Genomic DNA, 57,272 nt, shown 5'->3' with positions numbered 1-57,272 from the left:
CTATGTATCCTCGTTCACTTTTAAATCTTACCTTATCTTGACAGGTGTGTTATTCATAGGGATGTTGGGGAAAACTACAAAATGGGAGCTTTTGACAGAGAAATTTTGTCAGTTGGGTGTAAAGATGTAGTAAGAGTGTCTATAGCACTAGAGCACTTTAAATTTATGTTTTTGTTTCCTGCATTTGCCTCTACAGGGATATTTATTATATCCCATGGGGGATTGTGTATTACATCAAGCAACGTAAGAGCCAGTGATTTTGCTATATCTAGGTATCGTTTAACAATCGTAAGAAGAATTGCAGTTTTGTGTTAGTCACAAGTCACTGGATTCCTTCAGTGAACAAGGCTGTCTGCAAGGTACTATGCCATTGGTAACCAAAAGACATAAGATGCCCACAATGTGCAAAAACTCTCCAAAAGAAGGCAGATCCAAATGTCAGACAATGTAGAATTTAAAGCATTTCTACAGATAATCGATAAAAGATTCCACTTCTTCAAAATAGGAAAAGTTGAGATGTGTCTCCACTTAAAATATTTCTGTAAAATATATAAAGGAATGTTTGACAGAAATAAAAGGATGAAGAGATAATACACAGGGACTCCCCTGTTGACGCAGTGGTTAAGAATCCGCCTGCCAGTGCAGGGGACACAGGTTCAAGCCCTGGTCCGGAAAGATCCCACATGCCACGGAGCACCTAAGCCCATGTGCCACAACTACTGAGCCTGTGCTCTAGAGCCCGCGAGCCACAATTACTGAGCCCACGTGCCTAGAGCCTGTGCTCCACAACAAGAGAAGCCACCGCAGTGAGAAGCCCACGCACCACAACGAAGAGTAGCCCCCGCTCGCCGCAACTAGATAAAGCCCATGCACAACAACAAAGACCCAACGCAGCCAAAATAAATAATTAATTAAAAATAAATTTTTTAAAAAAAGAGAGAGTACACAGTTCCACGGGGGGACTTAATCACCTTTCTCCCCATAATGTTTCTCCAAACAATAGAGAAAAATGAGTTAGGCCATATATGTGAAAACAGTGAGTGAAGGCTTAATATATGTGTACTGAATACTGTCTCTCTAATAACTTACAAATCAGAAAGTGCTTGTCTGGGGATGAAGGTGAGGGGATGGACTAGAACAGGCAGGAGGGCTTTGGAGGAAAGATAATTATGTTCTGTATCTTGTTTCAGCTGGTGATTACTCAAGTATGTGCAGTTTTCCAAAGTCATTCCCTGAATGCTTACATGTGCTTTTCATTGTACACTAATTGTATCTTTTTTAAAATTTATTTATTTATTTTTGGCTGCATTGGGTCTTCATTGCTGTGCACGGGCTTTCTCTAGTTGTGGCGAGCGGGGGCTACTCTTCGTTGCGGTGCACAGGCTTCTCATTGCAGTGGCTTCTCTTGTTGCGGAGCACGGGCTCTAGGCGCGCGGGCTTCAGTAGTTGTGGCACGCAGGCTCAGTACTTATGGTGCACAGGCTTAGTTTCTCTACAGCATGTGGGATCTTCCCGGACCAGGGATCGAACCCGTGTCCCCTGCCTTGGCAGACGGATTCTCAACCACTGCACCACCAGGGAAGCCCCACTAATTGTATCTTAACAACAAAAAGTAAACATCCTATGCAGTCACCAGGAAAATAAACAGATTTCTGGCCCTGTTCAGTACAGGGTTTCCCAGTTTGAGGAATGTGGTATTAAGTAGAATCTCTACTATGAAATAGATAGCTGGTTTTCACCTGTGACCATATATGACTTCAGGGTTAACAAAATAACATTGGTAAACAAAAGACACATAATGCTGCCCAGGACATTTAAAATCTGTCCAAAAGAAAGCAGATCCTAATGCCGGACAATATAGACTTGATGTATATGGTTTCAGGATTCAGGCTTCTCATCTGTGGGGTTATCATGATGCTGGATTTTGTTCATGCATAAGAACTGTGGAACTTTCCACCTTTGTCATTCGAATACTGTTGTGAAGATTACCATTTAGGCTGCTCTTCAGTTTTAGACTGTGATTGGGCACAGCACCCTCTTGCCTGCCCACTTGTAAGCCTCACAAGTGTCCTATTGTAATAAGTCGCTTCTTATCAAAAAATTAAAAAAACAAAGACTGTGATTGATTTTAACCAAATAGAGTTGACCTTTAAAACCACAGAAGGTTAAAAGATATCAAATGGTTGAACATGAAGGAAATCTGAAGAATAAATGAATAAAAGTAAAACAGAAGAACTGATAAATAATTCCCAGTGGTGGTTCTCTGAGAAGACACACATCCAGGGAGACTCATACAATACATAGATGTTGGAGAAAGTCTGACTTGGCATTTCCCCTTTGCAAAGGTGATGGGGAGAGCACAGACCTGTTTCAATTGAATTTTCCCAACCAAGACTTTCTTGAAGTTACCCAGTACTTAAAATTTATTTAGAGAGTTTTGGGCAAAATTTATTTAGAGGGTGTTGGGTGGGGGGGGAATCATGACATTGTTTTTCTAATCTTTTTTGGTTCAAGGTATAATAGTCAATATTTATTTTCCTTTTCTGCCATTATCTGCCCCAGAATATTTATGCCACTGTGGGTGTGTATGTAGGACCTTCCCTATTTTCTTGCCTGCTTCATTTTTCCCATATCACTTTTGAACTGGTATATTAATCATTACTTTATTATCTACCTCCTACCATCATATCAGATCGTCTAGACCGCGTACATGTTTTTTTAACTTTTAACTTTTTATTGAAATAAAATATTACATACAGGAAGTACACATGAGTGTTTAGCTTGATACATTTTCACAGTGGAACACACCCATGTAACCAACACACAGATCAAGTCACAGGACGTTACCACCACCCCAATATCCTCTGGTGTACCCTTCCAGACACACGCCTCCCAGGGTAAGCACTTTCCTGACTTCCGATAGCACAGGATGACTTTTATGTCTTTGTATTTGACATTAATGGAATCATACAGTATCACATTTTTAAATATAAATATATTGTTAAATTTATTTATTTGGCTGCATTGTGTCTTAGTTACAGCACATGGGATGTTCGTTGCGGCATGCGGAATCTTTCCTTGCGACGCGTGGGCGTCTCCCTACGTGTGGCACACGGGCTCTAGAGCATGCAGGCTTAGTTGCCCCACAGCATGTGGGATCTTCGTTCCCCAGCCAGGGATCCAACCCGCATCCCTGCATTGGAGGGCAGATTCTTAACCACTGTACCACCAGGGAAGTCCCCAGTATCACTTTTTATATTTAAATAAACTTCTAAATTTCGGAACAGTTCAGATTTGCAAAAAAAAAAAAAAAAGTGTAGACAGTACAGAAAATTCCAGTGTACCCCACACCCAGTTTTTTCTATTGTTAATATCTTACCTTGCAATTAGACCTAGTACATTTTTTGTATACGGTGCTCATGTCTTCTCAGTTTCCAGCACAGGGACATAATTATTTACTGAGAGATTAAAGGAGAAAACCAGAGAGAAGGACTTAAAAGGAGATACAGGTCTCCAGGCTTCTCCAGGCTCCTTCAAGGGAACGTCAACTATGTTGACTGAATATTTCATTCTTCTTTTCTTCATAATTCCCAGCTGCAGTTTATACTGTGTAAGCCACATACAGACTTAAAATTTTTTCAATAGCCACAATAAACCAAAAAGAAATAACCGAGATCATTTTCTTAATAAATTTTATTTAACCCAACATATCCATAACATTTCAACATAGTAAGTGGTAATGGTGATATTTAAATCCTTATGGAGTATTCAGAATTCTCTGGTTACTATATATTCATCAGATGTAACTGATACGTGTTTAGCTCTCAAAAAATTACAGTTGAAAAGGTAGCTTCTAATATCCAAAATATTTCCAATAATTGTCTACATACGGGTGTGAGGCCAGGAGCTCCCGCAGCCCTGGCTGCAGATTTAACCTCGGACCCCCGTGTCCTGAGTAGTCGTCACATGGCCCTCCAGACCCGCTTCATAATTGAAACAATGTCTCAAGTCTGGAAATCCAAAGACTGATTTGTGTCATCACAGTAGAAAATCACAGCCCACTAACCAATTTCCAGGCATACGTCAATAAGAAAGAACCTTTTCATCAAAGGGAAGACCTTGCACCATCACCACAATCCATACTAAATCTTCTCTGAAACCGTCCTCAAAAGGACTTGCAGTCTTTGCTAGAGTGACTAGGCACTGGGGAGAGGAAATGCCTAGATGGTCTCAGATGACACGAATTTCTGGAAATCCAAACTCCCATTGTAGCCCTCCACCAGTAAAGCAGAGTGTTATGGTAGGATTCCTCCCGCATGGCTGTGGATGGGCCAGGGGTCAGCTAGTGGGGGGTGGGGTCCAGATGCAGCCCAGAGGACATGGTTCATTCATTCATGTTGGCTTCGGTGGCAGAAGGGACTCTGCAGGTGTAATTAACTTCAGGATTTTGAGATGGGAAATTTATCCTGTATTATTTGGGTGGGCTGAATGTAATCACAAGTGTAGTTATAAGAGGAAGGCAGTGGGGTAAGAGAGAGATTTCAAGCTATATTTTTACTTTTAAGATGGAGGAAGGACCACCAGCCAAGCACTGCAGGGGGCCTCTAGAATTTAGAAAAGGCAAAGAAAGAGATTCCCCTCTAGTGCATCCAGCAGTAAGGCCGTTGCTGATACTTCATAGAATTCTGACCTCCAGAAGTGTAAGATAATAAATTTCTGTCATTTTAAGCCACTGGACTTAACAGCAATTTGCTACAGCAGCATCAAGAAACTAATACACCTCTCTTCCAAAATCTACCTGTCTTACTGCCACTGGCTTGGTCAGGTCCCCATCATCTTTCCCTGAACTACTTCAACAGCCTCCTAACTCTTCACTCTGCCTCCAATTTCCCCCGCTTATAGCATACTAAAATCCTCATATTATGCCCATGATTACAGCATGGCCCTTGTGCTCAATTGCTTTTAGAATCCTTAATCTGTCAAACTAGACTCTCAATAGTCTGTCTTCCATCTTCATATCTATGCTTATTTCTAATAAGTCAGACATAAGTTCCAAATATCTTACTGAAATGCTTTACTTGAATTTCCACATGCATGTGTGTGTGTGTGGTTTCTTCTTTCTCAAGTTCCCAATCTCCTATCCTGTTTTCTACCCAAACCCATTATCCAGTTAAATTTCTACTGATTATTTGTTACTCTTGGTCAAGTATATTCTCCATTAGAAGTTTTTCTGAATGCTAAGTGTTGGCAAAAATGTGAAAAAACTGAAACCTTCATTCATTGCTGGGGGGAATGTAAAATGGTGCAGCAACTTGGAAAACAAGTTTGGCGTTTTCTTAGAAATTAAATACAAATTTACCGTATGACCGACCCACTAATTACTCTGCAATACCTACCCCAAAGAAATAAAAGCACATTTTGGCACAGAGACTCATATGCAAACGTTCATAATAACATTATTCATATTAACCCCAAACTGGAAATACCCACATAGCTGTCAATTGGTAAATGGATAAACAAAATGTGGTACATCCATACATTTGAATACTATTCTGCAATTATAAGGAACAAAATACTGATGTATGTTTTCCTCATGAATAACCCTGACAAATCATTATGCTAAGTGAAAGAAGCCAGATACAATAGATCATCTATTGTATGATTCCATTTATATAAAATAGCTAGAAAAGGCCAGTTTATAGAGAGAAAGAAGCAGATAAGTGGTTACCTAGGACTGAGGTGGCAGTTGATAATACCTGCAAATGGGCATGAGGGAACTTTCTAGGGTGATAGAAATGGTCTGTGGATTGTGGTGATGGTTGCATAACTCTATAAATTTACCAAAACTATTGAACTTAACGCTTTCAATGGCTGAATGAATGGTATATAAATGATCCTGCAATAAATCTGTTAAATAAATTTAAAAAATTTTTTTTTCTGGACTTAATCAAGGTGATTTGAAAAGTTTTACCTTTGTTTTCAGCATGCCTTATTACACACCAATATTATTATGGTTACCACTCTGTATTTCAGTCATGTTTACCTCTTTGGTCCCCAGTTGAGTTTGTATGAAGTAGGCAATAAATACACTATGGATTAAACTTAGTAGAGTCAAATTGAATTAAAGCTACACTGAATATGTTTTTCCTCACTAAAAAATTATGATTTTCCAGTACTTTTGAAGATCTTAGTACATACCCGATACTTGTTTTATTTTGTTTTTGTTGTTTTTGCCCCCAAAGTCCTTAGTTCCATTCATGGTATTGTTTGGATACTCTTCACACAGTCTTTATCACCTGTCTCAGCTTTGGTTCCCCAGAAGCAGATGCTTTGGTTCCCCAGAAGCAGATCCAAGGATTCACGTGCAAGTACTTTATTGGAAGGAGCAAGGACCATGGTATGTGGGTTGGAGAGAGGAGAAGTGATACAGGGAAGAAAACACATCCAGTAAAGTTTACCTTAAGTCAGCTCCCGCAGGAGTGAGCAGAGTTTCCATCCTGTAGGGAAATTCTGGAAAATGGCACAAAATCCAAACTTCAGAATTATTCCAGCTGAGGGGTGAAGAAGATGGTACACCCCACACCTGTCCATCAAGAACTGTCCCTGGTAGGGCATAATTCTATGTCACGTCTACCATCATGCGTTGGGAAAAGTAGGTTCCACCTGGTGGTGACAGTGGCAGTCAGGCTGGTGTGCAGTGGGGATGTGAAGGGATCCCAGGGAATGTAGGAGAAATACTGACCACTTCTACCATGCCATCCTTCACTGCAGACTCAGTTCTATCAATATTCTTCTCAAAAAGTGGACTAAGTTCTGAATACATTTCAGAAATGTGTAACTATCATTCCTGCTGTCACCTCCAGAGACATCCCTTCCCCCAAAATAAACCACATTACAAAACAAGGTTTATTCTGTTGTATTCATTACTAGATGTTTTAGGATCTTTGGTGTATCTTCAAACTGCCATGATGGGAAATAAATGTCCAATAAAACAAGGAAAGGAAAGAGGAAGGGAAGAAGAAGGCAGGCAAAGAATGAAACAATATAACAGAGTTATCTGATGCAATATATTACTATGAATCACCTGAACAAACTATCTGTCAAAACATTCCCACCTAAATGTCCATCAACAGAGGAATGGATAAAGAATATGTGGTACATATATACAATGGAATATTACTCAGCCATTAAAAAAGAATGAGATAATGATATTTACAGCAACATGGATGGGCCTAGAGATTGTCATACTGAGTGAAGTGAGTCAGACAGAGGAAGACAGTATCATATGATATCACTTATATGTGGAATCTTAAAAAATGATACAAATGAACTTATTTACAAAACAGAAAAAGATTCACAGACTTCAAAAACAAATTTATGGTTACCAAACAAAGTGGAAAGATGGGGGATTGATAAACTAGGAGTTTGGGATTTACATATTCACAGTACTATATATATAATCAACAAGGACCTCTTGTATAGCATAGGGAACTCTACTCAATATTTTGTAATAACCTATATGGGAAAAGAATCTGAAAAAGAATGGATATATGTATATGTATAACTGAATCAGTGCTATACATCTGAAACTAACATAACAATGTAAATCAACTTTAATATAAAATAAAAGTTCAATTAAAAAAAATTCCCACTCTTAAAGTTGAAAATCACGTCACTGTTTTCAGGAAAACTGTGATAGCAAAGTTAGCAACATGGGCTCAATGTCAGGTTTCCAGGTTAGCGTCCATCCCATTCTCATTCTCTTTTAAAAATGGGGTAAATGAGAGAAAATACCTTTAAAAATGTTGTCAAGATTACATAAAATATACACATAATACAATAAGAACAGACTTGATATATGAAGCAGTTTGGTCATGAGTATTGTGTGATTTTCATTCCATTTTTTTCCAGAGAAAGACAAACACAACCAAATTAAGGTGAAGAACATCAACATTTGAGAGGATAATTTTAGGGGGAAACCATGCCACATTTGATATAAATGCTACAAATCTAATGTCGGAAATCACTGGAATGGCTGTAAGAAAGCTGGCCCAAGATAGAAATGTATGGTCTGCAAATAGGAAACAAAAGTTAAAAAGGAATTACTGAGGAGGGTGTTGAAGAGAAACTAATACAAAAATAAATAAAAGCAAAGTTATAGGTGCTTTGAGAATAGAAGAAATGAAGCATGTCTTTCAGGGTCAAAAAAAGAACCAACATATTTAAATTCACAACATTTGTTTTTGAGCCTCACAATGTCCACTTAGTTCTGAGGCCAGTGACCCATCACAGACAAGGGGCACCTCGGCTGAGGAGCCGTCCCAGGGCCCCTTTCGCATACATCCTTGTTCCTCAGGCAGTAGATGAAGGGGTTCAGCATGAGGGTGACCACAGTGTACATTACAGAGGCAAAGGAGCTTCTCTGGGAAGAATGAGTCATATCGGTACTGAGATAGATCCCCAGGCTTGTCTCATAGAACAAGGAGACCACACAGAGGTGAGACCCACAGGTGGAAAATGCTTTATATTTTCCCGCTGCAGAGGAGATTCTCATTAAAGAGGAGACAATTCGAGAGTAAGAGAAGAGGATTCCAGTGAGGGGAAACACACCCAGCAGGGCAGTGGCCACAAACAAGAAGATGTTATTGATGAGGGTGTCAGAGCAGGCCACCTTGAGAATCTGAGTCAGTTCACACAAGAAATGTGGAATTTCAGTGCCAGTACAGAAGATCAGCCGCCTCAACAGAATATGAACCAGGGCAACCCAGAAAATGATGAACCAACACATCAGAACCAGGAGGCCACAGAAGCGTGGGTTCATGATGACCATGTAGTGCAGGGGATGGCAGATGGCCACAAACCGGTCATAGGCCATCACAGTCTGAAGAAAACCATCCATTCCAGCAAAAATCATTTAAAAAAATACACCTGAGTGAAGCATCCTGTGTAGGAGATGTCCTTGCTCTGTGCCTGGATGTTCACCAGCACCTTTGGGACAGTGGTGGAGACGAAACAGATGTCAACAAAGGAGAGGTTGGCGAGGAAGAAGTACATGGGGGTGTGGAGGTGGGAGTCCGAGCTGACGGCCAGGATGATGAGCAGATTCCCCAGCACAGTGACCAGGTACATGGACAGGAACAGTCCAAAGAGGAGGGGCTGCAGCTCAGGATCATCCGAGAGGCCCAGGAGGAGGAACTGTGATACTCCCGTGTGGTTTCCTGCTCCCATGTGGATGGTGCGTCTGCTGGGGAAGGAGGCAAAAGCAACGTTCAGTGAACAGCCAAACGGCACCTCAGCTAGTCATCACTTACGATTCCACCTTTAGGTCGATATCCTTCACCTTCTATTAGTCCTTCCAATGACAGTGATTCACTCAGCCAAATGGTAGACCATTTCCATTTTACATGTATTTATTTAGCAGAAAAAATATTTTTATCTCCTACTCACTGGTTCTAATATTTTTTTGTTATTGGAGTATAGTTGATATACAGTACTGTGTTAATTTCTGCTGTACAGCCAAGTGATTCAGTTATACATACATATATATATATGTATATACATTTTTTTTTTTTTTTTTTTTTTGGCTGCCCCATGCTGTCAGTCGCTGTAAGACTGAGGAACAAGTCCTGACAGCAGGTGAGGGGATTAAGAAGAGACGGGGTCAGGAGGGTGGTGTACAAGCACACACACACTTTATTTCCTACCAAACCTCTTTTTATATATTGCAGTAGATAATACATGTTTTTGTTAAAATCACCAGACAGAATCATCAGACAGTATCTCCTTAATGTTGAAGTTATAGTACAAAACATTCTGCGAACCAGGATATAAACATGCGTGAGAACAGACTGTGACTACCGAAGCATGCCAAGGACAAACTATAGGTAGAGAAACCGCAAGCAACCTCACGGGCCAAGACTCATATCTTCTCTAATAACTTTCAGGTCCTGTCAGGAATTAAGCAGGACTTTGCCATGCTTTAAGCTGCAAGAACTGTGTCAGCTTGCAGCTGGTTCCCGACACCATGCAGACTTTGGGATCCTAGTTCCTCAATCAGGGATCGAACCTGGGCCCACAGCAGTGAAACTGTGATGTTCCAACCACTGGACCACCAGGGAATTCCCTATAAATTTTTTAAAATATTCTTTTCCATTATGATTGATCTCAGGATATTGAATTTAGTTCCCTGTGCTATACAGTAGAAACAACTTGTTTACTCACTGGTTATAATTCTGTATGAAGCTATGGATATAATTCAATTTCATCTATGACATGACCCTTGTAAAATGACTGAAGACATTTAATGTCTTTTCTTTTTATTCTCCATACTTCCTTCACTCTAGTAACTCAGTAATAGTTACTGAGACATGGATTCTCAACTCAGACAAACAGTTCTATGACCTGATGCTCCCTATTGTTGGGATACTTTAACTCTCAAGTGTCTTAAGTGCCTTATTTTTTATTTCTAAAAGTATGGTTACTGCTGTTAACTTCCTTGTGAAGATTAAAAATGCCTTTGTGCACAGTAGGATCCCAGTAACTGATAGCTATTATTATTACTAATCTATTACTTTTATGACAATTATTTTTGATACGTAACTCTCCCACAGTATGATACAGAGATGTCACTTAGAAAATGGGATCTTGAGTTAGAATTCCTAGAGTAGAATTTTGATCCACCAAGGTCTGTGTGACGTTGACAAAGTTATTTAATCTCTCTTAGCCGCAGATGCCTTGCTTCTACAATGGGAGTTATAAATATTTCCTGCATTATAAGACTGATGAGTGAATTAAATGAGATGTTGCATGTAATTTTTCTAGTGTGGTTCTTGTGACATACAGCAGACACTTGATAAATGTGAGCTTCTTAACAATAAATCTGTCTTGTGTGACTATCATTGATCATTATTACACTTAAACAGGGGCAGCCAACAAAGATGGAATTCTGATCATTATAAACACACCAGCTCTGTTAGCTCTTTGGACCGCAGTGCAGTACTTCTAGTTAATGACGATCCCTTTGGCTCCCTCTCTCAGATACCGTCTGCCAGGTGGATTCTTCCAAGAAGAGGGAAAAGTATGTGAACTACACACATAAGAGGGGTAAACAAAATCACAAGACCATAAAATAAAATGCAATGCCCATGTGAGAGTGTGAGCTCATATATAATGCTGAGTGGAAATGTGTTGTATTAAAAATCAGCACAGTTAATTGTAAAAGGAATGACTGATAGATTTGATTAAAAATATTCAAAGCTTCTATAAAATAAATCAAACAAATCATCCTTAAAAAGATAAAAGGCAAATTTAAGATGAATATAAATGTTTACATTCTCCATGATAGGAAAAAGCTCAGTATTATTATGCCTAGAGAATGCAATTAATATTCTTTTATATAAGCAAAGTGAAGATTTATTAAGCGATAGTACACTCGCAGGAGGGGAAGCGAGCAGGCTCAGGTGAGGAGCTGCCAAGAATGCATTTAATTAAGAGAAAAAAATAACTGGGCATCAATTTAGTCTGGGAAGGTGTATAGAAAATGCCTCTCTGAAATGAGAATATTGAGCTACGAGAGGAAGGATGGGTAATTGTTAACCAGAGGAAATAAGGAAAGGGCAAGCATTTTGGGCTGAGAGAACAGAATTCACCGTTTGCTTTGGGGTTGGTGAGCTTGGTAATGGAAGGGATGTGAGAGGCCAGTGACATGGAGAACAGAGTGAGGGTCAGAAGGACAGAGTATAAGGCTCACAAGTCGAGCATCCTGTACTGTTCTTGATGTGCCTCTCATGTTGGTAATTTTATGTTTATTTGCAGGTGAGACAGAGGTTGTGACCGTTTTTGCTCATCGTCTTTCCGGGGACTTACATGGTGCCTGGAACATAGTAGGTGCTGAACACATGCAAATGTTAGGTATGTAATAAAGACTGAGACCAAAAGCATCGTTGTAACACAAAGAAAGAAACTTCCAAGTTCATCATGCCTGAAGAGAGGCACAAAATAGAATAGTAAAATTAAACAAAGTGCATTCATATACATTTTAAAAGAATAATATATCATGAACAAGTAACTCCTACTCTAGGAATGGATATCTGGTTAGTTATAGGATATTTGCTGTCATAATTCATCTCAAAAATAGGCTAGTGAAGAGGAATCGTAACCATAATTACAGTAGAAAATACATTTGAGAAAATGTAACAGCCATTACTGTGGTTAAGAGCCAGGACAGAGCCTCTCGCTAAATAAGGAAACTTAGAACAATGTCTTAACTCAATAAAAAACAGGTATTTTAAAACTGCAGCCAACAGGATATTCTACATTAAAACACTAAATAATTGCTTTAAATTCATGAAGAGGACAAGGTAGTCTACTCCAAATTCAATCACTGGATATTCTCTTAACGATTTAAAGAGAATGGTAAAAACAAAGTGAAATTAGCCTGAATACCGAATGTCAGTAATAATTACATTGTTCTTAGATGATACTGTGGTGAAACAACAACATTAATAGGGAGATATCAGGTCCTATCAGGAAGTCAAATCTGCCAGCAGAAAAAGGGAACCTAATAGAAAAATCCAAGCACATGAGGAACAAAATTGATAATACCTGTGCATAATAAATCTCCAGTGAGTAGTTAATGAATAAATCATTGGACACAGGATATCTAAGAGGAGCCTACAATTGTGGGAAAGATTGGAGAAGAGGTGGAGGATCTCTGGAAAATAACTCATTGGAGAGAGGGTCTACATTCCAAAAAAAGGAGAGAAAGAAACAGAACCGGGTTCAGTAGAAACTAAAGTACCCACAAACTACAGACTTCCCCGTCATAGATTAAATAACTATGGGACTGTCCCAGTCTCACTATTCTAGAGGTAAAGCACAGTACCCACCCTCTCTCCTCTTTTCCTTCTTACTCCACCAGGCTTTAGTGGGACACGGTCACTGAAGCTTTCTCTTCTCTGCGTTTTGTCCCAGGGAAACCCATTTGGGTTTTCACTGAGGCTGGGATCAGAGAACTACAGGGAAGGGGCAATGGGGACATTATTACCATCTTAAGGGTTGAATTCTCAGGGCTCCTCATTAAACAAATTGTTCTAGTGACTTTACCCTTTCTAAACAACTCAGCCCCCTTGAGGTACGAAGATAAGAAAATGGAAATATTTCAGCCAGTGTTCTGTGTATGTAGGCAGTAGTGGGGGAAGAACGTACATTCTCCAAGGAGAAATTCTTCTTTCTTTGGTTTGACTTAAAAGTGACAATGTATCTCCTAAGGAATGTTTAATTTCTACAAGAACCAAAACATGGAAGCCTTTGTTGATATCAGGGAGGGCTCCTTTTATTACCTCTAAATAGAGGAGTAGGGGCATCTATGTTCCCTTGCACAAAGTGTACTGAGACTTGTGAATACATAAATGCCCACTGTCAACTCCTCAGCAGCACACTGACCCAGAGACCCAGAAATCAGTCCAGTTAGAAGAGCCTAAACAGGCCCAGGTGGGAAAAAGAACCAAGTCCCTCCTGAGAAGTGGCAGAGCCACTGTCAGAGTCTGACAGGGACTTGGATACCCCTGTGGGGAGGTGCTCGGTATCATCTGAAACAGTGAAATTTTTTAAAAATTAATTTTTATTGGAGTCTAGTTGATTTACAATTTGTGTTAGTTTCTGCTGTACAGCGAAGTGAATCAGTTATACATATGCATATATCTACTCTTTTTTAGATTCTGTTCCCATATAGGTCATTACAGAGTATTGAATAGAGTTCCCTGTGCTATACAGTAGTTTCTTATCTATTTTGTATATAGTAGTGTGTATATGTCAATCCCAATCTCCCAATTTATCCCTTCCCCCTTTCTCCCTTACCATAAGTTTGTTTTCCACATCTGTGATTCTATTTCTGTTTTGCAAATAGATTCATTTGTCAGAAACAGTGAAGTTAATACACTAATGTGAGGTAAAGATTGGCCACCACCATAAGGGGACACAGCTGTGGAGACTGCATGATCGCCCACTGTGGACATAACAGTAATGATGATGGAAACGGCTGCGACTGTTCCCCAGCTTTCCTGGGTCATGAAGGCTTCCTGTTGGCCTTTTCTATCCCAGATGACTTTGGAGCTGGCTGTCTCCCTCAGCCCCAGGCGGTGCCATCCTTTGAGTTCCCCATTGGCTTTGTCCCCTGGTCTTTCTGGGTCCCTGCAGTCAGTGCAGCTCGGGTCCTCTCTTCACTCTTCACCCAGACCTGCCGCTCTCACAGGTAGCTGTCTTCCTCCTGCCTTTTCTCCCTCCTGACTGCTTGGCCACTTGACACATAATGGGTGGTCTGTGATTCCCTGGGGATTGGGACATTCCTGTTTTTGAATGGCTGAGGCAGCTGTACTTGTGAGGCTACTAACCTCCCTGTTCAGGAAACCTACAGGACTGATACTGCATATGTGCATTTTAAAATTCTAGTTTGTGTTAGATGTTTATTCAGTTTTTCTTCTGTGAAATGCTGGCTGAGTGGTTTGGTTTTTTTCTTTTCATTTTTTTACCCAATACATCCCTCAGTTCAGGGTCTGAATTTAGTAGTAATTTTAAAATCTAGGCCTTTTAAAATCTGAGTTTTCATTTGCTAGCTGATTTAAAACATCTGTTTTAGGGACTTCCCTGGTGGTCCAGTGGCTAAGATGCTACACTCCAATGCAGGGGGCCCGGGTTCAATCCCTGGTCAGGGAACTAGATCCCACATGCCACAACTAAAGATCCCACATCCCGCAACTAAGACCCAGCGCAGCCAAATAAATAAATAATGCAGGGGACACGGGTTCAAGCCCTGGTCCGGAAAGATTCCACATGCCGTGGAGCAACTAAGCCGGTGCACCACAACTACTGAGCCCGCATGCCACAACTACTGAAGCCCGCACACCTAGAGCCCATGCTCTGCAACAAGAGAAGCCACCGCAATAAGAAGCCTGCGCATTGCAATGAAGAGTAGCCCCCACTCGCCGCAACTAGAGAAAGCCGGTGTGCGGCAATAAAGACCCAATGCAGCCAAAAATAAATTAATTAATTTTTAAAAAAAGAAAAATGGTACTGATGAACCTATTTGCAGGGCAGGAATAGAAACGCACATGTAGAGAACGGACTTGTGGACACAGGGTGGGAAGGAGAGGGTGGGACAAATTGAGAAAGTAGCATTGACATATATACACTACAATGTGTAAAACAGATGGCTAGTGGGAAGCTGCTATATATAGCACAGGGAGCTCAGCTTGGTGATCTGTGATGACCTGGAGGTGTGGGAGGCATGGGGGGAGAGAGGCTCAAGAGGGAGGGGATATATGTGTATATATAACTGATTCAAGTTGTTGTATAGCAGAAACTAACACAACATTGTAAAACAATTATACTCCAAAAAAAAATATATATATATAGTGCTGCCCATGACATGCAAAAACTCTCCATAAGAAAGCAGATCCTGGGGCTTCCCTGATGGTCCAGTGGTTAAGGCTCTGCACTTCCATTGCAGGTGGCACGGGTTCGATCCCTGGTTGGGGAACTAAGATCCCACATGCCGCAGCAAAAACAAACACACACACACACACAAGAAAACAGACCCTAATGTCAGACAACATAGACTTATGCCATGATTACAGGTTTCAGGCTTCTCATCTGTGGTGTTATTGTGAGAGTGAATTTGGTTCATGCATAATGAAGAGTGGAACTTTCCACGTCTGTCATCATTAAATACCATTTTTTAGATTACTAGTTAGGCTGGTGTTATGATTTTGATTTATTAAAGACTGCAATTTATTTTAAACCCAGAAAAGTTGACCTTTACGTAGGATTAAAACACACCAAATACATGAACAAGAAAGAAATATAAGGAACAGATTAATAGACATAAAAACAGGGACTTACCTGGTGGTCCAATGGTTAAGATTCTTTGCTTCTAATGCAGTGGGCAGGGGTTCGATCCTTGGTTGGGGAACTAAGATCCCACATGCCTCTTGGCATGACAAAAAAAAAAAAAAAAAAAAATAAGGAAAGAAATAAAACATAAGAAAACCTGATAAACAGTTGTACATGGGTGAACTGTATGGTATAGGAATTATATTTCAATAAAGCTGTTCCCCAAAACAAAAGAGAAAATTATGATAGTGCTCATATCATTGAGTAGTTACATTTAAGAACTTTAATGTATGAAACACCTAGAGCAATAACATGCAAAAACATTAGCTACCATTATATTTTTACTGCTAGTATTAAAACTTAAATTATTGTCATCAAAAGGAAATATAGTGATATTGGCATTAGTAAATATCTTACTGGCACAGAATAATCTGGGACTTGATTCAGGTATATATGTAAGAATTTGTTGTTTAATAAACTAGGGATTTCAAATCAGGCAGGCAAAGACAGTTCTTCAATAAGTGGTACTAAAAATTTTTTTCGTATTTCTGGAGGAAAATATATTGGATCTACCCCAGTCCACAGAGAAAAATACATTCCATGAAAATTATATATTTAAATGTTTTTAAAGCAGTACATTTCAGAAGAAATTTAGGAAATTTGTACACGATCAAGAATTTGAGGAGACTTTTTAAAGCAAGGTAGAAAAGCCAGAAATTATTTTTAAAAAAATTTGTTTATGTAACTGAAGAATTCTTTAGTTACATAAAAAATTTTACAGCAAAAGATGAAAATTTAATGTAGCAGAATAACCATTTGATAGATGTAAACACTTTTAATAATGTATGGGAACACGCCTCATAAAATGTGTTAGTAAATGAGGATTTTTTAAATTTTTATTAACTCTCAAAGGCCACTCACTGACACAATAAACAAGATTATCAGAGAAACTTTAGTACCATTCCTGAGCAGGTGAAAAATGTCTGGTATCAGCGCTATTTTAACATAGTAGGGGAAGTCCTAGCCTGTCTTGTTAGATATGAAAAACAAACTCAGAAGTATGTATCTGAAGAGAAAACAATTTTTCAAATTTACAGAATATATCTGTACATTGAAATCGCAAAGGAATCCACTATTAGACCTTAGCATGGTGTCCATATAAATAAAAAGCAATCAGGGGAAACAAAGGCCTAAAAACAGAATTGACTGAATGGACCACCACTTCAAGGATGAGCAGGCTTTTCAATATTGGAGAATCCCTATAAAGGGTCTAGGAAACTGGACAGGTGGTGGGAAAGCATCCTATGGGGTAGACCCTCAACCCCAGTCTTGCCCTTCCAGCCTCTAAACCCCGCCCTGGGCCTGGTCCCGCAGCCCCACCCCTGGGTGTGGGCAGGGTCTTCGGCCCGTAGCCCTGGCTACAAGCCTGTTTCTAGCCTCTACCTCGTCCCTTTGGCCTGATCCTGTCCCCAGCTGCCATGCTTAGCCGAGCCAAAGGCCCATCCGCATCCACTCCGGAGGGAACTATGTACAACTTGTGTGAAGTGGTCTAACCTGGCTGATGCCCGAAGCCCTGCCCCTCCTCTCCGAGGCAGGGAATGGAAGTGACGCAAGCGGTTCAGTCGGTCTTTCCAGCACCGAGTCTGCGTCTCCCAGAGAGATTCCACTTTCGTGGGGGTCAGTCCCATCCCGGCTTGGTGAGGCCCGCGTGAACGAGAGGGTCCTGGGCTGGATGAGGGTGTCCAAGGACGAGTTTGTCCCAGGAGGCTTCAGGGGCCTCCTGGGGGCGGCCTGGCCCGCTCTGCTCGCGTGTGCTGGGGCCGCAGGTCCTCCAGGTCCAGCTGTGACCTAGAGATCACTCCTGTGATCAGCTGAACCAAGTTGGGAGATGCATCCAGAGAGTGTCCACCAGGTCTTTCCACCCATTCTCTACCTCTGTTCAGAAGTCTTCAGAGCCAAGTTTGTTCATTTTTCTCTGTAAGGAAAAGAATTTCTGCTGTTGGAGTCACGTTGACTCCGGCTCCGTGCCCTCATGTCCTCATGCATCTGGCGATTCCCCCGTATTCTGGTGAGCACTGCTGGAAAGATGGTTCAAGGGGTCCTTTATTACCTTTTATATGCAAAAGAAGGTTTCATCTGAGAATTGAGCTTTGCCCTTTATTTACTTTTGACACTTTCGGTAGAAAGAGAAGATACTTGAGTGTCCTGGGCATACATATATCTATATGTAAGTAAAAACGTGTGTAGACCACAAGTCTTTCTTCTGACGAAAGGCAAGAATACTTGGTTTTCGTCATCTGGTCTTCTGAGACTTATACATCCCCACCAAGCTTCAAAACAGTCCCCCAAGAAGAAAGGATAGAAGATTTATTACACTAACACTAGATTAATTGAATTTGCCATTAACAGGATGTTTGGACTGTTTCCCTCACACCCCACCTCCCACATTTTTCTTTCAAAAAATCTTAAACTAACCAAACAAAAAATAGTAGAGTGAATCCCCATGACAGTAGATTCACCCATTTTTAACATTTTGCATGTTCTCTCCCCAGATAAATAAATTTATGGTGAACTATTTGAGTAAGTTGAAAACAGAGACTTGATTTTTGATCTTTAAATACTTGATCTGCATCTGCTAACGATAAAGACATTGTCTTACTAAAAATCACAATACAGTTATAACACCCAAGAAAATTAAAAATAATATCATCTAGTACCTACACTGTGTAAAACTAAAATTCTCCACATTGTTGGAAAACATTTTTGGGGTGTTTTTAGATCTGCCATCCATTCAACAAAGACCCAACGCAGCCAAAAATAAAAAATAAATAAATTAAATTAAACTTTAAAAAAAATGAGGACAGTTTCGGGATTCCCTGGCAGTCCAGTGGTTAGGACTCAGTGCTTTCACTGCTGTGGGCCTGGGTTCGATTCCTGGTCAAGGAACTAAGATCCTGCAAGCCCTGTGGCATGAAAAAGAAAAAAAGAAAAGACAACAGTTTAAGGAACCTATGGGACAATATGAAGCATTCTAACATTCTCATTATAGGGGTCCCAGAAGGAGAAGAGAAATAAAGGGGTCAAAAATGTATCTGATGAAATTATGGCTGAAAATTTCCTGAACCTGAAGAAGGAAACAGATATCCAGGTACAGAAAGCACACAGAGTCCCAAACAAGATGGACCCAAAGAGAGCCACACCAAAATATATCATAATTAAAATGCAAAAGTTAAAGAGAGAATTCTAAAGGCAGCAAGAGAAAAACAAAGAGTCACATACCAGGGACCCCCTTAAGGCTATCAGTTGATTTTTCTGCAGAAACTATGCAGGACAGAAGGACACGATACATTTAAAGTGCTGAAAGGGAAAAACCTACAAGCTAAGATACTCTACCCAGCAAGGTTATCATTCAAAACTGAAGGAGAGATAAAGAACTTCTCAAGCAAGCAAAAACTAAGAGTTCATCAGTACTAAAACAACCCTAAGAGAAATGTTAAAGGGTCTTTTCTAAGTGGAAAAGAAAAAACTACAAGAAGAAGAAAGAATGTATAGGAAAGAAAAGTCCCATATAGTAAAGGCTATGGACCAACCATTAAGTAAGCTAGTACAAAGATTAAAAGAAACTAATAACTACAACAATCAGTTAAGGGATAAACATGAAATACAACATCAAAAACAAAATATGTGGAAGAAAGAGTAAATAATGTAGATCTTTTAGAATGTGCTTGAAATTAAATGACTATTAGTTTAAAACAAGTAGATCTAGTTACTGGTCAACATATGAACCCCATGGTAACCACAAATTAAGTAAAGCTAAAGACACACACAGACTGAAAGTGAAGGGATGGAAAAAGATATTCCAAGCAAATGCAAACAAACAAAAAATCTGGAGTAGCCATACTCATAGCAGACAGAGGAAACTATAAAACAGTCTAAATACAAGACAAAGAAGGGCATTATGTAATGATAAAGGCATCAATTATAACATTTGTTAACATATATGGACCTAATACAGGAGCATCTAAATAAATAAAGCAAATACTTGCAGACATAAAGGGAGAGACTGACAATAATACAATAATAGTAGGGAATTTTAATACCCAACTTACATCAGTGGCTGGATCATCCAGACAGAAAATCAATAAGAAAACAGTGGTCTTAAAAGAAACATTAGGCCAGGGACTTCCCTGGTGGTCCAGTGGCTAAGACTCCATGCTCCCAATGCAGGGGGCCCAGGTTTCATCCCTGGTCAGGGCACTAGATCCCGCATGCTGCAACTAAGAGTTTGCATGCCACAACTAAAAAGTTCCCATGTGCCACAACTAAAAAGATCCCATGTGCCCCAACTAAAAAAAGATTCCGCACGCTGCAGCTAAAAGATCCTGCGTGCCACAACTAAGACCCGGCGCAGCCAAATAAACAAATTAACAAATATTTTTTAAAAAAGACAAATTAGGCCAGTTGGACTTAATAGATAACCTACAGGACATTCCACCTCCAAACAGCAAAATAAACATTCTTCTCAACTGCACACGGAACATTCTCCAAGAGAGATGACATGCAAGCTCAACAAATTTAAGAGGATAGAAATTATATCCAGCATTTTTTCTGACCACAATGGTATGAAACTAAAAATCAATTACAGAAAGAAAAACGGGAAAAGAACAAACAGGTAGAGACCAAACAACATACTACTACAAAACCAATGGGTCAATGATGAAATCAAAGAAGAAATCGGAAAATACCTCAAGACAAATGAAAACAGAAACAAAACTTTCCCAAATTTATGGGATGCAGCAAAAGCAGTTATAAAAGAGAATTTTATAATGATATACGCCTACCTCAAGAAAAAAGAAAAATCTCAAATAAACCTAACTTACCATCCAAATGCACTAGAAAAAGAAGAACAAACAAAACAAAGCCCAAAGTTAGCAGAAGGAAGGAAATAATAAACATCAGAGATGAAATAAATAAAACAGAGGACACCCTCCCCCCCAAAAAATAGAAAAGATCAGTGAAACCAAGAGCAGGTCTTTTGAAAAGATAAATAATGTTGATAAGGCTTTAGTCCGGCTCATGAAGGAAAAAGAGGACCCAAATAAAATAAGAAATGAAAGACAGACTTCTCTGGTGGCGCAGTGGTTAAGAATCTGCCTGCCAATGCAGGGGACACAGGTTAGAGCCCTGGTCCGGGAAGATACCACATGCCATGAAGCAACTAAGCCCCTGTGCCACAACTACTGAGCCTGCACTCTAGAGCCCGTGAGCCACAACTACTGAGCCTGCGTGCCACAACTACTGAAGCCCACATACCTAGAGCCCGTGCTCTACAACAAGAGAAGCCACCGCAATGAGAAGCCCACACACCACAACGGAGTAGCCCCCACTCGCAGCAACCAGAGAAAGCCCGCATGCAGCAACAGAGACCCAACACAGCCAAAAATAAAATCAACTAATTAAAAAATAGATAAAAATAATCTCATAAAAAAAATGAAAGAGGAGAAATTACAACTAATATCACAGAGATACAAATAATCATAAGAGAATACTATGAAAAAAAGAGAATACTATGAACAGTTATATGCCAACAAACTGGACAACCTAGAAGAAATACATTCCTAGAATCATACAACCTTCCAAAAGTGCATCAGGAATAAATAGATAATCTAAACAGACTGATTACTAGTCTTAAAGTTGAATCAAAAACTCCCAAAAACCAAAAGTCCAGGCCAGACATCTTAACAGGGGAATTCTACCAACCGTATAAAGAAGACTTAAAGACCTTTTTTTTTTTTTGGCTATGCCATGCTGCATGAGGGATCTCAATTCCCCAACCAGGGATTGAACCCATGCCCCCTGCATTGGAAGCATGGAGTCTTAACCACCGGACCACCAGGGCAGTCCCTTAATACCTATTCTCAAACTATTCCAAAAAATTGAAGAGGTGGAAACACTCCCAAATTCTTTCTATGAGACCATTACCCTGATGCCAAAACTAGAAAAAGGCAGTATAAAAAACTAAACTACAGGCCAATATCCCTGATGAATATAGATGCAGAAATACTCAACAAAATATTAGCAAACAGAATTCAACAATCTGTAAAAAGGATCATTCACAATGATCAAGTGGGATTTATTTCAGGGATGCAAGTATGGTTCGACATCCGAAAATCAAGCAATGTGATACACCACATTAACAAAAGGAATAAAAATCACACAATCATTTCAGTAAACGAAGAAAAAACATCTGATGAAATTCAACATCTATTCATGATAAAGACTCTCATCAAAGCTGATATAGAGGGAACGTATTTCAGTATAATGAAGGCCATTTATGACAAGCCCACAGCTAACATACTCAATGGAATGCTGAAAGGTTTTTGTCTAAAATCAGAAGTAAGACAAGGATGCCCACTCCTACCACTTCTATTTAACACAGTATTGGAAGTCCTAGCCACCAGTATCAGACGAGAAAAAGAAATAAAAGGCATCCAAATTGGAAAGGAAGAAGCAAAACTGTCACTATTTACAGATGACATGGTACTATATATATAAAAAAACCCTAAAGTCTCCATCAAAAAACTATTAGAATGTATGGCTGATTCACTTTGTTGTGCAGTGGAGGCTAACACAACATTGTAAAGCAACCATACTCTAATAAAAATTAATTTAAGAAAAACTATTAGAACTAATAAATGAATTCAGTAAAGTGGCAGCATACAAAATTAATACACAGAAATCTGTTGCTTTTCTATATGGTAATAATGAACTATCAGAAAGAGAATGCAAGAGAACAATCCCATTTTAAAACATATCAAAAAGAATTAAATTACTAGGAATAAACTTAACCAAAAAAGACCTATACCCTGAAAACTATAAAACACTGAAGGAAATAGAAGATGATATTACAAAGAAGTGGAAATATATTCCATGTCCATTGATTGGAAGAATTAATGCTGTTAAAATGTCCATACGACCCAAAGCAACTACAGATTTAATGCAATCCCCAGCAAAATACTCACAACACACAACTAGAACAAATAATCCTGAAGTTTATGTGGAACCAGAAAAGACCCTGAATACCCAAAAAAACTTGAGAAAAAAGAACAAAGCTGGAGGTACCACATTCCTTGACTTCAGACTATACTACAAAGCTACAGTAATCAAAACAGTACAGTACTGGCACAAAAACAGACACATAGAGCAATGGAACAGAATAGAGAGCCCAGAAATTAACCCACACATTTATAGCCAATTAATCTACAACAAAGGAGGCAAGAATACACAACGGAGAAAAGACAGTCTCTTCAATAAATGGTGCTGAGAAAATTAGACAGCTCATGTAAAAGAATGAAATTAGAACATTTTCTCACACCATGTATTAAAAAAAACTCAAAATGAATTAAAGACCTAAATGTAAGACCAGAAACCATAAAATCCTAGAAGAAAACAGGCAGAACACTCTTTGACATAAATCACAGCACTATGTTTTTGGATCTTTCTCCTAAAGCAAAGGAAACCACAGCAGAAATAAACTAATGGGCTTTAATTAAACTTAAAAGCTTTTGTACAGCAAAATAAACCATCGACAAAATGTAAAAACAATCTACTGAATGGGAGAAAATATTTTCAAATGATATGACCAATAATAGGTTAATATATAAAATATATAAACAGCTCATACAACTCAAGATCAAAAAACCAATCCTATTAAAAAATGAACAGAAGACCTGAAAAGACATTTTCCCAAAGAACACATACAGATGGCGAACAGGCACATGAAAAGATACTCAACATCACTTATCATCAGAGGAATGCAAGTCAAAACTACAATGAGATATCACCTCACACCAGTCAGAATGGCTATCATCAAAAAGACCATAAATAACAAATATGGCGAGGATGTGAAAAAAAAGGAACTCTCATATTCTGTTGGTGGGAATGTAAATTGGTACAGCCACTATGGAAAACAGTATGGAGATTCCTCAAGAAACTACAATATGGTCCAGCAATTCCACTCCTTTGGGTATAGATCCAAAGGAAATGAAAACAATAATTTGAAAAGATACATGCACCCCAATGTTCACAGCAACATTATTTACAGTAGCCAAGATATAGAAGCAACCTAAGTGTCCATCAACATATGAATGGATAAAGAAGATTCACAAAATGAAATATTCAGCCATAAAAAAGAATCAAATTTTGCCATGTGCAATAGCATGGATAGACCTGGAGGGTATTATGCTTAATGAAACACGTCAGACAAAGACAAATACTACATGTTATCACTTATATGTGAAATCTAAAAAATGAAGGAAACAAATGAATATAATAACAGACTCAGAGGTATAGAGAACAAACTAGTGGCTATCAGTGGGGAAGGGGAAGAGGGGCCAGTAAGATCAGGGTAGGGGACTAAGAGGTACAAACTATAAATACTATGTATAAAATAAATAAGCTACAAGGATATACTGTACAGCACAGGGAATACAGCCAATATTTTGTAACAACTTTAAATGGAGTATAATCTATTAAAATATTGAATCATTATGTTGTATACCTAAAACAAATATACTATTGTAAATCAACTATACATCAACAAAAAATTAAAAAGTAAAAAATAAAATCAACATTGCAACTTTGGGATAAACACACACTAAAAACCAAAAGCTGGGACTTCCCTTGAGGTGCGGTGGTTAAGAATCTGCCTGCCAATGCAGGGGACACGGGTTCGATCCCTAGTCTGGGAAGATCCCACATGCCACGGAGCAACTAAGCCTGTGAGCCACAACTCCTGAGCCCACACACCACAGCTACTGAAGCCAGCGTGCCCTAGAGCCCGCACGCCACAACTACTAAGCCCACATGCCGCAACTACTGAAGCCTGCACGCTTTAGGGCCTGCGTGCCACAACTACTGAGCCTGTGTGCTGCAACTACTGAAGCCCTCGCACCTAGAGCCCACGCTCCGCAACAAGAGAAGCCACCACATATAAGAAGCCCGCACACCACAACGAAGAGTAGCCCCCACTTGCAGCAACTAGAGAAAGCCCTCACACAGCAACGAAGACCCAACACGGCCAAAATAAAAAATAATAATAATAAAATAATAAATAATAAAATAAAAACGAAAACCAAAAAAACTCACAAATACACATTACTGCCATGAAATAACAGAGTAGTCCTGTCTCACCTGGAGCCAGAGAGGTAAATGGTGTGCCATGTTACCCACCTGGCAAAGAATAATGGGTTCATTTCACAGGTTAGGAAACATAAGCCCTGAGTAATGTGACTCTTCACTTATCAAGGCAATAAAATACATGCATAGGATTACACATGCAGCAACTCTACCTAATGCATACAGATCAGGAAGCTGTCTTAGAGAACAGCATTCTCTGGCCCATTTCAGTTCCTCCTAGATCAACAAGCAGCATGACCACTCCAGCCCAGACCAAAGAAATCTGCATTGTAAAGGCAGAACCTAAAGCTGAGTCTCTGGGGAAAAAAAGCATTAACGAGGACTTATCATGGGACATATGATAGGCTGTCATCCTACAAAGCTGAAGGTGAAATTTGCATAAACACTCTTTTCCTGAACCAAGATCATTTCAGGGCAGCTTAAGAATATAAGTGGATAGGGCCATCTCCATCCCCCTGGAGATATCATTATCTGGAGCCCTGCTTCATATCAATCATAAATCAACAAATATTAATTATCAATCATCCAACATGATAAATTAGTTCTTCCTGTGTAGATGACATATATGAAAGCTACTAAAACAGTGTGCTCTATAACAAGAGTATCAGTAACATCAACTGCCATTTACTGACAACCATCACGTACCAGATGTCTCACAAGGAGTTTGTAAGTCCCTTATATATTTGGAACAACTTCAGTATTTGAATCTACTCTTTCAACTGTAAATTTTGTATGATCTAAACACTAATCAAGGGACTCCCCTGGCGGTTGAGTGGTTGAGACTCCACACTTCCACTGCAGGGGTCAGGGGTTCCATCCCTGGTTGGGGAAATAAGATCCCGCATGCCACGTGGCATGGCCAAAACATATATATAAATAAATACACACTAATCAAGTATAGCTGATAAAAATTTACGGTGCAGTGAACTTTGGACACTATAAATGAAGAAAGTAATGTAAAATATCTCATTTTTAGTAGATTACATGTTTAAGTAATATTTTAGGATATATGGGGTAAAATAAAATATATTCTTATAAATAAGCTAACTTTTTTTCATTTGTTATTGTTGGTACTGAAAATATTTTCACTGTATAATCTATACACTATATTTGGTTTTTTAATTATTATTTTAATTTTATTGAAGTATTCACAATGTTGTGTTAGTTTCAGGTGTACAGCAAAGTGATTCAGTTATATATATACATATATTCATTCTTTTTCAGATTCTTTTCCCATATAGGTTATTACAGAATATTGAGTAGAGTTCCCTGTGCTCTACTGTAGGCCCTGGTTGGTTATCTATTTTATATATATAGTAGTGTGTGTATGTTAATCCCAAGCACCTAATTTACGCCTCACCCTTACACACTATATATGTATTGGACAGCAAGGGCGTAGGCTGCTGTTGCCTATATGAAGAGAAAAAAATGAAGTGTTTTTATTTTTTGGCTGCACCACACAGCATGTGGGATCTCAGTTCCCCAACCAGGGATCAAACTCGTGCCACCTGCATTGGAAGTGCAGAGTCTTAACCACTGGACTGCCAGGGAGGCCCTGAAAAATGAAATATTTTATTCAGTCAACACACTTAAGCTTCCCTTAATAGATGCTGGAGAAGTATGAAGCTTTGGACCTCCTTTTGGGATCTTTTGACAGGCTTATTATTCCTTTATTCTTTTAGTAAATAATTAGGAAGTTATAAATAGTACTGTATAAAGAAAATGTCTAGGCATTATGATTCAACATTCCTACTGGAGAATACAGACAATAATAACTGATGTATCAAGACATCAGTGAGGACTTCCCTGTTGGCGCAGTGGTTAAGAATCTGCCTGCCAATGCAGGGGACACAGGTTCAAGCCCTGGTCTGGGAAGATTCCGCATGCCGCGGAGCAACTAAGCCCATGCTCCACAACTACTGAAGCCCGCGCACCCAGAGCCCGTGCTCAGCAATAAGAGAAGCCACAATGAGAAGTCCGTGCAACGCAACAAAGACCCAATGCAGCCATAAAGAAAGAAAGAAAGAAAAAGACATCAGTGATATGGGAAAACAAGCAGGTAAGAAAATAACACACACACACGTACACACACACACACACAGAGAGAGAGAGAAAGCACATATATTCTGCTGATTCCTAGGCAAAATAATGAAACAAAAGGAAAATAATCATTGGTTCTTCCACATCTGACTCAAAAAAAAAAAAAGAATTTCAAAGCTTTTACAAAAGAATTCAGAATACATGAAAGAACTGAGACGCCCCCATAAGTCTCAGCTGGAAACAAACAGGTCTGCTGCCCTATCATACATTGTTCAACATGTGTCTATTTTATGAATCTTTTCAAACAACTGCCTTTTCATATTATTTATCAGTTCCATTTTCTACCAATTCACTTTTATGTTTATTCATTTCTTCCACAGACGTCCTTCGTATTCCTTTCTCTTCTAACATTTTGTATTTAGGGTTAATTTCTTTTGTTAAATATCAATAACCTTTAATATATCAAACAAAGACCAACAGACCAAATGCTAATGTACAAAATGGTATTCAAATGATGACAAACAATGAAAGTTCCACACATATAAATATCAGTGAAACAAATTCGCCCTCACTAACTCCACAGTACTTATTCTTCAGTTGAGAAGACTAAAACTCAAAACATAATGGTCATAAAAAAATATGTGTTTAGATTCTTAGTATAAATATACTTACTACTAGGGGTCTCAAACTACAGATCCTTGGTCTGAATGAGCCCAAAATGTCTTTAGTCAGGTGGTTTCTAATAGAATGTTGCACTTTACGTATATTTTAATTGGATATAATTAATGTCTAATCAAATACACAGATATTAAGTATTTAGTGGATGAGTTTTAACAACTGCATATACATATGTGATCACCTTTCTATTCAAGATACTGAACAGTTATCTCCCTGAAAAGCTTTCTTGCCCCTTCCAGTCCATTCCTTCACACTCACTCCCAGACAAGCACTTTCTGATTTCACTCAGGTACTAGATACACAATGCAATATATGTGTATTAAGCAGTTTCCACATTATTTTCAAATGTATATACTAGCTGATTTTCCTGTTTAATGAAAAATATGTGTGAAATATATTAAAATCTCGCACTAGAACTGCAGATTTGTCTACTTCTACTCCTGTCATTCAGTGTTTGAGATATTTGCAACAATATTATTGAGGGGATATACATTTTATTTTTTAATTTTTGGAGAAACAGAATCTTTTATACGATGACCTCAGTATTTGCAGCAATGCTTTTTCACAGTGTTGTCTAACATTAAGATCAGCTTTTGCTTGGAGAGTTTTTGTCTGTTTTTTGGTTTTTGCACATCACAGGTAACACTGTGTCTGTTTTGGATGTCAGCGTCTACCAGTACAAAGAATAGCACAGAGTCAGGCCCAATGAAGTCAGTGATTGGTGATTGAAAAACACCAGAGATCCTTCACATCACTCTTCAAGTACATCTACATTATAGCTAAATAACTGTACATAACACAACATATATTTCAGTCTTCAGAAATGTATTTAATTACTCTAAGAATGTATGTGTGGGGTGTTCCCTGGCAGTCCAGTGGTTAGGACTCCATGCTTTCACTGCTGAAGCCAGGGTTCAATCCCTGGTCTGGGAATTAAGATCCTGCAAGCCACAGTGTGGCCCAAAAAACAAAAACAGAAAGAAAAGAAAGAAAGAATGTAAGGGTGGGAGGAACACCATCTTCTTCTGAGCACTCACACCAGCCTCAGCTTATCTGCACACCTTTAACTTGTTTCCCACAGCCTCCTTGCGTGGACACTTAGTGCTCTAGGTCCTGCACTGGCAGTGGCACCCCAATTCCCTCTCTACATCTTCCCACAGTCATGGCTCTTCTGCAGCCCAGAGGGATGCTTCCTCCTTGCCCAGTGACTGCTGACTACTTCTAGCCCTGGCAACCCAGAAAACTTCTTCACCATCTAACAGGCTGCCACACCCCCTTCTCCAGCAAGGTCTGAAGTCCAGTCTTCGGGAGAGAACCCCCCTACAAGTTTGGGCCTTCCCTAGGTACTCTCCATGAACTCTAGGATATGTATTAGAATTCTCTTTACATCTTTATATCACAATTCTCCAGCTTAAGTGTGATTTCTGCCTCCTAATTTCATGCAGACTCATACAGAATTGAGTACAGTGATCCCTGGAGACAAAGCAGTAAAGATAAGATTTGGGATTATGTTTGGTGAAGCCTTCGGACTCGGGCATAGAGCTCAGCACCTTACCAATGGAAAAGGCATTCACAGAATTACAATGGTCAAGCTATCCCCTATGGTGATTACGGTATTCACCTTGGGAGACTAGGCGAATGCTACACTTAATGGTACAACAATAACGATGATTATAATGGATGTGATGAGTGATGGATTCTTTTGAGTATAGCTGCCCAGAAAATGACAAGGTCAGATCTGCTACCTTGGAGGTCAAGTCAAATTCTGAGACCAGAGAGATTCCATGACAGGTTAAAAACTCTCTTCATGTGGTAACACAGGAAAGATATTGCTAAAAATCATATGTAAAGTTCAATTATTCAACACAGTTAAAGTCAGTCTCACATACTTTTCCATGTGAAAATGAGGGTACTGATCAGAGAACAATGAGACAGGAAACTTGGCACGGGGACATCTACATGGACCCAGATGAAACTCACAATCCTGACCCCCCCAAGACACTCTGAGCCTCCCTTATCAGGGAAGTAGCTAGTCCTTGGGCTTCTGAGGAGGCTCGCCTTCCTCTGCTTGATAATCTCACTTGGAGCAGATACCTTGGAAGGAATGCTCATTCTCAAGACCCACCACAATTACCTGCTGTTGTCTCTGGACTCACAACTAGTGCAGAATCCAAATGGACAGGTATGCACCATAAGCCAGGAGAAAATCGCTTACATACAAAAGAAATCCACTCAGCAAATATGTATCAGAAGAGACCAGGGAACATGTGTAGGAATGGATTCTAAGGTTGTTAGACCAAGAAGATTGGAATATAATCTAAACAAGCCAACTGACTGACATGGTGTGCTTGTTAGTCTGGACTTAATATATTAGCTCATGGACTTGGAGATGGTTCTAACAGCTTGCTTTGTTGAATGACTGAAATTTGGACTCAGTGGTGACCTACATTTAATAAGGCTGATTTCAGTCACCAATACAGGAATTATATTAGAGGGCTGACTTCACCAGGCTTAAGTCTAGAATTCTACAGAGGCTCCAGGCCCTCTCTGAGTTCAGACCCTCTGATAGCTGGCTTAATGAAGTATGTGACCATGTGTGTAGAAACTTTTTGTGGCCTCTAGGAGTCAAAGGTAGCCTCAAGCTGGCACCAGCAAGCTGTTCTACAGCTGTAAGGAAATGAATTTTTCAAGTTACCCAAGTGACTGTAGAACAAGTATCTTCCCTGGTTAAGCTCTCGTTAAGTTTCCCTAATTAAGCATGATGAAAAAGCAACTCAACAAATGCTTTCACTGCAGTGTGGAGAGATATCCTGAGAAGAGTACCTGCCTAAGTTATATCTGTACTCCTGACCCAAAGAAACTGTGAGATAATAAATGTGTGTTGTTTTAAGGCTCAAAATTTGTTTTAACATGTTAGGCAGCAATGGATAACTAATACATACACCTTCCCTAATGAGGTCTGCATCAAAGGGCCATGCTCTTTTTCTTTTCCACTATGGTTTATTACAGGATATTGAATATAGTTCCCTGTGCTATGCAGTAGGACCTTGTTGTTTATCTGTTCTATATATAATAGTTTGCATCTGCTAATCCCAAACTCCCAATCCATCCCTCCCCTACCCACTCTCCCTCTTGGTAACCACAAGTCTGTTCTCTATGTCTGTGAGTCTCTTTCTGTTTCATAAATAAATTCATTTGTGTCATATTATAGATTCCACATATAAGTGATATCATATGGTATCTGTCTTTCTGACTTATTTCACTTAGTATGATAACCTCTAGGTCTATCCATGTTGTTGCAAATGGCACTGTTTCATTCTTTTTTATGGCTGAGTAAAAAAGATATATATATAAATATATATAGATATCTATATCTATCTATATATAGATATAGATATATATGTATATCACATCTTATTTAACCATTCATCTGTCAATGGACATTTAGGTTGCTTCCATGTCTTGGCTATTGTAAATAGTGTTACTATGAACATAGGGGGTGCATGTATCTTTTCAAATTATAGTTTTGTCCAGATATATGTCCAGGACTGGGAATGCCAGATCACACAGTAACTCTATTTTTAGTTTTTTGAGGAACCTCCCTACCTGTTCTCCATAGTGGCTGCACCAATTTACCCTCCCACCAACAGTGTAGGAGGGTTCCCTTTTCTCCATATCCTCTTCAGCATTTGTTATTTGTAGACTTTTTAATGATGGCCATTCTGGCTTGTTTGAGGTGGTACCTCATTGTAGTTTTGATCTGCATTTCTCTAATAATTAGCGATGTTGAGCATCTTTTCATGTCCCTATTAGGGCCATGCTCTCTTTTATGTCTGGCTTCTTTCACTCAACATTATGTTTGTGAAGTTTATCCACACTGTAGCATCTACCTTTGATTTATTTATTCCTTCCATTTGCTTCAGAGTTTTCCAATGGTATAAGCATACCACAATTTGTCCATTCTTCTGTTAATCCACGTTTGAATAGTTTCCAACTTAGGATTCTTTCAGATAACACTGGAATGAAAAGTTTTTACTTTTATCGTGATACACATGTGCAGGCATATGTGCAAATTTTAAATTGTTTTCCAATGAACTCCCCAACCAACAGTATATGCACATCCTCACCAACTTTATCTTCAGAACCTTCATCAATTACTTCACTATGTCACAGCTACTTCACTGGGACCAAGAAGTGGCAAATACACAAAGTAATATGGAAATTGCCACATCACATGGACACTTCAGTGCTTTGTGGCAACCCACATTGCCAGGGGAATCGTCTCATCATTTACCTATGGAGTGATCCTAGTCCCCTAATACATCAGTGTCTATAAGGAGTCAAACAGGACTGGTTACTCTGGATGAACCTTTAGGGAATCGGAGGCCTCCTTTGAGTAGGAAAAGGTATCTCAAAACCACCATATGTTTATGTAGATAAGCATTTGCTCAGATTATAATAACAAAGTGAATTTTCATGGAGAAGTTATTTTTCAGTGCTCAGCCACTGATTCTGATTAAACTGTTGAATGAATTTGTTGTTCATAAAATTAAAACACATTCATATTTTCTCTTGATTCACAGCATTTAAAAAGATACTACTTGTTTTTCCTGTCAGTTCTACATTGAAGATTAGATTCCTCCCTCAGCATTTTTCCCAAGCAAGTAAAATGCCTCCACTGTCAAATCTGGGAGTAACCCTTCATGCACTCCCCTCTGTCACCCTAGAAATGTAATCAAGCAAATACAGAACACTTTCCCTACCTCCTACTCCCCTCACGTCCAACATGGATAACTCCTACGCCTTGTCTTCTTATGACTTAAATATCACTCTTTTCTTAACCTTCAACTACTCCCACATAAAGACAGAGAAAATAATATGGTCCTCTACTTTAGCTCCAGAACCCTAATACATTTTAATGATACATTTATTTTCTTGGATAGATGGTTGCCTCTTCTAATAGTTTACAAGTTCCCTAAGAACAGCCCTGGGTTGAATGTTTTCACTAAGTGCTAATCAAGCATGCATTAATTGGGGGGTATATCCTCTAGGAAATAAACAGATGAAGGAAATGCCCAGATTCTTTTACTTTCTCTTTCTAGAAAACTCCCAAATTACTTCATCATTTTCTTTCCGTAACAACTGTGACATCTGTATTACCATGATTGTGTTTTAAAACTTACGCAACATAAGATTCTATCTTGTCTCCATGCCTTCACTCTCATCTTTCCAAAAGTCCTTTCCCAAAGTAGGAGTTATTGGGTTCTATTTCAGTTGTAAATGATGTCAAATCACTTTCCTGCTTAAAATGTTTCAGAAGTTTCCTTGGCCTTTGAATATTATCCAGAGTACCTCATTCCCGGTCCTGTCCCTGCTCTCCACTCTAACTCCCCCCACTCTCCCTTCTTCTTCTGCCAAACCTCTTTCTCAGTTTAAAAAATAAAAACAATAAGCTCCCAACTATGTAGTATCTTGCTCATGAAGTGCCCGTCACCTGTAATTTTCTCCACAATCTGCAAATCCTCACCCTAGTTCAATGACCTGACTATGTAAATCCTACTCATGCTTTATTTCACAATTTAAATATCAGTCCCTCCCACTACATAGTACCACCTCCTGGTAAGACACTCTATGTCCATATTACAAAACTGCCAGTTTTCATTTTCAATCTGAATTCCTAGACAGACATAGTAAGCCCCATGGTGGCAGTACTATGTCTCTTTTGATGGCCATTGTTTTCCTGTCCCTGGCACACAGGAATTCAATGACCATTTGTGGACGGCCAGACAATCTGCCATTCCCCATACAAATGTTCCAGTACAGTACGCACAAAAAGTGGAACATAAATACAGAATTACAACATAAAAATCAAATCAGGCTCACACAAAATATCTGGGCACAATATAATAGAAACCAAAACACTGTACTTCTGGAAAAGTTTTTATGTTATTTTTACTCAAGATGAAAGTGGATAGGATATTCTTTTTGAAAACAAACGCCTAGAGGTTAAAAGCAAAAAACTTTCCTTATGTTTCTCCATAATAAATTCTAGTCATGCTTTTTAAAGTTGATCAGCAACAGAAAAATGGCAAAAGACCTATGGAAGGGAATTTATAATACCCAGCAAAAGTATATTTTCCCTTTGACCTACAAAAATAACCTGAGAAGCTCACCCTGAAAATACACCCCTACAAATGTGAAACAAGATATACACAAGTTTACTCACTGCAAGTTATTAACAGATGCTAAGTCAATTGTTAGAAAGGTTGCTGAGGAACAAGATATTCTGTGCATCAATGTATCATCCCACAATATTTCTTCCTCAAACAGAAAACTCTATATTTAAAACGGACTGCTCTAGTGATCACTACCTTCAGCAAGTAATCAAACTTAGCATCACAAATCAAAGGATGGCATACATTTATATCTTCCTGACAGAATGCAATTTGATGGACACATCACCCTCAACATATCCTGAACTTATCTTGAAGCCTCTACACCGGGAGTTGGCACCCTTTGGTCACAGGCCTGTTTTTGTAAATAAAGTTTCTCTGGAACACAGCTATGCCCATGGCAGCTCACCCAGTACAAAGGCAAAGCTGAGTAATTCCACACCTATCTGGACCTTTTCAGACAAAAGGTTTGCGAACCTCTGCTCTGGATCCAATTGCCATTTCACAGGAAGTACTGATACATGACATGGAGGAAACATTTAAACACAGCCTGAAAATAAAATGTGAACTATCAAAATGTGTGACTTTCTAAAAGACTGGGTGTGACTCTTCAGAAAGTCAATACATTGGACAAACAATATGAACTGATCTAGTATAAAAAAGACTAAAAGACAAAAACAGTCACAACATATAAACTTTGACTGGGTCTTAGATCCAAAAACAACCAAAATAATATTTTGGAACAACACGAAAAAGTTTAGTTTTTACGCAGAGTAGACAATAGATGACGTTATTATCTTTAATTTTTCGTGGGCAAAATAGTATTGTGGCCTTACTAGGACAACATTCCTATCTTTAAAAGATGCATTACCAGGACTTCCCTGGTGGCACAGTGGTTAAGAATCCGCCTGCTAATGCAGGGGACACAGGTTCGAGCCCTGGTCCGGGAAGATCCCACATGCCACAGAGTAACTAAGCCCGTACGCCACAACTACTGAGCCCACGTGCCACAACTACTGAAGCCTGCGCGCCTAGAGCCCGTGCTCCACAACAAGAGAAGCCACCGCAATGAGAAGCCCGTGCACCACGACGAAGAGTAGCCCCCACTCGCAGCAACTAGAGAAAGCCCATGCGCAGCAACGAAGACCCAACGCAGCCAAAAATAAATTAAATAAATAAATATAGTGATGGAATTAAAAAATAATTTTAAAAAAGATGCATTACCAAATATTTAAAGCTCAAGTATAATGTATGCAATTTATTTTCAACTTACTGACTTTCAAACAGTTCACTATACAATGCATTTATTTATTTGAGAGAGCAAACATGCAAAATGCTAAATAAAAATAAGTGAATCTGGGACTTCCCTAGTGGCACAGTGGTTAAGAATCTGCCGGCCAACGCAGGGGACACGGTTTCGAGCCCTGGTCTGGGAAGATCCCACATGCCGCGGAATAACTGAGCCCACGCGCCACAACTACTGAAGCCTGCATGCCTAAAGCCTGTGCACCGCAATGAGAAGGCCGCGCACCTCAAGGAAGAAAAGCCCCCACTCGCCACAACTAGAGAAAGCCCGCACGCAGCAAAGAAGACACAACGCAGCCAAAGAAAAAAAGTGAATCTACTATAGTGAACATTCATTGTGCTAGATGTTCAGATTTTCTTTAGCCTAAAGAATTTATGGGGAAAAAAAAAAAAACTGCAGTGGGGACACATGTACTCCAAACATCCTGTTAATGGTAATCTCAATTATTCTAGAACCAGTGTCATAAATCCTCCCATCTTATTCTCCTGAGGACCCGGTTTTAACTGTGCACGTGTACCGACCTAAGTTCAGATGACAAGATGGCTAAGATCCTTGCTTTTCTTTAGATGAAAAGACTTGTGGTCTACATACATATATATTAATATACAGAAATTAGCACACCATGGATACCCAAGAAAGCATCTCATCTTTCTACCTGTATGTACTGTTCAAAAATAAAGAACATGCAAAGATGAAAACAAATTCTCAAATGAAACTTTGCATAAGGGGAGGCACTTTTCTTTTCTTTGCATAAGAAAAGAGTAGCCCCCACTCACTGCAACTAGAGAAAGCCCGTGTGCAGCAAGGAAGACCCAACGCAGCCATAAAGAAATATATAAATAAACAAATAAAATTAAAAAACAAAAATAGAAAAGAGGAGGCCCTGTGAGCCAATTTCCCTTGCCAGCCAAAGAATGTTGCTCACCATCTGGTTCTACTAAGATTGACTCAGTGCCACCACAGTGGCTGACCTTCGCACATCCTGAAAGGAATTCAGATGTGTTCTGAATGAGGCACTCTGTGCTCTGGGAAAACTGGCAGATCATGCCTTCAGATAGTTAGATATTTTCAGAAGAAAATTTTATGAACCCCAATTCTTGCATTCTCCTATACTTAGAAACACACTAAAATCATTAACTAAAGTATCTGTTCCTCCTGACTAGCAGGAACCTTGCACCACGATGCTTGATTATGTGAAATAAAATCCTTATTTATGGCAAGACAAGGAAAATTTAGCCATAAAAAACTCTTCTATGCCCTTTGGCCTCCGCTCTCCCCCCACTGTGTATTGTGTACCCACATTATGCATTGACCAAACCTCCCCCATCCACAGGAATACCTGCTCAACCATAAACAGCAACATTCTCCTAGCATCAAGACAACTTAAAAGGTAACAACCTTTCTTAAGCTTGTAAAGGGTCACATGACCCACCACGATGGCGCTTCAATCTGGATTATGTAAACTGTCAATAATGCACCAATGAGGGACTTACCTGGCGCTCCAGTGATTAAGACTCTGCGCTTCAAGCGCAGGGAACGTGGGTTCCATCCCTGGGAACTAAGATCCTGCATGCTGCGAGGCGCGGCGGGGAAAAAAGTCATTTAATGTAAAGCCCTTTGTCTCAAAAAACTTATATAAACTGAGTCTTGACTTCTAAAAGGCGAAACACTGCTTAGACCGTTCTGAGATGCTCTTCCAGGGTTATAATCCTCAAATTTGGCTTGAATAATATTTTCCAATTCTTTCTTAGATCGACTGATTAATTTTTCATGGACAATACCCTTCTCCAAAACCACATATATACTAACATCCCCCCTTACCTCTCCAGAACCATTTCTCAGAGCCATCTCAGAGGCTGACTCCTGGGCAACAGTCCTCAGTAACACACTCAATAAACTCAACTCACAACTCTTGCATTTTCAAGTGGACACCCTCATACTCACACGACCACGGCAGGATCACTACCTTCATGACAACCAGAAGGCGCAGGGGCCTGAGCAACCCGGCTGGAACAGCGGATATTCATGTCCTCATGGACTAAAGTCACAGGCTTCCGAACAGGGAAGCACGTGCAAGACAAAACCCGTAGACGCCCCTGGCCGCACCTACGACATCGCTGAAGGCGGGGGCTCAGGTCTGGGCGAACGTGGGAGGAGGGGCCAGGTCTGCCTAAGGAGACCGCTCTGAAAGCCCGAGCCAAACCTGTCCTTTAACGCGCTCCGTACATTCCAGAGCACTCCCTTAACGCGGGCCTCACCAAGGACACGCTGCAACTCACGACGACCAAAGCGACGCCCTCCTCGAGGCGCGCAACCGCGGGACAGAAGACTGCCGCGCACCAGTGACGCACTTCCGCTGCCTACCTCGGTCGTGGTGGGGCGGGGCTCTGAGGTTGGGGCTGTCAGCCAAGTTCAACCATTGCAGGAGGAAGCTTGTTGCTTCTCCCCACGTTGCGGTAGAGGGGCCTGGGGTCGATTCGGGGTCGGGGCCTGGCGCATAAACAGGCCCAGCGGACAAAGTTGAGGCTGGACCTAGGCCTGTGGGCGGGGCTACGGCCAGAGGGCGGGGTCCACAACCGGAAGTGGTGTTGGAGGCGGTGCAAGGCCCAGCGCCAGGATTAGAGGTTAGAAGAAGAGGATGGGGCTGCGTACTCACCGCTCAGGATGCTCCTCAAAGGCTTTTCTACCTGCTTGTCCTCAACTTCCTGTAGCCCTTAGAATGATCCTTACATATTGATAAGCCTGACAGTCCATGAGATGGTCTATCTCCTCCGTTCAGTCCTGTATTTAACCTTTATTTCCCTTTTTTTTTTTTAATTTTGATTCCGTTATTGATGGCTAGTGCTAAATCCCACCAAACCCTTCTGAGGTACATCATGATATGTGTCTCAGAACTTTCCGCTCAGTAGATGAAGAGACATCAGCCCATGCTTTCTATGAGCCAGAGGTGGTCCAAGAGAGATTAGCATCCCTATATTTCTGAGTTGCACACTTCTGAATACACAGCAGATTCCCTCAGATATCCCATAGTGTGGTATCACAGAAGCTTCAGGGCAAGAAGCAGAAGGTACTTGGCATGGGCGTGTGGGAAGATGCTGTCCAACTGGAGCTGGGCAAAGCTTGTCACTGCTTCCATTGAAATAATTAACAGCAGACATGGCTCAAGTAAAAGATGAGGCAAGAGGATTTTGCATTGGTGCCTGTATTAGTTTTCTGGGGCTGCCGTAACAAAATACCAGACTGGGTGACTTTAACAATAGAAATTTATTTTCTCACAATCCTGGAGGCTGGAAGTTCAATATTAAGGTCCCAGCAATGCTAGTTTCCTCTGAGGCCTGTCTCCTTGTGTAACCAAAAGTAGGGTCTGGCTGCTCACTGCTCAAAAGCCAGTAGACAGGCAAGGTTGGTGGACAGGAAAGTTTGCTTTACTTTGGATTCCAGCCACTGGGGTGGAGGGCAGATGCCTGTCCAAAGGCCGACTCCCCCCCCCCCACTGACAATCAGGGGGCAAGAGCTTTTATAGACGAAGGGAGGCGGCTACATGCAGAAACAGTACAGTCAGCTCTGACAGTCTTCTTGAAATTGGTCATGTGATAATATAATCAGAGTCATCTTGATTGTTTTAAGTACAGTTAACTTCAGTTCCAGGGTCGGTTTGCTCCCATTTCCTTGATGGCAATTCTCAGAATCGTGGCAGCTTATGTCATGGCTGCAGTCTGGTCATCATGTAGTTAACTTCTTCCACTTGGTGTGGGGGTCAGTATGTACAAGACAGCTCACAGGATATGACTCAGAATATTATCTATAGCCCTTGAGGAGGAACTAAAAGTACTTGACTCTGCTTAATGACTAAACTATTATTATTTAATAATAATAAACAGTCTCCTTTAACTGTTTTCCTTTGTTTCTGCATTTTCTCACTTCTCTGATTAAACTTATTCTTTGGCTAAAGTTTTTCCACAGACAAAAGGGGGACATAGACCATAGGGTCCTGCTCCGTTTCACTTGGATTGCAGATGGCCACCCTCATGCTGACTCTGCACATGGTTATCCCTCTGTGCAGGTTGCCCTGGTCTCTCTGTGTGTTCTGATCTCCACTTCTTAGAAGGACACCAGGGTGACTGAATTAAGGTTCCCCTAAAGACCGCATGTTAAATTAATTACCTCTTTAAAGGCACTTTCTCCAAATACAGTCACATTCTAAGGCACTGGTAATTAGGACATCAACTTAGGAATTTTGAGTGAACACAATTCAGTCCATAATAGTACCCAAATAGGACTTCCCTGGTGGCACAGTGGTTAAGAACCCGCCTGCCAATGCAGGGGACATGGTTTTGAGCCCTGGTCCAGGAGGATTCCACATGCCGCAGAGCAACTAAGCCCGTGTGCCACAACTACTGAGCCTGTGTGCCACAACTACTGAAGCCCGCACACCTAGAGCCCATGCTCCGCAACAAGAGAAGCCACCGCAATGAGAAGCATAGCCCCCGCTCACCACAACTAGAGAAAAGCCTGCACACAACAACGAAGACCCAATGCAGTCAAAAATAAATTAATTAAATAAATTAATTTTTAAAATAAAAATAAATAAAACATAAATTAAACAAAATTCTTTTAAAAAAATAGTACCCAAATATGTGTAATATACCCTTATGTATCTATTCCCTCTTCTTAATCATGTGAGAAACATGCTTAAGAAGAGGAACCTGATGCTTCTTGACTATAGTTTTGTTTTCTTTTATATTCCATTATTTACACTACTATTAGATCTGGAACATTTCCTTAAAGAGAAAAATTACCTAAAATTTACATGTCATTAAAAGACATATGGAAAACAAGACATTCTGTAATTAACAGATGAATTATATCCATTATTCAAATTTCTGATAGTTACAAATGTTCAGTTTGTGTAGGTGATGTTTAGTACCAGGCAAAGACTAGGAAAGAGAAAAATTGAAACATTTTTGTCCTCCCAAGTTCATTTCTTTTTTTTTTTCTATTTTTTTCCTTGTTTTCCCCCAGAAGCTGGAACTAGTTTATTTCTAATTCTAGTAATAACAATGGTGTGATCGGCTGATTTGTGCCTTTAAATACTTATTAGCTGTTATATTGTAGGTACTAGTATGAAGTTTTGTACAAAATGAAGGCCCAAATTTCATAGAGCGTACATTCTGTTGGGAGAAGGAAAATAAAATAACATATAAACAAATGGTAAAACTAGATTTTGAGATAAGAGCCAATAAAAAAAGTAAAGACTAATTAGGAAAACTATTTTAACATAATGGAAATAATACTTAACCATCTAGCACAATTCCACATGTGCATCTGTTCACATCATCTATGGTATTACCTCTCCAATACAACTTGTTTGGAGAAGAAAAAAAATGTTAGTTTGACCTTGGAAAGGATCAGTTTAATGTGTCTGAGAAACACCCCACTAATAACTTCCACTTGGCAGTGGCATGTGTTAACAGGTCTAGTGTTCTGCCGTAATGGCAGTAGTAGTAGAGAGAATTGGATTTTTATAGCGAAACAGGTCAGAAAGACAAGATTATACTTGGCTGAGCCTTACTCATGATGCTTCAGTTCTTGGTTTGGCCTTCACATCCTAAGGAAAGTTCTTCCCAGCACCTGACCCCCATGCATCAAAGATAAGCACCCATGGGACACATTGCATGTTGTTACAGATTACAATCCAAACAGCCAATGGGATGGACTGTAGCCAATCCAGTGCTGTGTTGCCCACTTCTCCCCTCAGAAGTAAAGGCCTTTTTTTCCAAGCATATGGAGTGCAGCCATTTGACTGCCCTGAGCCTTCTCTTTGAGAAGTGCCCTCAGCTAAAGGAAGCTGCCTCACCCAAGGTCACACCACTCAGATCTTTTGCTGTGGGAGCATAACTGATCACCATCTGTATCCACCACTGTGTTTGCCCTGAGGTTGCTCCTGCTTCCAGCCACTGACTGAGCTCAGTTGCATACCACTGCCCACTGCCAGGGTCATACAATGACATTGATCACCAGGGTCAATTACCCCTGCCTGGAGGGTGACTCCTGTTATTGACATGAAGAACCTGAAATATCAGGCAGTAGTATAGCTTGAAGTTCAAAGGGACTTTTCCCATGTCTCTGGAAGTGCTCTTTTTAGGTGTCAAGGCCTCCAAATCTGCAGAGGCCAGAAGTGTGGAGACCTGGAGCACAAACACCCCCATAGCAACTGGGAGTGATGTTACAAGGGTTCACTTCTGCTTCCAACCCTTGATTTCTGCAACCATGTCCTATAAACTGAAGATACAGCACATTATGATCGTCGTTGGTTTAGAGTGTATAATGCATCCTATGAATTTTGTGCCCAGAAATTCCTGTGTATTCAAATGCCTGCACTAAATATCATCATTCAATTTGAAATTAAGTGTGTTCCCATAACTTCCATCGAATCTTAGGTTTAACCCTCCCATATTAGATACTTCCTTTAGGCTGAAAGAGATTTTATCTCTGTCCTCCCCTTCCTTCACAAACTTTACAGGTCATTTATTTTTGCCACATGTGTTTCCTCAATACTCACTCTTCAACCCAATCTACCTGGATAATTACTGCCCCTTCTCCTCCATTTAGAGGTAATAAACAGAGCCCTCCCTAATACCTACAAAGGCTTCCATGTTGGCTTCTTGTAGAAATTAAACATTCCTTAGGGGATATCTTGTCACGTGTAAGTCAAACCAAAGAAAGAATTTCTCCTTGGAGAATATACGTGCTTCCCCCACTGTTGCCTACCTGTACACAAGGTTGGCTGAAAATTTTCCATTCTCTTATCTTTGTACCTCAAGGGACTTGAGATGTTGGGAGAGAGAAGAATCACTAGAACAATTTATTTAATGAGGAGCTCTGAGAGTTCAACCATTGAGATGATAATAACATGTCCCTGTTGTCCCTTTCCTATAATTCTCTGCTCCCAGCCTCAGTGAAAACCCACATGGGTTTCCTCTGGACAGACTGCCGAAAACAGAGAGCTCCACTGATGACCATCAGAGACCATGTCCCAGTAAAGTCTGGTGGAGTAAGAAGGAAAACAGGAGTGAAGGTGGGTACTGGGCTTTACCTCTAGAATAGTGAGACTGGGACAGTCCCATAGTTATTTAGTCTATGATGGGAAGTCTGTAGTTTTCAGATACTTTAGTTTCTACTGAACCCCGTCCTGTTTCTTTCTCTCATTTTTTTGGAATCTAGACCCTCTCTCCAGTGAGTTATTTTCCAGAGATTCTCCACCTCTTCTCTGATCTTTCCCACAATTCTAGGGTCCTCTTAGATTTCCTGTGTCCAATCACTTATTCATTAACTACTCACTGGAGATTTGTTATGCATGAGGTATTGTGTATTTTGTTCCTCATGTGATTGGATTTTTCTTTTAGATTCCCTGACTATTTCTGCTGGCAAATTAGAGCTCCTGACAGGACCCGATATCTCTGTATTGATGTTGTTGTTGTTTCACCTTATCCACCTTGTTGTGTCCACAATATCATCTACGAACGATGTAATTATTACTGACGTTTGGTACTCAGGCTTATTTCATTTGCTCATTTTACCATTCTGTTTAAATCGTTAAGAGAATATCACGTGATTGAATTTGGAGTAGACTGCTTTGTCTTCTTCATGAATTTAATGCAAATATTTAGTGCTTTAATGTAGAATAGCCTTTTGGCTGCAGTTTTTAAATACCTATTCTTTACTGGGTTAAGAAATTGTCCTTAGCTTCCTTATTTAGCAAGGGGCTCTGTCCTGGCTGCTAACCACAGTAATGGCTGTTGTTACATTTTCTCAAAAGCATTTTCTACTGTAATTATGGTTATGATTCCTCTTCACTGGCCTATTTTTGAGATGAATTATGTTAGCAAACATCCTATATCTAACCAGATATCCATTCCTAGAGTAGGAATTACTTGTTCATGATATGTTATTCTTTTAAACTATATATGAATGCAATTTAATTTTACTATTCTTTGTGTCTATATTCAGGCATATGATGGGCTTAGAGGGTTCTGTTTTTGTGTTACAGTTGACACTTTTGGTCTCATTCTTTATTACATATCTAACATTTGCATGTTTTGAGCACCTACTATGTTCCAGGCACCATGTAAGTCCCTGGAAAGACAATGATGAGCACAAATGGTCATGATCTCTGACCCACAAATAAATATAAAATTACCGACATGAGAGGCACATCAAGAATAGTACAGGATGTTCGACTTGTGGGCCTCACGCTCTGTCCTCCTATCCTCATTCTGTTCTCCATCTCACTGGCCTCTCACATCCCTTGTATTACCAAGCTCACCAACCCCAGGGCTACCGTGAATTCTGTTCTCTCAGCCCAAAATGCTTGCCCTTTCCCTATTTTCTCTGATTAACAATTACCCACCCTTCCTCTCATAGTTCAATATTCTTATTTCAGAGAGGATTTTTCTATCCACCGTCCCAGACTAAATTGGTCCCCAGTTACTTTTTTCTCTTGATTAAATGCATTCTCAGCAGCTGCTCACCTGAACCTACTCACTCCCCCTCCTGAGAGTGTACTATCGCTTAATAAATCCTGCTTTGCTTATGTAAAAAAAATATTAATTGCATTCTGTAGGCATAATAATGCTGAGCTTTTTTCTATCATGGAGAATGTAAACATTTATAATTATCTTAAATTTGCCTTTCATTTTTTAAAGAATGATTTGTTAGATTTTTTTATAGAAGCTTTGAGTATTTTAAATCAGATCTACTAGTCTTTTTTTTTTTTGTTTACACTTCACTGTGCTGATTTTTAATACAAAACACTCTGACACTTCCATTGCATTTTATTTTATGGTTTTGGGATTTTCTTTACCCTTCTTATGTGTGTAGTCCACACGGATTTCCATCTTCTTGGCAGAATGCACCTGGCAGGCTGTATCTGAAAGAGGAAGTCATAGGGATCATCATTAACTAGAAGTGCTGCATTGCAGTCCAAAGAGGTAACAGACTGGTTACCCCTGTTTAAGGGGAATAATGATTAATGATAGTCACACAAGACAGATTTGTTGTTTTGTTAAGAAGCTCACATTTATCAAATGTCTGCTGTATGTCACAAGAACCACACTAGAAAAATTACATGCACCATCTCATTTAATTCACTCATCAGTCTTACAATGCTGGGAATATTTATTACTCCCATTGTAGAGGTGAGGTATCTGCAGCTAAGAGAGATTAGGTCACACAGACCTTAAGGTGGTGGACCAAAATTCTCTTCTAGGAATTCTGAGTCAAGATCCCATTATCTGAATGGCATCTTTTTATCATACTTTGGGAGAGTTATGTATCAAAAATAACTGTCATAAAATTAATAGATTAGTAATAATAATAGCTATCATTTACTGGGATCCTACTGTGCACAAAGGCATTTTAAGTTCTCACAAAGAAGGTTATAGCAGTAACTACACTTTGTTGCTGTTGTTGTTTTTGGTTTTATAGATTTATTTTCAAAGGGCAAAAACACTTAAGACAATTTAAATACAAGTCTAAACAGAATTACTCTGTCAAAGTCAGCAATGATGCAGAAATGCGTTCTCACTTCCAGACACTTCCCAGCAACTTCTGAGTCTTCTCTCAGTGAAGAAAAGGGGTCTGATTTTTTATTCATATACATCCTTCTTATCTGCAATGTAATCTACAATTTCTTGTGGGCACTTTAACTTCTCTGCATCTATATCAGGAACTTCAAACCCAAATTCGTCTTCCATGGCCATGATAATCTCCACTTGGTCCAAACTGTCTAAGCCCAGGTCTTTCATAACATGGGAATTTACTGAGAGCTGTTCTGGGTCAGTCTTGTCATAGAGTTTCAAGACGTAAAGAACATGGTCCTGGATTCCCTCTAATGTCAAAAGGGGAGAGTCACTATACTGGCGGCACAGCTGTGTAACTCCACCTGGAACCTGCGCGAGCACCGAGCACCGAGGCCGGCTGCGGAGCCCCAGGCCTCGTCCGGGCCCCCACGGGGAACAGGGTGTGCTGCGCGGCCGGGCTGCGGCCAGCGTGGGGAGCCCGGGCAGCGGCACGAAGGCCGCCGGCAGTCGGCGGACACAGGTGCAAAGGACACGAGCCGCCATGGCTACGCCGACCCAGGATGCACTGCTACATTTAAAAAATAATAATAAGGCACTTGAGAGAGAACTATCACAACAACACGGAGCATCAGATCATAGAATTAAGTTTGTCTGAGTTGGGCATCCCCGTCTAAATAACTATTATTGAACTATTTGAAAGAAGGAAATATGGAGATCAAAAAGAAAAGATATTAAATGTCTTCATTCATTATGCAAGTGTCATATCATAAAAGAAATCAGTTAATGTCCATAGCTTCATACAGAATTAGAACCAGTGAGTAAACAACAAGGTCCTACTGCATACCACGGGAACTATATTCAATATCCCGAGATAAATAATGGAAAAGAATATAAAAAAGAATGTATATATGTGTATAACTGATTCACTTTACTGAACAGCAGAAATTAACACAACATTGTATATCAACTATACTTCAGTAACAAAAAAATTGGAACCAGTGACTAGGAGATAATAAAATTTTTTCTGCTAAGTTTTAAAACAGCTAAATATATACATTTAAAATGGAAATGGTCTACCATTTGGCTGAGTGAATCACTGTCACTGGAAGGACTAATAGAGGGTGAAGGATATCGACCTAAAGGTGGAATCGTAAGTGATGACTAGCTGAGGTGCCGTTTGGCTGTTCACTGAACGTTGCTTTTGCCTCCTTCCCCAGCAGACGCACCATCCACATGGGAGCAGGAAACCACACGGGAGTATCACAGCTCCTCCTCCTGGGCCTCTCGGACGACCCTGAGCTGCAGCCCCTCCTCTTTGGACTGTTCCTGTCCATGTACCTGGTCACTGTGCTGGGGAATCTGCTCATCATCCTGGCCGTCAGCTCGGACTCCCACCTCCACACCCCCATGTACTTCTTCCTCGCCAACCTCTCCTTTGTTGACATCTGTTTCGTCTCCACCACCGTCCCAAGCATGCTAGTGAACATCCAGACACAGAGCAAAGGCATCTCCTACATAGGGTGCCTCACTCAGGTGTATTTTTTTATGATTTTTGCTGTAATGGATAGTTTTCTCCTGACTGTGATGGCCTATGACCGGTTTGTGGCCATCTGCCATCCCCTGCACTACATGGTCATCATAAACCCCCGCTTCTGTGGCCTCCTGGTTCTGATGTGTTGGTTCATCACTTTCTGGGTTCCCCTGCTTCATATTCTACTGCTGAGGCGGCTGACCTTCTGTACTGACACTGAAATTCCACATTTCTTCTGTGAACTGGCTCAGATTCTCAAGGTGGCCTGCTCTGACACCCTCATCAATAACATCTTCTTGTTTGTGGCCACTGCCCTGCTGGGTGTGTTTCCCCTCACTGGAATCCTCTTCTCTTACTCTCGAATTGTCTTCTCTTTAATGAGAATCTCCTCTGCAGCGGGAAAATATAAAGCATTTTCCACCTGTGGGTCTCACCTCTCTGTGGTTTCCTTGTTCTACGGGACAGGCGTGTGGATCTATCTCACTTCTGCTGTGACCCATTCTCCCCAGAGAAGCTCCATTGCCTCAGTCATGTACACCGTGCTCACCCCCATGCTGAACCCCTTCATCTACAGCCTGAGGAACAAGGATGTGAAGGGGGCCCTGGGAAGGCTCCTCGGTTTAGGTACCACTTGTCTGTGAGGGGCCACTGGCCTCAGAACTAAGTGGACACTGTGGGCAGCAAAAACAAATTTTGTGAATTTATATCTCCTGATTTTCTTTTCCCTTAAAAGACATCCTTCATTTCTTCCATTCTCAAAGCACCTATGACTTGGCTTTTATTTGTGTTTGTATTAGTTTCTCCTCAACACCCTCCTCAGTAATTCCTTTTGACTTTCCCTTCCTGTTTGCAGCCCATACATTTCCATCTTGGGCTGGGTTTCTTACAGCCATTCCATTTCCAACATTAGATTTGAAACACTTATACCACATATGGCATGGTTTCCCCAAAATTATCCTCTCAAATGTTCATGTTCTTCACGTTAATTTGTCTGTGTGTTTGCTTTTCTCTGGAAGAAGTGGAATGAAAATCATACAACAGTCATAACCAAAGTGCTTCACATAAAAAGGCTGTTCTTGTTCTGTGTATGTTTTATGTTATCTTGACAAAATTGTCAAAAGGTGTTTTCTCTCATTTATCTCATTTTTCAAACAGATTGGGAATGGAATGGAGTCTACCCTGAAAACCTAACACTATGCCCACATTCCTAACTTTGCTATCCAACATTTTCCTGAAAACTGTGAGTAGATTTTCAGCTTCAAGAGTGGGAATCTAGTTTTGAAAGTTAGTTTTTTCACATGATTCATAGAAGTATATAGCATAGAATAATTATGAGATATTGCTTCATTCTTTGCCTTCTTCCTTCCTCCCTCCCTCCCCCTCCCTCCCTTCCTTTCCTCTTTCTTTTGTTTTGCTGGACCTTTATTTGCTATCATTGCAGTTTTAAGATACACCCCAATATCCTAAAACATCTAATAATGAATGCAATAGAATAAAAATTGTTTTCTCTTGTGGCTTATTTGGGGGGAAGACACTCTTTGGAGGTGCCAGCAGGAGTGGTAGTTACACACTTGTGGAATGTATTCAGAACTTAGTCCACTTTTTGAGAAGAATATTGATAGAATTGAGTCTGCAGCAAAGGGTGGAGTGGTAGAAGCTGTCAGCATTTCTCCAACATTCCCTGGGATCCCTTCACCATCCCCACTGCACAGCAGCCTGACTGCCACTGTCAGCACCAGGTGGAACCTACTTTTCCCAACGCGTGACAGCAGACCTGATGGAGAATTATGCCCCACGAGGGACAGTTCTTGATGGATAGGTGTGGGGTATACCGTCTTCTTCACCCCTTACCTGGGATCATTCTAAGTTTGGATTTTGTGCCATTTTCCAGAATTTCCCTACAGGATGAAAACTCTGCTCACTCGTGTGCAAGCTAACTTAAGATGAGCTTTATTGGATGTGTTTTCTGCCCTGTATCACTTCCCTTTTCTCTAACCTATGTTCCATGGTCCTTGCTCCCTCCAATAATGTGCTTCCACATAAATCCTTGATTCGGCACCTGCTTCTGAGGAACCAAAGCTGAGACACGTGATGAAGACTATGAAGAATATCCAAACAACACCATGAATGGAACTAAGGACTGTGGGGGCAAAAACGACAAAAACAAACACAAAACAAATACTGGGTATATAGTAAGATCTTCAAATTACTGGAAAATCGTAATTTATTAGTAAGGAAAAACATATTCAGTGGGGCTTTAATTGAATTTGATTCCACTGAGTTTAATCCACAGTGGGGTTTTTAAAATTTAATTTATTTTTTTCTGCAGCAGGTTCTCATTAGTTATCTATTTTATGCATATTAGTGTATATATGTCAATCCCAATCTCCCAATTCATCCCACCACCACCACCCCGCTTTCCCCCCTTGGGAAAAAGATATTCAGTGTGGCTTTAATTCAATTTGATTCCACTAAGTTTAATCCATAGTGTTTTTATTGCCTACTTCATACGAAAAAAACTGGGGACCAAAGAGGTAAACATGTTGCAATTCAGAGTGGTAACCATAATAATATTGGTGTGTAATAATGCATGCTGAAAACAAAGGTAGAACTTTTCAATTCACCTTGAGTGAGTCCAGAATAAAACTTTTTAAAATTTACTTAATAGCTTTATTGAGGGATAATTTATATATCATGAAATTCAGCCATTGAAAGCATAAGGGCGATAGTTTTGGTAAATTTTTACTTATGCAATCATCACCACAATCCAGTTTTAGAACATTCCTATCACCCTAGAAAGTTCCCCTGTGCCCATTTGCAGGTAATATTAACTGCCACCTCAGTCCTAGGCAACCACTTATTTGCTTCTGTCTCTATAAGCCTTTTCTAGCTATTTTATATAAATGGAATCATACAATAGATGATCTTTTGTATCTGGCTTCTTTCACTTAGCAGAATGATTTTTCATAGTTATCCATGTGAAAAACACACATCAGTATTTTGTTCCTTATAATTGTAGAATAGTATTCAAATGTATGGCTGTGCCACATTTTGTTTATCCACGGATATTTGGATATTTCCAGTTGGTCAGTAAACGTGTTCAGACACACACACCCTTCACTGATGCACTGTATTCATCCTGTGGTGACTCTTGGCACTCTGGGTCAGAGGGTGGGTCTGGAGGCCATGTGATGACTACTCAGGACACCGGAGTCCGAGGCTAAATCTGCACCCAGGGCTCCGGAGCACCTGGCCTCACACCTGTATGCAGACAATTATTGCAAATATTTTGGGTATTGGAAACTATCCTTTCAACTGTAATTTTTTGAGATCTAAACACAAATCAGTTACATCTGATGAATATATAGTATCCAGTGAATTTTGAATACTCCATATGAAGGATTTAAATAGCTCCACTACCACTTACTATGTTGAAATGTTTTGGATATCTTGGGTTAAATAAAATTTATTAAAAATGATCTCAGGGGCTTCCCTGGTGGCGCAGTGGTTAAGAACCCACCTGCCAATGTAGGGAACACGGGTTCGAGCCCTGGTCCGGGAAGATCCCACATGCCACGGAGCAACTAAGCCCGTGCGCCACAACTACTGAGACTGCGCTCTAGAGCCCGCAAGCCACAACTACTGAGCCCACGTGCCACAACTACTGAAGCCCACGCACCTAGAGCCCGTGCTCCGCAACAAGAGAAGCCACCACAATGAGAAGCCCGTGCACCACAACGAAGAGTAGCCCCCGCTCACCACAACTAGAGAAAGCCTGCACGCAGCAACAAAGACTCATCGCAGCCAAAAAAAGAAAAAGAAAAAAAAAAGATCTCAGTTATTTCTTTTTGGTTTCTTGTGGTTATAGAAAAAATTTAAAGTCTAAATATGGTTTACACAGTATAAACTGCTGCTGGGCATTATGAAGAGAAAAAGAATGAAATATTTTATTCAGTTGACTCAGTTGGCGTTCCCTTGAAGGAGCCTGGAGAAGCCTGGAGGCCTGTATCTCCTTTTAAGTTCTTCCCTCTGGCGTTCTCCTTTAATCTCTCAGCAAATAATTAAGTTATGTCCCTGTGCTAGGAACTGAGAAGACATGAGCAATGTATACAAATAATGTATGAGGCCTAGACGATCCCATATGATGGTAGGAGGTAGATAATAAAGTAATGATTAATATATCAGTTCAAAAGTGATATGAGGGAAATGAAGGAGGCAAGAAAATAAGGAAGGTCCTACATACACACCCACAGTGGCATAAATATTCTGGGGCAGATAAAGGCAGAACAGGGAAGTAAATATGGACTATTACACCTTTAACCAAAAAAGATTAGAAATACAATGTCAAGATTTCCCCGCAAAAACCACTCTGAACAAATCTTAACTACTGTGAAACCTCAAGAAAATCTTAGCTGGGAAAATTCTATTGAAATAGGTCTGCTCTCTCCCTCTCACCTTTGCAGAGGGCAAATGCCAAGTCAGATGTTCTCCAATATCTGTGTATTTAATGGGTCTCCTCAATGTGAATCTGCTCAGAGAACCACCTTTGGGTATTATTTATTAGTTCTTTTGCTTTGCTTTCATTTTTTATTCATTTATCCCTCAGATTTCCTTATTTGGTATCTTTTAACCTTCTGTGGTTTAAAGGTCAACTCTAAAGGTTTACAATCAATCACAGAAACACAATGAAAAAATGGGCAGATCTAAGTAGATATTTCCCTAAAGAAGATAAACAGATGGCCAAAAAGCAAATGTAAAGATGCTCAACATCACTAATTTTTAGAGAAATTCGAATCAAAACTACAATGAGGTATCACCTCACACAGGTCAGAATGGCCATCATCGAAAAATCTACAAACAAGATTGCAGATGACTTGATACTATACATAGAGAATCCTAAAGATGCCACCAGTAAACTACTAGAGCTAATCAATGAATTTGGTAAAGTTGCAGGATACAAAATTAATGCACAGAAATCTCTTGCATTCCTATACACTAACAACGAAAGATCAGAAAGAGAAATTAAGGAAACAATCCCATTCATCATTGCAGCAAAAAGAATAAAATACCTAGGAATAAACCTACCTAAGGAGTTAAAAGACCTGTACTCAGAAAACTATAAGACACTGATGAAAGAAATCAAAGATGACACAAACAGATGGAGAGATACACCATGTTCTTGGATTGGAAGAATCAATATTGTGAAAATGACTATACTACCCAAAGCAATCTACAGATTCAATGCAATCCCTATCAAATTACCAGTGGCATTTTTTACAGAACTAGAACAAAAAGTCTTAAAATATGTATGGAGACACAAAAAACCCCAAATAGCCAAAGCAGTCTTGAGGGGAAAAAATGGAGCTGGAGGAATCAGACTCCCTGACTTCAGACTACACTACAAAGCTACAGTAATCAAGACAATAGGGTACTGGCACAAAAACAGAAATACAGGCCAATGGAATAGGATAGAAAGCCCAGAGATAAACCCACGTACCTATGGTCACCTTATCTTTGATAAAGGAGGCAAGAATATAAAATGGAGAAAAGACAGCCTCTTCAATAAGTGCTGCTGGGAAAACTGGACAGCTACATGTAAAAGAATGAAATTAGAACACTCCCTAGCAACATACACAAAAATAAACTCAAAATGGATTAGAAACCTAAATGTAAGACCAGACACTATAAAACTCTTAGAGGAAAACATAGGAAGAACACTCTTTGATGTAAGTCACAGCAAGATCTTTTTTGATCCACCTCCTAGAGTAATAGAAATAAAAACAAAAATAAACAAATGGGACCTAGTGAAACTTAAAAGCTTTTGCAAAGCAAAGGAAACTACAAACAAGACAAAAAGACAACCCTCAGAATGGGAGAAAATATTTGCAAATGAATCAACGGACAAAGGATTAATCTCCAAAATATATAAACAGCTCATGCAGCTCAATATTAAAAAAACAAACAACCCAATCAAAAAATGAGCAGAAGACCTAAATAGACATTTATCCAAAGAGGACATACAGATGGCCAAGAAGGACATGAAAAGCTGCTCAACATCACTAATTATTAGAGAAATGCAAATCAAAACTACAATGAGGTATCACCTCACACCAGTTAAAATGGGCATCATCAGAAAATCTACAAACAACAAATGCTGGAGAAGGTGTGGAGAAAAGGGAACCCTCTTGCACTGTTGGTGGGAATGTAAATTGATACAGCCACTATGGAGAACAGTATGGAGGTTCCTTAAAAAACTAAAAATAGAATTGCCACATGACCCAGCAATCCCACTACTGGGCATATACCCAGAGAAAACCATAATTCAAAAAGACACATGCACCTCAATGTTCACTGCAGCACTATTTACAATAGCCAGGTCATGGAAGCAACCTAAATGCCCATTGACAGACGAATGGATAAAGAAGATGTGGTACATATATACAATGGAATATTACTCAGCCATAAAAAGGAACGAAATTGGGTCATTTGTAGAGATGTGGATGGATCTAGAGACTGTCATACAGAGTGAAGTAAGTCAGAAAGAGAAAAACAAATATCATATATTAATGCATATATGTGGAACCTAGAAAAATGGTACAGATGAACCTGTTTGCAGGGCAGAAGTAGAGACACAGATGTAGAGAACAAACGTATGGACACCAAGGGGGGAAAGTGGCAGGGCGGGTGGTGGTGGTGGGATGAATTGGGAGATTGGGATTGACATGTATACACTAATATGCATAAAATAGATAACTAATAAGAACCTGCTGTATAAAAAATAAATTAAATTAAATTACAAAACAAATTTTTAATCTACAAACAATAAACGCTGGAGAAGGTGTGGAGAAAAGGGAAACTTCCCATACTGTTGATGGGAATGTAAATTGGTACAGCCACTATGTAGAAAAGTATGAGGGTTCCTTAAAAAACTAAAAATAGAACTACCATATGATCCAGCAATCCCATTCCTGGGCATATATCCAGAGAAAACCATAATTCGAAAAGATACATGCACCCCAATGTTCATTGCAGCACTATTTACAATAGCCAGGACATGAAAGCAACCTAAATGTCCATTGACAGATGAATGGATAAAGAAGATGTGGTACATACATATATACAGTGAAATATTACTCAGCCATAAAGAAGAATGAAATAATGTCATCTGCAGCAACATGGACGAACCTAGAGACTGTCATACTGAGTGAAGTAAGTCAGACAGAGAAAGACAAATATCATATCATATGATATCGCTTATATGTGGAATCTAAAAAAATGGTACAAGTGAACTTATTTACAAAACAGAAATAGAGTCACAGATGTAGAAAACAAACTATGGTTACCAAGGGGGAAGTGGGGAAGAGATAAATTGAGAGATTGGAATTGACATATACACACTACTATATATAAAATAGCTAACTAATAAGGACCTACTATATAGCACAGGGAAGTCTACTCAATACTCTGTAATGACCTATATGGGAAAAGAATCTAAAAAAGAGTGGATATATGTATAGGAATAACTGATTCACTTTGCTGTAGAGCAGAAACGAACACAACATTGTAAATCAACTATACTCCAATAAAAATTAATTTAAAAAATAAAATAAACTCAATCACAGTCTTTAATAAATAAAATACAGAAGAGCAGCCTAAATGGTCATCTCCACAATAGTATTCGAATGACAAAGGCAGAAAGTTCCAATTTTTATCCAAGAACCAAATCTACCATCTCGATAACCTCAGAAATGAGAAGCCTGAAGCCTGAAACCATATACATCAAGTCTATGTTGTCTGGCATTAGGATCTGCTTTCTTGTGGAGAGATTTTGCCTGTCCTAGGCAGCATCATATGTCTTTTGTTTACCAATTTTTTTTGTTGTTAACCCTGAAGTAACATAGGGTCACAGCTAAAAACCAGCTATCTATTTCCTAGTAGAGATTCTACTTAATGCCACATTCCTCAAACTAGGAAACCTTGTACTGCACAGGCCCAGAGACCTCTTTTCCTGATGACTGCATAGGATGTTTACATTTTTTTCCCACTGAGATACAATTAGTGTACAATGAAATGTACACGTAAGCATTCTGGGAATGACTTCTGAAAATTGCATATACTTGCGTAATCACCAGAGGAAGCAAGGTATAGAACATAATTATCTTCCCCCAAAGCCCTCCTGCCTGTTCTAGTCCATCCCCTCACCTTCATCCCCAGACAAGCACTTCCCGATTTCTAACAGTTACTAGAGACAGTATTCGGTACACAGATATTAGGCATTTACTCATTGTTTTCATATGCATGTCCTGTTTTTCCTCTATTGTTTGGAGAAACATTCTGGGAGAAAGATTTTAAGTCCCCTCGTGGAACTGTGTACTATATCTTCATCCTTTTATTTCTCTCAAACATTCCTTTATATATTTTATAAAAATATTTAGTGGAGACACATCTCAACTTTTCCTATCTTGAAGAACTGGAATCTTTTATCTGATTAACTCTATCTTTAGAAATGCTTCAAAGTCTACATTGTCTTGGGAATTCCCTGGCCATCCAGTGGTTAGGACTGAGAGCTTTCACTGCTGAGGGCCCAGGTTCAATCCCTGGTTGGGGAACTAAGATCCCACAAGCCACACAGTGTGGTCAAAAATTCAAAAAACAGAAAAAAGAAGTCTACATCATCTGGCATTAGGATCTACTTTCTTTTGGAGAGTTTTTGCACATTATGGGCTTTTTTTGTGTCTTTTGGTTACCAATGACATAGTACCTTGCATAGAGCCTTGTTCACTGAGGGAACCCAGGGACTTGTGACTAACACACAACTGAGATTCTTCTCAAGATTGGTAAAGGAGACCTAGATATAGCAAAATCACTGGCTCTTAGGTTGCTTGATGTAATACACAGTCCACCATGGGATATAATAAATACCCATCTAGAGGCAAATGCAGAAAACAAAAACATACAGTGCTCTAGTGCTCTAGACGCTCTTACACTACATCTTTACACACAACTGACAGAATTGCTATATGTCAAAAGCTCCCATTTTGTACTTTTTCCAAATATCCCTATGAATAACATACCTGCCAAGATAAGGTAGGATTTAAAAGTGAACGAGGATACATAGAGACCTAGTGTAGTATCCAGCAATTTCCTGAGTTTCACCCAGAATTGAAAGAACTTGGTAGTTCTATCCACATTCATTTTCACAGCAGCATTATTCACAGTAGCCAAAAGATGGAAGCCCCCGAAGTGTCCATTAATGGATGACTGGATAAACAAAATGTGGTATATATATCCAATGGAGTATTATTTAGCCTTAAAAAGAAATATTCTGTCACATGCAACACCATGGATGAAACTTGAAGGTATTCTACTATGTGAAATAAGCAAAATACAAAAAGCCAAATACAGCCATCCATCAGTATCCACAGGGGACTACTTCCAGGACCTGCTGGGGACAACAAAATCTAGGAATGTTCAAGTCCCAGAGTCAGGCATCTGAATCCGTGGTTCTGCAACCACAGATTCAACCAACCGTGGATCATGTAGTACCATACTATTTATTGAGGAAACATCCAAGTATAAGTGGACCTGCGCATTTCAAAACCATGCTGTTCAAGGGACAATTGTAGTATATGGTTTCACATACATAAGGTAACCAGAGGAGTCTATTTCATAGAGCCCAAGATAGAAAGTACAGTGGTGGTTACCAGGACTAGAGCAAGGGGCAACAGGAAGTTATTGATTAATAAGTACCAAGTATCAATTTGGGATGATGAAAAACATCTGGAGATGGATGGTGGCAATGGCTGCATAACAATAAGAGTGTGCTTAATGCCACTGAACTGCACACTTAAAATAGTTTAGTAAATTTTACATGATGTGTATTTTAGGGCAGTAGAAGATTGTGAGTGCAGGATTAGTAGTAGAAATATTTAATGGATCCTCCAAAAACCACAGATCTGGGGGAAAAGAAATTTAAAACCAGTTTGGTTGGCAGTGCCTCTCTTAGAGACCCAGCTGTGTAAGATACCTACCCAAAGAGAAAATATTTGCAAACGAAACAACTGACAAAGGATTAATCTCCAAAATATACAAGCAACTCATACAGCTCAATATCAAAAAAAACAAACAATCCAATCCAAAAATGGACAAAAGACCTAAATAGACATTTCTCCAAAGAAGATATACAGATTGCAAACAAACACATGAAAGGATGCTCAACATCACTAATCATTAGAGAAATGCAAATCAAAACTACAATGAGGTATCACCTCACAGCGGTCAGCATGGCCATCATCAAAGAATCTACAAATAACAAATGCTGGAGAGGGTGTGGAGAAGAGGGAAACCTCTTGCACTGTTGGTGGGAATGTAAATTGATACAGACACTATGGAGAACAGTATGGAGGCTCCTTAAAAAAACTAAAAATAGAACTACCATATGACCCAGCAATCCCACTGGGCATATACCCTGAGAAAACCATAATTCAAAAAGAGTCATGTACCACAGTGTTCATTGCAGCTCTGTTTACGATAGCCAGGACATGGAAGCAAACTAAGTGTCCATCGACAGATGAATGGATAAAAAAGATGTGGTACATATATACAATGGAATATTACTCAGTCATAAAAAGAAACGAAACTGAGTGCTGGAGGTTCCTTTATAGTATTAAACTTATGTATCTGAGTTGTTTATTTAAAATGGACACTTTAAATCAATTTGCAAATCAAAAGTCAGATTTTTTAAAAAGGCTAGGTTTGTTTTTAACTACTATATTCAGACCCTAAATGTAGAAATGCAGAGTGTAAAAAAGTGAATATAAAAAAAAACTGTTTAGCTGGCATTTCAAAGACTAAAACACTGAACAAAACACCTAACA

General features: G+C 39.7%; 1 protein-coding gene and 2 pseudogenes across 1 annotated transcript; 1 reads left to right on the top strand and 2 right to left on the bottom strand.

Moving 5' to 3' along the window:
- Positions 1-8,206: 8,206 nt before the first annotated feature.
- Positions 8,207-15,927, bottom strand: LOC137760098 (olfactory receptor 7D4-like; annotated as a pseudogene).
- Positions 15,928-44,865: 28,938 nt separating this feature from the next.
- On the bottom strand, positions 44,866-45,407 carry LOC137758960 (acyl carrier protein, mitochondrial pseudogene; annotated as a pseudogene).
- Positions 45,408-46,097: 690 nt separating this feature from the next.
- On the top strand, positions 46,098-47,036 carry LOC137758959 (olfactory receptor 7D4-like). The gene has a single exon (XM_068534908.1). It carries the CDS (start codon positions 46,098-46,100, stop codon positions 47,034-47,036), a length of 939 nt encoding a protein of 312 aa, XP_068391009.1.
- The last annotated feature ends 10,236 nt before the right edge of the window (positions 47,037-57,272 follow it).

The sequence above is a fragment of the Eschrichtius robustus genome, chromosome 2 (assembly GCF_028021215.1).
Source record: "Eschrichtius robustus isolate mEscRob2 chromosome 2, mEscRob2.pri, whole genome shotgun sequence".
In the NCBI taxonomy this organism is placed as follows: domain Eukaryota; kingdom Metazoa; phylum Chordata; class Mammalia; order Artiodactyla; family Eschrichtiidae; genus Eschrichtius; species Eschrichtius robustus.
Note: the sequence above shows the minus strand (reverse complement) of the source record. Positions and strands in the feature narration are given on the sequence as shown.

Excerpts from the sequence above, each read along its gene's own strand:
- LOC137758959 (XM_068534908.1), top strand. The coding sequence starts at position 46,098 with ATGGGAGCAGGAAACCACACGGGAGTATCACAGCTCCTCCTCCTGGGC.